Consider the following 72089-nt stretch of genomic DNA (forward strand, 5'->3'; position numbering starts at 1 on the left):
CCCATCTCTTGTTAACATTTTGGCATAAATTATTTTATCAGATGGGCTAGCCCTGGCTCTGAGGGGAATAGGATACTTGCTGATATATGGCCCTTGAAGATCCTTTTTGATGGCAAATGGTTAAGGAGGAGGAAACGTTTATTAAAGTTCTGCAGGCCAGCTTAGAAAGGCAGCTCTGATAGAGTATGCTAGTAAAAGACAGCCAAGGGCTCCAGGAGGGTATTGGTTCCCTGGGCACAGACAGGGGAAATAGAGAAGTATTTGAGATGAACTTTACATTTCCTCATGACTTTGCCTAGGTTCTGCTATTCTCCGTAACAGCAGTATCTACTGCCTAAGAACTATTCATTACTCCTGCTTATCTAATGGATTTGAAAATGTTTGATTTGTCAACAAAAAATTATCCTATCCAGGCATAACCATGCCCTAGTACGTAAGTAAGGAGAATCTCAGTATATTCTGTCCTCAAATGTTTTGGAGGAGCAGTTGGAGAAAGTGGAAGAAAGTGGCCAAGATAAATTCAGGAAGCAATAGTTTCAGGACCTTGCTTTCTGATTCAGCCCTGGTTCCTGGGCTGTGAGGTAAACCTGCATAATTCTTCTTGCTTCATCCAGGGATAGGGCTCATTTGGAAGTTTCTTCTTTCTGGAAGCCATCATGGATCCAAAGTTTCCCATGTCTGTCTGATAAACAGCAAATGGTAGATCTCAAGACATGGATCGTAAAGTAATAAAGGTAGTTTGGGATTGTGACCTGTGGAATCCATCTCTTGACTTCATCCCTTCAAAAACAGGTCTTGCAACAAATGATCTCTACCCCCTCTAGGATTAAAAATTCACAGTCTTAGCACTGAGATTCTGGATCTTGCTTTTACCAGACTACAATAAATGCTCACTCTTCAATGTTTTAGCTTTTCTCTCTGGATCTGACCCATTTTCCAGGCTGCAGCTTGGACATCTGCTCAACCCTATCCGCCAACCTGGACTCCCATACTGGCTTCTCTTGACCACTCATATTCTTTCATTATCTATACCCCATATCACAAGAGGACTTCTGAATAAAATCTTATATACACATTAGAAGTAAGGAATGTGTTGGGAATCTTTTGTGATCTAAGAAGCAGATGAGGGCTTTTTTCAAGTAAAATAAGGAAATATGGTAAATCAAGATTTCAGGCTCTCAAAAAGATTTGAATGGAATTCTCACAGGAAAAGTTAGAAAATAATTTGCTGGGTATGTTGTGAATACAGTTTATCTCTTATGCACAGTTCGGATCATATAAACCCAAAAGTCCTTCCACATCTGAGATGTCATGATTGTGATGGAAGAAGAAAGGAAATGAGATCATCCAAAAGCCCTTCCACATCTGAGATGTCATGATTGTGATGAAAGAAAAAAGGAAATGAGATCATTCAAGGATTCATTTCTATACTTCATATTCAATCACAATTACCCCAAAACCAAGACAAAAGGGTTCTTCTGCAAGAAGCAGAAATAAGAACTCTTAAGATTGATGCAATGTATTTAGATATAAGCTCTTTGAGGCAGAAACTATTTTTAATTTTTCTTTTCTTTGTAGTCCCAGTATTTAGCATAGCATTTAATAAATATTTGTTGGTTGGTTGATTATACGATACAATGAAGACAAATCTCAGCTTGTAATAAAACTACCTGGCAAAGAACTGGAAACAAAGTAGATGAGCATCTGTTGAGGAAAGGCTAAACAAATTATGGTACAGAAATATAATGGAATGCTACTCTATTAAAAGAAATAATAAATAGAAATAATATAGAGAAGCATGGGGAGACATATGAACTGATACAAAATGATGTGAGCAAAACCAAGGAAATTATATCCAATGGCTGAAAACGATATAAGTGGAAAGAAAAATAACCAATGATGAAATTAAATACTTCATTATGACTAAACTTGGCCCAAAAGAAGAGATAAGAAAATGAACCTCCTTTACTTCATTATATAGTCAAGGTCAGTTGATAATGATTGCTATTTTTGCCTTTTTTTCTCTTCCCGTTATTAAAAAAAAATTGTTGCAAAGGAAGAGATATATTTAGAGATTTTTAAAAAGAGATACCAATTAAATTCAAGTCAAAAAATAACAAGGCCTCCATACCCAGAGGCACAACAAAAACTTCTGCCATGAAGTCGGTCAAGTCAATTAACTTTTCTCCATCTCCTCCGATGTATAAAAATTAGAGGATAGGGTGGGCTTGTCCTGATGCTTCTCCCTATTCTAATACTTTTTTATATTATGAATCAGAAATCCAAGTGTATGTCTTAGTTGAGCCTCAAATTTCCCCAGCCATTTATAAGAGACCCAAGACTAGATTCCAGACATTCTGACTCCCCACACACTGTCCATAAGTCCACATTACCCCTCACTCTACAAATCAATTGAGTTAATTTCCCTCAGTGAAGTAGAAGGAAGGAGAGAAGCAGATTGAATGGCTTTCACTTTACCTCTTCCCATATTTGCAATAAAATCCGGAACTGAATCAATTGGGGAAAAAATGATGGAGAGGATCCATGGCAGGAAGTATTAGAGAAGATGATGTCATTTGTATAGGACATTGCATCTCCAGTTACCTTTCAAATCCTTTTCTTCAAGGTTTTCTCATTTTTAAATGTTGTTTAAAATGTTGAGGTGGAAACTTGGGTTTGAATTGTCTCTTACTACTACTGCAATCTTGAGCAAAACATTTTTAGACCTGTTTTCTCATTAGTAAAATGAGTTTGAATTATATAATCTCCAAGGTCCCTTCCAACACTAAAATCAGTGATCCTAAGGAGTCCTGGCAGGTTCCCACAGAAAGCAGTATTTCTCTACCTCTCTAACCTAGCTCTGGTTTCCCTGAACTTGGACAATCCACAAGTCTCATCCCACTCTGACGCTGATTTATTTGGAAGCATCTGTTGGAGCGTGACTGAAGGGTGTCTCGCCAGTCAAGAGCCCAGCTGTGGCAGATGTTGCTTTGGAATGCCCTCTGTGGTTCACATGCACCTTTCCCCTGCCCCAGTCCCCTGACCTCCTCCCTTCCCTGTCTTGGGAAAGAGATCATGATAGCCTGGCCACATCTGTGCAATCCATCAGGATGAGAAAGAACAAGGTGCCTGTTCTGGAGTTGGAGGAGGAGAGTGGGGAGAGTGTCTAGGAAGCAGGAGAAAGTGACTGTCATGTTACTTGAAAGAACGACAGTCAAGGAGACCTGGCTTCTGGCACTGATTAGGCCATTAGTCTTATGATCCTGGACAAATTACATACCTTTCCTGGATTTATTTGAGGATGAGAATTGATTGTCCACTTGAAAGTCCTTATCTACTCTGTCAAGAGCCTCATTTTTCTCATCTGTAAAATGGAGAGCAATACCATTAACTCACATTTCATAAGATTCTTATGAGGATCTAGTGGGTTAACAAATGCTATAAAAATCTTGGGGAAAAACTTTATAAACATAATAATGATAACCACCACCAATAGCTAATCTTTATATAACACCTATTATGAGCCAGGCACTGTACTAAAAGCTTTACAAATATTATCCCAAATGATCCTCATAATAACCTAGGAGAATGATGTTTTTGCAAGACAATCAGAGATACGTGACTTGCCAGAATCACACAGCTAGTAAGTGTCAAGTGTCTGAGGCAGATTTGAACTCAGGTCCTCTTGACTCAAGGATTGATGCTCAATCCACTATGCCCCTCACTGACTTCCCCCCAATAGGCATATGAGGCTGGATTTGAATTCCTGACTTCATAATTACAGCAATTTATCATTTTTTTGCCCAAAGTGTTATCAAACTGCGTATCTTTTAATCTAGTATCTCTACTGGGTCTGTAACCCAAAGAAATCATAAAAGAAGGGAAAGAGTCCCCATGTGCAAAAATGTTTGTAGTGGCAAGGAAATGGAAATTGAATGGATGCCCATCATTTGGGGAATGGCTGAACAAGTTCTGGTATATGAATGTTATGGAATATTATTTTTCTATAAGAAATAATGAGCAGGCTGATTTCAGAAAAGACTGGAAAGACCTACATGAACTGCTGCTGAGTGAAGGGAGTAGAACAAGAGAACATTAGGATTTGGCTCTTTTCAACAATGAGGTGGTTCAAGACAATTCCAATAGACTTGTGATAGAAAGAGTCATCTACATTCAGAGAGAGAACTTTGGAGACTGAATAAGGATCAAAACATAATATTTTCACCTTCTCTTGATGATGTCATTGTTTTTTTCCTGATGTTTTTCCCTTTTTTGAACTGAATTTTCTTGTACAGCATGTCAAATATGGAAATAAGTTTAGAAAAATTGCACATGGTTAACCTATAGTGGATTGCTTTCTGTCTAGGGGACAAGAAAGGGAGAAAACTCTAGAAATAAGGTTTTGCAAGGGTGAAAAATTAAATTTTAAAAACTAAAAGAAAAAAACACTAGCTCTTAATTTTTGTATTCATGCGTATGATGGACTAGGATAGATACCAAAGACAGTATGGCTCCTGGAACTAGGAGATAAGAAGTAGCCTCAGCTAGATGAGAGAAAATAAGCTCCCTAAGTACATGGACTTTTTAAAATTCATTTTTTTGTCTGCCTAGGAGAGTGCCTTGAATCCCTGAGGAACTTAATAAATGATTATTAGACACACCAAAGAATTTTTAAAAACCATACTTAAATAGAAAGGCAGACCCTTCCAAACTCTGAATAGAGACTGCTCCCAGCCCTAAATGTGTTGCTGGGATTACAGAATTGTAGAATTCAAAAAAGAAAATGATTTTAGAATTGAAAAATTCCACAACCATTTATTAAGTACCTTATATTGTATGTACAATGATCTATGCTAGATGTGTGAACACACAGACAATGAAATAGCTCCTGCTCTCGAGGCTTGCATTCTACAGGATACACCCACATGAGTAAATTACATTGTGATGGGGTGTTGGTCATGATGATGATGATGATGATGATGGAGACAAAGGGAATGAGAGAAAAGAGAAGTAGAATGAGATAATAGAGGGGGAGAAAGAGAGAAAGAAAGAACAAGAAAAAGAGAAAGGGAGAGAGAAGAGGGGAGAAGGGAGAAAAAGAGAGAGAGAGAGAGAGAGAGAGAGAGAGAGAGAGATTTGTAACTAAGGAAATCAGTAAAGGCTCATTCACAACAGAGAAGCCTTGTCAGATAACAGGGCTCTTCTGGGAAGCAGAGAGCATGGTACAATGCTTTCCAAGGTATGGGGAATGGCTTGCCCCTAAGTAAAGACTAAAGATAAAGTATCATCTTCAGGGAACCACTTAAAAGATCATTTGTCTGGAAAGCAAAACACAGGAGGGACTATAGAAGGATGTGAGAAATGTGAGTTGGAATTCAGATGTGGAGAATAGGACCTTCAAGGCTGGGAAGTTTAAGCTTTAACTAGAAGAAATGGAATCAGTACAATATTGGGAAGAGCAGAGTAATGTGGTCACATAGGAAAATTGATTTGGTGGGCGTATGTTAGATAGTTTAGAGAAAAGAAAGAGTGGAATTGGGGGAAATAAATTAGGAGCCAAGTTGGCTTTGAAGCCAGGGAGACATGGGTTCAAATTGTTTCTTTGATACATACTGGCTGTGTAGCTATGGGCAAGTCACTCAGTCTCTTAGTACTCAAGTCAACAGGTCCTAAAGACCCTTTTACACTCCGAAAGATTGTTGAAGATCTCAAGGAACTTTTGTTCATATTTGTTATATCTTTGTCATCTTAAAAATTAAAATGGATAAATTTTTTTAAGTTATTTGTTTTAAAACCAATAATAAAGCCATTATAAATATGAAATAAAAAATATTTTAATGAAAATAACTTTTCCAAAACAACAAAATTAGTGAGAATAGGGTAAAATATTTTACATACTTTTGCAAATCTCTTTAATGTCTGGCTTAATAGGAGATAAACAGATTTTCATATCTGCTTCTGTGTCCAATTTTGTTTTGGTTGAACTATATAAAGAAAATCCATTCTCACAGAGATATGTAGTTGGAAAGGGAGTGTTTTTTTATTGTAGCTTTTTATTTACAAAAGTGAGTACCTTAAAAGGCAAATAATTTCTCAGTTTTATTATGAAAATAGTTTTGACTTTGTGACCTCATGAAAAAGTTTTGGAAGCCCCCAAGAGTCCATGAGAACTGCAGTTCTAGGCAATTCTGCAAGACTATACGTTTCAGGTACTAAGGTACTAGCTGGGTAACCCAGGACAAATCACTTAATCCTATTTGCTTCAGTTTCCTCCTCTGAGCTGGAGAAGGAAGTGATAAACCCACTCCAGTATCTCTGCCAAGAAAACCCCAAATGAAGTCACAAAGAGCCAGACATGGCAAAACTACTGACCATCAACAACATACATTGTAAAGAAGGTGTTTACTTGTATTGATAGAACTTCATCCCCAGAACTTCCCCCACCAATTAAAATCACAGGTACAAGCCCTGTCTTCTATCCACATCCAATAGAGAAGGTGATGAGAATTTTAAATAGTTTAGTAGCTAAGTAAAAAAAGAGATACTATGTGTGTAAAATTATCAATTGATTAAATATAGAAGGAAAATGAGAAAGGAGAAGCATCAAGACTGCCTCTGAACATCCATCTAGTATTATTGGGAACAGGGGAATTATTTTGCTCTGGATAGAAAAGATGAAGTTTGATGGAAGAGAAGGGATGGAAGGCTAGGACCCTGGTAGGTCCATTGTGTGGTTTCAGATGATCCTGGCTGGTATGAGAGAAATTGTGTAAAATACCTCACTTTTTTGTTTCCCACTCTGTCTCTGCATTCTTCCATCAGACTTGTATTCCAAGCAAATTACCCTTTCATTCCTCCAGTGCCTTCTAATTATGTCCCTGCTTATAGAGATATCATAAGGCTGAATTGAATTCCATTCAGCAAGCATTTATTAAATACCTACTAGGTACTAAGTGTTAAGATAAAAACAAAATGGCCCCCATGTCAAGAAGCTGATATTTCTCCTGTAACAAAATGACATGTACACAGATGATAATGGTGATTGATGATGATGATATTAATTCTGGTGGTGGTGGTGATAACAACTAGCACCTTATGTAGTATTTTAAGATTTATAAATTGCTTTTAAAATATCTTATTTTATTTTCACAATAACTTGGGAAGTAGGGGCTATTATTAACATTTTACAGAGGAAAAAACTGATGCAGACAGAAGTTAAGTGAATTGACCAGAATCACAGTCAGGTCTTCTGACTTCAAGTCTGTTAAATGAAAAATATAGATCAGTTAACTGGGGCCAAGGGATGGTGTGTGGGAAAACTCATGGGATCAGGACAAGTTTCTTGTAGGAAGAAGGGATACCTTAGATGAGCCTTAAAGAGAGCTAAGGATTCCAGAACAGTCTGTATAAAGATTCAGACACACACAAAAAAAAATTAGAATATGCATGCAGGGAACAGCTAGTAAGTCAGCATGTTTGGGAACATGAAGTGTATAATATGGAGTAATGTGAAATCAGTTTGGACAGATGGATTGGAGCCAGGCTCTGTAATGAGTTTTAAAGGCCAAAAAGATGGGTGTTTTATTCTGGAGGTAATAGATAGCCACCTGGACTTCTTGAGCAGAGGAATGGTACAATCAGACTTTTAGAAATATGAATTTGGCCCTAATGAGAGATGGATTGAAGGAGAATGAGATGAGAGAGACCAAATGGGAGACCATGCCCATTATTCAGAGGCAACATGATGAATGAAAGGAAAAAAGAGCTGGAAGCAAAGTGATGAAGGGAGAATCTGCAGTCAGCCAATCTACCCAACAATGGATTGATTATGGAGAGTCAGAGAAATTGAAAAGGAAGGTGTGACTCTGGGTGACTGAAATAATAATTGTGCCCTCAACAGAAATAAGAAAGGGAAGAAGAAGATTGGATTTATTAGGGAAAGCAATGGGTTCTCTTTTGGAGTCTGTTACATTTAATGGCACTTAAGGCTTTATTTTTCAGATAGGGAAACTCATTCCCTGTGAAGTGAAGAAGAGGATTATTAGACTGAGAAGTAGAAAGAATCTTAGAGACAATCTAGCCCCAAGCCTTCATTTTATGATGAGAAAACTGAGGTTCAGAGAGGTTCTGATTTTGTATTTAAGTATGTATTAAGTATTTGTGTATTCAATAATAGAATCAGGAGTCAGGTGTCTCTCCATTAGACCATACTGCTTCTTGGACTCCTCAACCTAAAAAAGAGAAATATCACATTGGAAAATATATTTCCTAACTTATTTTGGAAATATGGAAATATCCTAACTGATTTGGAAAGTGTTGGAAAGTGTCTTTGAAAGTGACTGGCCCTTCCTGAACAGGGGATCCCCACAGAGGAAGAGATGGCTGCCATGTTCCACCCCAACTTGAGCTTGGCAACAAAAATGTATTGGAAAGGATGATTAAGTAGCTGAACATTGTGACAATCTGATCTGCTCCCACAACATTGCTCAAGCATTGCCTCCCTCCCTTCCCTCCCTCCTTCTGCTGTTCTACTTCCTCGGGACAGCAATAGGATTGCAGCAAAGTGTCCCGACGCTTTGGCTCCAGAACTGGAATTGGAGCATCAGGCTGGTCATTACAGTAAGTGCCAGAACTTCATTCATGAACCTCAACTTGCCTCACCAGGGAGACAAGTAAGAGGTAGGATGGATGGGTCTACATACATCAATTAAGGCAGCAATTATCTGCAAATTGGATGGAATACATATGCCAATGACATACTGCTACTTGAATTTAACAGCTTGGGCATTTTTTGTAATGCCCAAATGGACACATTGTACACCTGCCAGCCTCAGTTAGGGGCTGTGGCCCACGGGGAGCCCATCTGTTCTAGGATGAAGTCCAGAAAGACACGGAGTCATTATCCCAAAGGACTGCATCCCAGCATCCTTCATCTCAGCATCCTACGACTCGTAAAAAAATCACAAAGGCTTACTATGATATGGTGTTTTCCTTACAATGATCACTTCTCACAAACTGAAAGGTATAGATCAAGGAGCACTGCCTGCTTTTTACAGAGGCACCAAGAGCACAGTTACAGTAAATAGCTGAGCTTAGATTAAAAAATAAAAATAATTCAATATTTAGGGACCTTACATTCACCTGAGGCTTGTAGGTGGGAGTGGAGTTGGGATACTCTATATACACAAAAAAGTCCACATAAAATGGCAAGAGGAGGAAGAGAGCACTGGTGATTAGGAGAGTGAGAAAGGGCTTCCCATAGAAGGAAAGAGCTGAGATGAGGCTTGATAGAAGCTAAGGATTCCAAGAAGTGTTTGGAAAGGAAAGGGACAAACAGCTTAAAAAAAGCATAGAGATGGTGGCAGGAATGGAATTCTGAGTACAGGGAACATCAGGTAGACAAGGTTATCGTAAAGTATAAGATAGGGAGTCTGTGAAATCTCCTAATCCTAACGTTGATTTAGGGCAGCTAGATGGCACAATAGAGTCTGGAAAACTCAATTTCCAGAATTCAAATACGGCCTCAGACACTCCTGGACAAGTCACTTCATCCTATTTGTCTCAGTTTCTTCATCAGTAAAATGATCTGGAGAAGGAAATAGCAAAACACTCCAGTGATCTTCCCAAATGGTGTCACAAAGTCAGACATGTCTGAAAACGACATGTTGTAAAATAAGCCCAGAAAAGTAGACTGGAGCCAGAGGTGCTATTGCCTAGTTTGGTGAAAACTCCACCAAATACCTTTCAGAAATTTGTTCATTTGAAAAACACTTATCAAGTACTACACTGGGTATGAGTATTGTGCTAAGAGAAAGAAGAGATACTGAATTTAGCTGAAATTGCAATTGCAGAACTAATTGTTATGAGATCCAAAAGGGATATTCATAGTAGGTAGCCTGAGGGTTAGGGAAGGCTTTGGGATTGAACATTTGAATTGGGCTTTTTATTTAAATAGGTAAAGAGGAAAAAGTGCAATCTAGATATAGGAAAAGAGATGAGCTGAAATAATATTAGGGAGCAAAAAGTATACTCAAATATGTACATGTTGTCTCTTCTATTATAATATATGCTCCTTGAAAGGAAGGACTTTTTTATTTTCATTAATGTACAGAACCTAGCATGTAATAGTTGCATAACAAATACTTGTTGACTAGTTGATGGAATGACTTAGGGGAAATTCTCCAAATAGCTCAAGCAGATAATTTTCAAAGATCAGAAGTACCTTCTTCTTCACTTCATCCTCACCTCCTTTTCTTATTTCCCACCTCCCTTTGTTCAGATTCCCTTAATTCTGGTCTACAGCATAGAGAGAGTTTACCTACCAATCAGACTTCCAAGAAAATATTTTAATGATTTAGAAAAAATAACAACAAAATTCATATGGAACAATAAAAAGTCGAGAATCTCAAGGGAATTAATGAAAAAAAAATCAAATGAAGGTGGTCTAGCTGTACCTGATCTAAAATTATATTATAAAGCAGCAGTCACCAAAACCATCTGGTATTGGCTTAGAAATAGATTAGTTGATCAGTGGAAAAGGTTAGGTTCACAAGACAGAATAGTCAACTATAGCAATCTAGTGTTTGACAAACCCAAAGATTCTAAATTTTGGGATAAGATTTCATTATTTGATAAAAACTGCTGGGATAACTGGAAATTAGTATGGCAGAAATTAGGCAAGGACCCACACTTAACACCACATACCAAGATAAGATCAAAATGGGTCCATGACCTAGGCATAAAGAACGAGATTATAAATAAATTAGAGGAACATAGGATAGTTTATCTCTCAGACTTGTGGAGGAGAAAGAAATTTGTGACCAAAGATGAACTAGAGACCATTACCAATCACAAAATAGAAAATTTTGATTATATCAAATTAAAAAGCCTTTGTACAAACAGAACAAATGCAAACAAGATTAGTAGGGAAGTAACTAACTGGGAAAACATCTTTACAATTAAAGGTTCTGATAAAGGCCTCATTTCCAAAATATATAGAGAACTGACTCAAATTTATAAAAAATCAAGCCATTCTCCAATTGATAAATGGTCAAAGGATATAAACAGACAATTTTCAGATGAAGAAATTGAAACTATTACCACTCACATGAAAGAGTGTTCCAAATCACTATTGATCAGAGAAATGCAAATTAAGACAACTCTGAGATACCACTACACACCTGTCAGATTGGCTAAGATGACAGGAAAAAACAATGATGAATGTTGGAGGGGATGCGGGAAAACGGGGACATTGATGCATTGTTGGTGGAGTTGTGAACGAATCCAGCCATTCTGGAGAGCGATCTGGAATTATGCCCAAAAAGTTATCAAACTGTGCATACCCTTTGATCCAACAGTGTTTCTATTGGGCTTATACCCCAAAGAGATACTAAAAAAGGGAAGGGGACCTGTATGTGCCAAAATGTTTGTAGCAGCCCTGTTTGTAGTGGCTAGAAACTGGAAAATGAATGGATGCCCATCAATTGGAGAATGGCTGGGTAAATTGTGGTATATGAATGTTATGGAATATTATTGCTCTGTAAGGAATGACCAGCAGGATGAATACAGAGAGGCTTGGAGAGACCTACATGGACTGATGCTAAGTGAGATGAGCAGAACCAGGAGATCATTATACACTTCGACAACGATATTGTATGAGGATGTATTCTGATGGAAGTGGATTTCTCTGACAAAGAGACTTAACTGAGTTTCATTGGAGAAATGATGGACAGAAACAGCTACACCCAAAGAAGGAATACTGGAAAATGAATGTGAACTATTTGCATTTTTGATTTTCTTCCCGAGTTATTTTTACCTTCTGAATCCAATTCTCCCTGTGCAACAAGAGAACTGTTTGGTTCTGCAAATATGTATTGTATCTAGGATATACTGCAACATGTTTAGCATATATAGGACTGCTTGCCATCCTGGGGGGGGGGGGAGGAGGGAGGGAGGGGAAAAAACGAAACATAAGTGATTGCAAGGGATAATGTCGTGTAGAAATTATCCTGGCATGGATTCTGTCAATGCGAAGTTATTATTAAATAAAATAAAATTTATTATTAAAAAATAAAAAAATAAAAAAATAAAAAAAAAATAGAATAAAAAAAAAAAAAAAAAAAAAAAAAAAAAGAGAGAGTTTACCACATGGACACATAGTCCCATGCAAATCCCTTGCAAAGCAAACATAAAAGGCAGGGGAAAGAAAATCCATTTGTTTTAGAGACTGATTCTTGATCTCTCTCATGACCGCAAAAGCCAGTTGTCATGTCTGGGCTAAGTAATGATCAGTTCCCAAGGAAGGGGAAAAAAATCTTAGCTGATCTAGTCTCACTAAATCCAGAAAGAACACCTGGCAGGCACATCTGGCCCAATAGTCCAATAGTCCTCTGATAGTCATTGAACAATATGGTTTCTCATATATTGTACCCAGTTTTAGAGATTAAAACTCTACTCAATCTAACAATTCACTGAGTGCCCTCAGGAAAATCAGTGAATTTTATTCTTCTTTAACTCAGTTATCCCTTCAATATAATGGGAAGACTCCTCTCTGCCAGTCCCACACACACACATTGAACCACAAAGGGTCCCTGTGAAAACACAAAACAATAGCCTTTAAAAGTGATTTCAAAAAAATCCAAAGAAAAGGTATCTATAATAACACACAAAGTATCTTCATTCTCATGATTGCTGTTGATAAATACAAAGACATATTGTTATAGAGTGCCTCTGATAATTCAGGTCCAATTTTGTCCTTGTGACCTTGATACAGACCCACTTAACCATTCTGGTTTTCCCAGAAGGCTTAGAAATTCTCTTCTTATCTCTTTGCTAGGATAAAGGAACTGGAGGTTGAAAAGGAAGGAGAAAGTGATTTTTAGGTTCTTTTTTTCTTTTTTGCAGGAGAGGAATTGAGCTTTTCAAGAGAAGGAGAGGAGAGGAGCTACTAAAAAGATATGGATGGAGATGGGAGCCAAGAGAAAAGGGACAGCCATGTGAGTTGGCACCATGGGCAGACCTCCTTGGAGCCAGCTAGTCCTGTCTAGCTGATTAGACCAATTAATTTGCTATCTGTTCAGGGACAGATAACACTGGGAGGCTGAGAAGGCTGATTGCAGAATGCATAGTGGTAGGGAGGAGGGTTGGGGGAGGAGATGGTGTAACTGGGAACAGAAAGAATGGCCTAGACCAATGACTAAAGACACAAATTTTTTAAAAATTAAATCTCTTGGTTAATAAGATTTCAGATAGTGTCCAGGCGGGGAAGGAAAACTGAGTCTTTCTCACCCCACCTTCCCTCCATCTCCTCCCTAGCACAACCTGCATATACCAAGTTCAGAACCTAGATCTCCTTATCCCTAGTTTTCTTACCCATAATTTCATAGATATTAGAAAGTTAAAGGTTGAAGGATACAGAACATAGACTGTTATAGCTGGAAAGGGTCTTAAAAGTTAAAATATTAGGCCTTGCAAATTCCCATTTCCTCCTCCTCTAATCCCTATGATTAAGAGTTAAGCCTGTCAAGGGAAAAAGCCACTTTCCTCTTTATTTCCTCTCTCATCATTAGCCAGTTGAGCCGCCTCCCTCTCCAGGTTCTAGCCTTCTTTGCCTTGTTTGCATTTTATACTTTTCCTCTCCAACCCCACCATAATCTTCCCCTTTTCTTATATACATTCTTTCCACCATGTTGAGTTCACAGAAACCTGGCCCACCTTCTTGAGCCAGCCCATCCCTGGCCACCTTCTTGAGTGAGATTTCTCCTTTACTCATATCCACCAGTTCCCTAGGCCAATTGGAGCAACTGATCTGCTTTTTTCTTTAGAATGACCCTTCCAAAACCTTGCCCTGCCACTCTCACCTTCAAACTTCTCCCCACAGGTTCACTCCATCTTTCTGTTTCACCTAGTCTACAGACATCCAGTTTTCTCACCCTCTTATTTCAAGAAATCGAGTATACCTGATTCTCAGACTTCCTAAATATCCCAGAACCTAACCTCATAAAGAACTTCAAGACAGACATTGATACCCCCTCAAACATCCTGGATAATCAACTACCGTGATCTCTATATTCAGGGCATCTTGGTCACCCAGAGGGATGACCATGTCTTAGATTTCTCTGTCATCCATAACTATATCTTCATGAACCAAATATCCCCTTTCTGATCACAATCTGTTGCTTACCTACCACTTCATCCTAATCTTCCTACCCAGTACATCTCTCCTGATCTGACCTCAATTTTCATCCTTCACAATTTCAAACCTATATTTCAACAATATATTATCCCACTGGGGACATTATTTATGCCTTTCTAAACTCCAATCCCACTATTCAGTCTTTGTGGGACTCCATCCCTACCCAAGATTCTACATGTGCCAAGTAGGTTTGCTACAAATTTATATTAGATTAGCTCTATTAGACATTCATTGCAGTATGGCAAACAATTTTATATTTTAATGTTTAGCTCTCCTGTTCCTCTCAGTTTATATTTATTTTAGAAGATTCTAATTTCTTTTTTATTTTTCAAATATATTCAAAGATAGTTTTCAACATTCACCTTTGCAGAATCCTGTGTTCCAAATTTTTCTCCCTCCCTCCTCCATCCCTCCTATAGACAGCAAGAAATCCATTATAGGCTTAACATGTGCAATACTTCTAAACATATTTCCAAATTCATCATGCTGCACAAGAAAAATCAGACCAAATAGTGAAAGAAAACAAGAAGAGGAAAAAACAAGTAAATGAACAACAAGTGAAAATACTATGTTTTGATCCACATTCAATCTCTATAGTTCTCTTGCTTAAAAAAAAAAATCCTAATTGATTCTTGGTCACACTTCTCACTACAACAATTCTTTGTCCTTTCCTCTGAGTCCCCTAAACCACCATGAAACATATTCAGCAGAAGATAGTGCCTTTGATTTTTATGAAAAAAAAAATCCCTAGTGAGTTCTTCTTTTCCTCCCTACTCCAAATCTTAAAACTCCTCTACAATGTTACCCCATTCTCTCATTCTTTTCCTCCAGTCTCTGAGAAAGAAATAGTAGTTCTTGCAAGGCCACCTGTGCCCTGGAGATCTCATCCCCTCCTCTGGGATCTTTCCTCTTTGTCCCCTCTTTATCTCTTTCCCATTTTCAATTGTCCATCTATGTTGGCTGCCTCCACCTACTTTATCATCACCCGCTCAAATCTCAACCCCTTGCAATCTGCTTGACAACCCCTTTATTGAGAATTGCCTATAGTCAGACAACAATCTCCTAATTGTTAAATCCAGTGTTATATTCCACTTGTTCTCTGAAGTTTTTTATACAATCACTTACCATCTACTCTGGAAAACTGCCCCCTTAACTTCCGTGAAAAGACACTTTTCTTATCTTCCTACCAATCTGATCACTCATTCCTGGTCCTTCTTGTTGGATTTTCATTCATCTCTCACACTTCAGTGGGTGCATTCCCCTCCATTTCACTGTACCCCAAGACACTGGACTTTATTTTATTCTTTCTCTATATTTTCTTCCTTGGTGACTCCATTCCTATGGAACCAATTATCATGTCTGAGCAGATGGCTCCCAAATCTATATGAACTGACCCAGATGTCTTTTCTATGGCAATTCCATATAAGCAAGCAACTCTTGAACATTTATATCTAAATAACCTTCAATATCTCAACTTATCATCAACTAAAATAGAATGTTCCCCTTTAGCTCTTCCTCCCAATTCCTTTTTTTTCTTTTGAGAGTACCACTATCATTCTGGTTATTATTTTCAAATCATTGCATCATCTTCTTCCTTCCACTCTCCCCTTGCTTCTGCCATATCTCATCAGTAGCCAGGTTTTGTCTGCTCTACTTCCACAATTCTCATTCCCATCCATCTTCCTCTCTCTGTAACCCCAATTCAAGCCTGCTAACATCTCTATTGCAAAAGCCTCCAAGTTGACTATTTCCAGTTTGTTACCTCTTCAATCTATCTTCCACATAACTGTGATTCCTCCTTCCTGAAATTATCTTCCAGATATTTAATTGGGGTAGAAGAAGAGGAGGAAGAAAGAAAGAAAGAGGGAGACAGAGAAAAGAATGTAAACTTCTTGGGGGTGGAAATTATTATTATTTTTTGCTTCTGTATCCCAGGATTTATTAAAATTCCTTGAACATATCAGGTGCTTAGTAGATTGTTATTGTTATTATTATTAGGATTGGGAAAATAAACTATTATTAAATTAGACTCAGAGCATCAAATTTGAAACAAGAAGACCTGAGTTTGAAATCAAGTTTTGTCACTTACTAACTCTGATCCCTTGGAGTAAATATCTCCTGGAAGGCTTCAGTTTTCTCATTTGTAAATGCATAAATAATAATAATGCTTGCACTACTTACCTATTAGAATTGAACTGGATTGTGAAGAGAGGTAGACTCTTAATTAGGCTATTTCAATATTCCAAGCATAGAGTGATTTTAAAGCATATTCAAGAGACATTTCAAAGGTAAAAGTGACAGCAACAGATTAGATATGGTGTGTGTGTGTGTGTGAGAGTGAGGGTATATGTACATGCATATAAAAAATTAATAAGAGTTAAAAATGATACTTAAGTTGTAAGCCTAGAAGACTAAGAACATGGTAGTTCCCTTAACAATGTAAGGAAGTTAGAAGAGGAAAGTTTAGGGGGAAAGATAATGAGTATAGTTTTTGATACCTTAATTTTAAGATGTCTGGATAGCAGGTTTGAGATAACTGAAAGCTATTCAGAGATGAGAAATTGGAGGTCAGCAGAGTAGTTAGGTCTCAAAAAATAGATTTGAAAATTATCCACATATAACTTCACATGTGGTTTCTTAATTGTGGAGGGATAAGGGAAAGAACCAAGAACTCAAAAATCTTAAAAAACAAATGTAAAAATTGTGTTTTGAATGTAAGTGGGGAAAATATTAAATAATTTTAAAAAGAAAATTATCTGCATAGAGATAATAATCACATCCAAGATCAGATGTCAGGTAGAGGGAGAAGAGGACCAGGAAAGCATCCTATGGGACATCTATAGTTGGAGGGTGTGACTTAATGAGGAACCAGTAAAAGGAGATTAAGAATGAACAGTCAGATAGTAAGAGGAAAATCAGAAAACAATAATATCTAGAGGAGAAAGTATTAAGAAATAGGTGAATGATGGGTTCAAAACTTACAGAGGTCAAAAAGAATAAGGATAAAAAAAAAACACGCCATTGAATTTGGTGATCACTGGTAACTTTGGAAAGAATAGTTTTAGGTGAATAATGAAGTCAAAAGCCAAATGATAAGGAGATGAGAGTGAGAGGGAAAAAATGGAAGCATCTACTGAAGGCAACCTTCTCAAAAGCGTATGTATCTACTACCACAAAGGGTAGTAGAGATTTTGGATGGAAATGGGAAGGGAAGGAATAAGAGATTTTGAGGGTGTATATAGGTTAAAGGGAAGCAGCCAAAAAAAGTGAAGTAGAGATTTGCCTTGGAAGAAGGTAAGGTGAAAGCTCATATACCAAAATCTGGAGTGGTTCCTAAGAGGAAATCCAAGTTATCGTGATTTAGCACCAATGGTCAGGAAGTAGTAGGTACTGATTAAGGTTTGTTGAACTGCATTGCTGAAACCCTTCATTTTACAGAAAAGGAAGCTGAGGTCTAGTTAGGGAAAGTAACTTGCCAAAAATCACAAAACTCACAAATGACAGAGTTTGGATTCAAAACCAGGGTCTCTGAGGTCAAATCCACTGCTCTCTATACCATAACATATCACTTACTAAATGTTGTGTTTTGTTTTGGGTTTTTTTCCTTAAAGAAATCTTTGCTATCAGCTTCTTTTCTTATAATTTACTTCTTTAATATAGAAACAAAAGGTAATTTGTTTAAATCCAGTTACTGAAGATTCCAGGCATTTGGGTTCTGATAAATTGAAGTCTTCCTACATTTCCCCACAGTATGTACAGGGCTATGGCATTAAGTAAATCACAATCTTTATGGCCACATTTCTCATCTTTGAAACCCTAAAACTCTAGACAGAAAGTCAGGTATTCAGGTATTATCAGTACTTGTCCCAACAACTGGGATGTTTCTTGATCTTTTTTGTGTCACGACCCCTTTGTCAGCCTGGAGAAGTCAATGCAATCCTCACAAAAATGGCATTAAATGCATTAATGCATGGGATTATGCAGAAAGTTACAAAAATATTTAGAATTTTTAAAACTGTCTTCAGAAGTCCTAAATTAAGGACCCTTGGACTAGATGATTTTTAAAAGTCCTCTGTTTCTGTTTCTGTTTAAAAGTAATTCTGTTTCTCTGTATCTATAAACAATAGTTCCTCGAGCAGGTAAACACACAGATTCTGTGAACCTGCCTTCATTGGGCAGATGTTGTCCAGGAGGGTGGTGGTGACATTCTGGAGGGATCCCTGCTCTTCTGTCTCTTTGCAGTGTGCCCAGCTGTTGACTGAGTGGCCAGGAATGGGGATGCTGAAGGGTTATTCATTGATGTCACCCTAGGTAACTCCTGGGAAGACAGGACAAGTAGAGTTTTTTCTAGCATTTTACAGAGCTATCCCAATAGGCACCTAAAACCTATTCCTCTGCCAGGGGTCCTCAAACTACAGCCTGCGGGCCAGATGCAGCAGCTGAGGACGATTATCTCCCTCACCTGGGGCTATGAAGTTTCTTTATTTAAAGGCCCACAAAACAAAGTTTTTGTTTTTACTAGAGTCTGGCCCTCCAACAGTCTGAGGGACAGTGAACTGGCCCCCTGTTTTAAAAGTTTGAGGACTCCTACTAGAGACTCTTCATTAGTGTAAGAAAGCAGAGAGCATGAGCAGGACATCCTGGAGAAAACATATTCTAGAGCCTTAAGTAGACTATAGAGACTGAGGTTCTCCCCCCTACCCCCAGACATTAAATTTTAAGGACTCTGAGAGTGTTTGCAACTATTTGGGAGATGGCAACCCAGCTAGTTTAGTAAAAATGATTAGTTAAATTAGGAAGCTACTGAACAAGAGCGAGATGGATAAATTCGCCTTCTTTCCTCTCCTTTCAGTCTCCTTCTTTCTTCTTCCCACTATTAGAGTCTTCCTACTAGTATCCTTCTCCTCCTCCCTTCCCCCCACTCATCTCAAGGTCCTCCTATTCATGTTTGCCTCAGTACTATGGTTTGGAACATTTTCCTTAAGTACAAAAACTCTTTGTTAAAGATCCATGCCTGGAGAGCACCTTAGGGGTCCTAGGGGTTACTGAGTTTTACTTATTTGATACATCAGGCCCAGAAATTACTTGACCCAGATCATAGTTTATAGCTACAGAACTGACAGGGATTTTGAGCCTAAACCTCCTCATTTGACAGATGAGAAAACTGAAGCTAAATAAGGAAAGTAACTTACTCAGGATCACACAGGTAGTAAATATCTGAGGTAAGTACATCAGTCTTTCTGATTCCTTGTCTAGTGCTTTGTCCACTATACCATACTTCTAATATGATTCGGCCCAATATAAGTGGCCCAAACTCCAGGAGGGACTTGGACTTTAGCACGTATAAGCTAGAGGAAAGAAAACTGATCTTAAAACCATGAAGCCTTGGATTCAAGTTCCGCTCCTGACATCTTCTGGCTATGAAACTCTGGACAACATTTTTTAACGCCTGGTTTCTCCAGCAACTCTTAAGTTTCTAAGTTGCATAGCACATATCATTCTTTCTTGAACAAAAGATGTTCCTCACCAAGACTCTCCTACACATCAATACAATTATAAATCCAAAAATAACACAAGCTTAGGACCAGAAGGAGACCTAAACTTAATGATTAGGCTGGTATACATGTTATTTGTTTTCCAGAAAACTCCCTGGCAGAAATGCACTCCCTTTAAAAATGTTCAAGAAGAACCAAGTTTAGAATTCAATGTTTAGATGAGAATTGACTATGTCAGGCAGGACAGGAACATTAAATTATGAATCAAGAAACCTGAAGGCAAATCCCAACTCCTCTGTTGACTAGCCATGTGGTCCTGGACAAATTAGCTCATGTCTAAGGTCCTAGGATTTCTTTATATTCAAAAGTTCTTAGCATGATGTTTCACTATCATCATTTATCTATCCATCCATCTATTCATCCACCCATCTATCTATTACTCAGCTATTTATTATATATATATATATAATCTGTCTATCTTTCATCTATCAATCATATGAATTTATCATCTATCTCTCTTTCATATTTATATATAGAGAGAATTATTATCTACCTCTATCACCTATCTCTCTATTTATCTATTATTATCATATCTATCATCTATATCATTTCTATCCATCATCCATCTATAACATATCTATCATCCATCTCTTTATCATCTATCTTATCACATATCTATCATCTATATCTTTTATCTATCATCCATCTATTTATCTATCATCTATCACATATCTATTATTATCTATCTATATTTATCTTTCTGTCTGTCATTTTATCTCTATCCTATCTAGTTATCATTTATCTCTGTCTCAATCTCTCATTTGCCTCATATCTATTTATCATCTATCTATATCTTATGTATCTATCATATATCTACCTCTATCTCTATTACCTACCAAGTATCATCTATCTCTATCCTCTATCACATATGTATTTATCATCTATATTTATCTCTGCCATCTATCTCTAGCCTTTCTATCATTTATCTCTTTCTCAATCTATCATCTATCACATATCTATTAATCCTCTATCTATATCTATGTATCTATCATGTATCTATCTCTATCACCTATCATGTATCATCTATCTCTATCATCTATCACATATCTATGATCTATCTCTATCATCTATTTATCTCTGCCTAAATCTATCTATCTATCTATCGTCTATTTGTCAGTCTCAGTAAGAAGCTATATGGTACCGACAGAATATCTGGTTCTTCTTTTCTCCAGGAAAAAGTGCACCTAAAGTGCACTATATAACCAGTAGGGAGGTTTCTGACCATTGAAGAACAAACAGCATAAGCTTAATTAGTTCCTCTGAGTTAGAAAGCAAAAAGAAATTCCCTGGAAGGCTGGGAATGCAAATAAATGAGATTCTGTGTGTAAAGGACTTAGCACAGTGCTTGGCACATTGCTGCTGTTTTTCAGTCATTTTTGTCATATTTGACTCTTCATGACCCCATTTGGGGTTTTCTTGGCAAAAATCCTGAAGTAGTTTTGTCACTATTCTCTCCAGTTCATTTTACTGATGAGAAAACTGAAGCAGACAGAGTTCAGTGATTTATTTGCCTAGGGCCACATAGCTGAGGCTGGATTTGAACTCAGGAAGAAAACTCTTTCTCACAATCTGACACTCTAACCACTGTGCCATCTGACTGTCGCCTCCCTGGCACATAGTAGGCACTTGATAAATATCTGCTTATTACCTCCTCTCCCTCCCCTGGAGTATGCTGTCAGAAATATTACTCCATTCCCTTCCCTGGAGATCCTTCAGTGATAGGTAGGGTGTAGGATGATACCTGGAAAAGAGAATGGATGTAACTGCCTCAGTCTCCTTAGTGATAATAAAGGAAATTCTAATTTGGTCTGAAAAGCAGTTCGGCAACCCTGCCCGGCCCAGCCTTGCCCAGAAACAAGAGAGTTTATGAGACCAGGGTCACTTGGGGGTGTGAGCCGGGATGGAGAGGAGAGCCTGAAGGAGCCAGAATTCCCCTTTTGAGATTGAGGACAGGGAGGGGAGGGCAGGCAAATTGCTTGCCAAAGTACAGAGGTCCACATCCGTGTGGCCCATGGCAGGCCAGGCCAGGTCACGTTCCACAGAAACTAGACCCAGCCTGTCAAGGACACCATGAGGAGGGGAGGGGAAGAAATAAACTATATACAACCAGGATTCCAAGGGGATTTAGTTTCAAAGTTGCACCAGCCATTTCCTGGAATCCAATGGGAGCAAGTTCTGAGAATTGGGGGGGAGGGGAGAAAAGGGGAGGAATGGAGAGGGGGAAAAAAGGGAAAGCAAAAAAAAAAAAAAAAAAAAGACAGAGTGACATGTGGGTGTGGGTGTGCTGGGAAGGAGAGAGGAACCCAACTCACATGGAACAGAAGTCATGTTGGCAGGACAAGGCTCCCAGAGGTAAGAAGGAAGTCCAGCTGGGGACAGCTCCTGCACTACTCATCAATTCCCCACCACCAGCACTACCCCTCAAGGGGGAGAGAGGGGAGGAAGAGAAAGGAATAATAAAAAGCTGCTGCGCTAGCAGAATCTGGCCAATAAGCACACTGACTGCCCCCTTTCCAACATGCACACATCACACACCCATCAAGTCTACCAGAGAAGAGTGAAGGGGAAAGAGAATTCTCCCTCTGCCCTTCTCTCCCCATCCTTCAGAGTTTTCCCATCTGAAAAAAATGGGATCTAAAAACAGATTATTTAGTGTCTCCCAGCTCTTGATCCTATGAGTTCATCTGTTCTTCCTCCTCTCTAACTTCTTTCTTTTTTAACTTGGTCCCCACTTATTCCAGCACTGGTCACTGGAGAGAACTGAAGTCCATAAAAATGAAGTAACCTCTCCAAGTGGTTAGCTATAGCCAGCTATAGGGGCCAAAGCCAAGTTTAGAACCCAGGTTTCTTACAAGACTTCCAGCCCAGTGTTACTTCCAGTGTATTCATCAATCAATCAACAAGTATTTGTTGAGTGCCAGGCATAGGCTCTAACCCCACTCTATCTTCTTCTCATTTTTTTCACCTTTTCTCATCATAGTTGCTTCACTCTGAATTTTATGGTTCTAAAACTGAACAATTTGGGGATCAACCAAAGCCCGCTTCCACCAGCACCCTAGCTATTGTCCACTCACGGATTCAAACCTTGAAAATAATTAAAATGCTTTTTAAATTTTTCAGTTCTTTGTTTTTCAAGTAGGACAAAATGCACTTTGTGTCTTTCTTCATTGTCTCTCCAAGTTGCTGGGTAGATGAGAATAGTGTAATGGATAGAAAAAGTCAGGGAGAAAGAAGAGTCGGAGAGTCATTGATCAAAAGAACATTAGTCTCTCATAGGTTGTTCCACATGTACTTTGCATTGAATCTATTTCTTGTCCTATCCTTTCCAACACTACTGAGTTCATAAAGGAATGATTTGTGACCATTTAGAAAGAGAAGCATTTATCACACAAAGTCATCAATGGTCACATCAATAACAGATAATGCTAGACTAACTTTGTTTCCTTCTCCAATGGGGTTGATGGACTAGTTGGCCAATAGATGCTAGAGATATATCTGAATTTCAACAAAGAATTGACAATCTATCGTAATCCTTAGTCAAGATAGGGAGACATGGACCACATGATCATAAAGCCCATAACTAGATAACTTTAGATAGATTCAGACCTACATCAATGACTTGATCATAATGAATGAAATCATCAATAAATTGATGTCAACTGGGAAACAAGTCTCTGATAGCATCTCAAGGATCTTTTCCTTAGGTCCAGGATGATCAACATTTTTGTCAATGACTTTGTTGAAAGACTAGATCTGTGTACTTATCAAATTTGCAGATTATGTGAAACTGGAAGAGAAAGATAAAATGTTGGATGATAGAATTAGAATCCGAAAGGATTGCGAAAGGCTGAACAGATGGGCTGAATCTAATAAAATGAAACTGTGTATAAATGTAAAGTTTCTACACTTGAGTTGGTTTTTTTTAATATTACACAAGTACAGAATGAAAAAGAAATGGCCAGACAGCCAGTTTGTGTGAAAAAAAGATCTGTGGGTTTCAGTGGAATGCAAGCTTACTATGAGTCACCAACCTGACACAGCAGCCAAAGAACTAATTCAATCTCAGGCTGTGTTAATAGAAATAGAGTATCCAGAACTTTTCCTCAAAAGCACTGGAGTGTCCAGCACCAGGCAGGTGATAGATAGTCTTGCAATTATTTTGCCCTGGTCAGACCTCATCTAGGGTGTTTTATGCATTTTCAGGCATCTCTAGGTACATTATCAGACATCAACAAACATAGTCAGTGTTTAATGACTGTATATTTGCTAATAGAGTAGATGTTTGATAATGGGAAGACTGGAGCCTATGATGTTGTACTAGAACATGTTAAAGAACTAAGGACAGATCACCTGTGGGAGGAAAAAAATTTAAGGGCAATATGACAGCCATCCTGAGGTGTTCAGAAGGCTGTCACGAGGAACAGGGATTAGATTTTTTCTGTTTGATCCCAGAGGCTGGGAGCATAAAGGCAGATTCTGATTAAATATAAGGGAAAACTTTCTAACAATCAGGGATTCTAAAAGTAGAAAGGACTCTCTTAGGACAAAATTATGTATCATAAAAATCCTTTAAGAAGAGACTAGATGATCACTTGTTGGGTTTATTACTGGAGAAATTTTTGCTTGGGTACAGATGGCCTCGATGAGGCTCTGGGATTCTTCGAGCTAAGGCTGGTGAAGTGGCAGTCTGGTAATTTTTAGCAGTCTCCTTTTCATTTTCTCAAGTCCTGGCACTTATGTTTGCCCATCTAGCACATATCAAGTACTGAGGAAGAGCAACTTGAATAGAGACCCAGGAAATTAGAAAATAAGAAAGTGAAAAAGTAAAAAATCAAGAAAGTAAAAAAGTCAAAATGTTGTCCTTACACACACACACACACACACACACACACACACACACACACACAAACACGCCTCCTCCTGTGGATTGGTCTCTTCTCATCAGCATGGAGATAATCTGGTATTAGTCTACATTGATAAAATGTTTGTCCCTCATTCTTGAAGAGGACCATAACGTCAAGGGAGGTGAAGCTGTGATGTGCAAGTGAATTGGATTTAAGTGAGGTAAGAATGGGTAAGGTCACCTGCTCATTTTTCCCTCCAGAACCATTTGCGTCCAGTGACTAGATACAGATCAAGATAAATGGAGATGGCCCTAGATGCAGTGAGGGACCTTGGCCTTTTTAAGTTAAAATATTTAACAAGATTCAGTTTGACTGAGGTCTCACCCATTCAATGATTAAGGCTAGGTAGCAGTTGAGGCTTTTACCTAGTCCAAAAAAAAAAAAAACTCTAAATAAATAAATCTGAGAGGGGAAGACCTTCAGGGTTTCTGGTTCATGTTTCTCTTTCCTGAGCATCCTAATGTCTCGCGAGCCCTTCTCGGCCCTTTTAGTGCTTCCTAAATATCAATAATTAGGAGGAAATTGATCCTCCAACTGATGAAAGCCTTTATTACTTTATTATTAAGCTCCTACTGTGGATAGCTTTACACAAAGTGAGACAAGTGCACAGTGTTTTTCATAAGGACTTTCACTCTAAGACGGTATTGACATGGTTTGTTACATTTTGTAATAGCTCTAATTATTAGAAAGTTTTTCCCAACATAAGCCAAAATTGGACTCTTGGCACCTTGCACTAAATGTTCCTTGTACCTCCTTCTACTTGAAGTCAGTTATCATGTTTCACCTTAGTTTTCTCTTCTCCCAAGTCTTTAGTTTTCTTTTTATACCCAAGTCTTTGCTAGTATTTTTTCCCAACTGATCCTCATATAACATTAATTCCAGCCCCTTTTTCCATTCTTCATAAATTGTAGGGTCTAGAACTGAGCTTATTGCAGAATATATCTGATGAGAACAAAGCACAATGGCATACTTCCCTATTTCTGGATTTTAAGCCTCCCATAATGCAGCCCAAAATCACACTAGATTTTTTTCTTTTTCGATTGACTCACATTGAGCTTACAGTACAATAAAAACCCCTAATCTTTTAAAAAAGAATTTCTGTCTATTCTTCCACCATCTTTTATTTGTAAAGTTGATTTTTTGGTATCTACATGCAAGATTTTCCATTTATCTCAATAGACTGTCCATCAAATTACATGTCACAACATTGATAATGACTTTCTCCTTCTTCAATTAGCCCATGAAAATTAACAAAGTTTTCTGTGCTTGAGGGAAAAAAATCAGACATCATACGTAAATGAGATAAACTTTGTTTATCCTCCTTATTCTCTCTATGTTGGTCTTCCTCAGGATTCTGGATTACTTGCAGGGTGAGGCAAAGGAATTCATTTTTGCTAGTGACAGATAAGGTTTTTCCTAAGTTTACAAAACAGAGAGTACGAGAAGAAGGAGGAAGGGATGGCTGGGAAAGAAAGAATTGGGAAATGTCAGTAGGAAAAAGTTTTGTGGTGTGGTAAAAATGTTGTCAGTTGCAGAGATGTTTGGAACCTAACTGAAAAGGGGCGGTGGAGCCAAACAAGGCATTTTGGATAATCCTCAATTATCTCAGGGCAAAACTAGTGTATGGATCATCCAGACCCTTCTCCTTCTCCCTTTCCCTCCCTCCTCATTGGCTGTTGTCCTGATTGCTAGTTCCTCTCTGGAGAAATAAGAGGGGGTGGGGGGAGTAGAGATGAAGATGAGTTTAGGAAGGGAAATCCACTTCTTTCTCAATTCTGCCCCACCAACTATTCTGGTGAACGTCAGGCTGATGTCAGAAGAGGATTAAGCTATTGGCTAAAGTGAAGTTTTTTGATTCTCTGTGAATTTCAATTCCCTCAGCTATCCCTTTGCCCCTTAGCCATGGAAAATCAAAAGATGAACACATGGCAACAAATGCATGAGGCTGTTCCCCTGAATGAGAGCCAAGTTGGAATCAGAGCCTGGTAAAAGAACCTTCTACATTTAGAGTCTCAAGTTGCTAAGATCTGAGTCTTCTCCCTAGGAAGCCAGAAAGTTGGGGACAGGCTTGGGTGGCAGAGAAGTCTCAGTGGGGTGTGCATGTGTGTGTCCACACAAGGGGATGTTTCTATAAAAGCCATTTCATACATTCCTCTGATTTGAAGCCAATTACCTCTCTAATCTCTGCCAAATTGTAAAGTAGATTTCAATCAGGGTTGTGCTGGAGGCAGCTCCTATTAGCTCTAGAAAGAGACTGTTAAATTTTTAGTGTGACATTTATATCTCAGAAATGGGCAAATGCTACAAATCGGGACCTGATTTATTGTGTTGTTCATTATATAGGCTTAATAAAGTGATAGAGAAAATGTGAATAACTCAGATTAAACTTAAAGGCACATGCTATTTACACTTCACACCCCCCAGTTGTTAAATATTTACCATCATATCACATTTCAGCTCAATAGATTGAAAACTTTCCTTATGATTAGAACCATTCCAGGATGAAGTAGCAGGGTCTCCTCAATAGAAGTAAACACTCAATGTGATTCTACATTGTTTTTACCTTATGCTCTATATTCCAATTTTATGTAGCCCATACCCAACATTCCATGTCCAGTCTCCCCACATATGCCTGGAAAGCTCCCCCTCCTTACTTCTGCTTCTCTCTATCTCCTTCCTAATCTCAGTTCAAAGACTATTTCCTTCCTATAAAAGACTTTTATTGATTCCTCAAGTTGTTATTGATTTGTCCTTCCCCTTATCGCCAAATTATTTTGCATTTACATCTCTGAGTCTCCCCTCCTTGAATCACTATCATCATCTGCAGAAAAATTCCCTTTTTTAGATTTCAAAATTCTTTGATATAAACCCACCCCACCCCCATTCTCCTATGCTTTATGCCAATCTATGTTTATGTTAAAGAGGTCCATCTCTTCATCAAAGCTCATCCCTTCACACAACCTTGGAACTCTTTAACTTTTAATAGACAATGTTCCAAATATTCTTCCATGGAATGTCACACATGGATTTCCATAGCACATATATCCAAGAAGATCCTGACAAGATCCTCCTAAATCCCTTTGAAAGGAGAATTCTTCACGACTTTTTGTATGGTGCCCACTTTGCAGTTGGTAAAACCACCTATAGGTCCTTTCCCAGAATAATGCATTTAAGTGCATAACATAAAATACATGTTACATAAAAAAAAACCAATTTTACTGATACATATTTAATGAAGTATTTTTCTCATTCAATTTCATGGACCATAGAAGTCTCTCTCTCTATTTGGTTCAATGCAATTCAAGCCAGTTAATTTCTACAAACTTTTATTGAGTATCTTCCCAATATGGAGCATAAATATTATGTTAAGATCCCATATTTCCTAAGCCTCTTCTGAACCACTGAGGACTCCACCATTCTCATCACTGAACTCCTTCAGTGGTTAAGACATCTAAATTGTCCCTGATTAAACTCTATTCCATTATAAAAGAACCTATACTTTTCCCTTTCTTCCTTTAAAGGTAAATTGTGATTACATTCTCTGAGAGTGCCCAGACCTATTTTAGGCACTGTTTGGGGCAGAGAAGCAGGGGAGGAAGCCATGGTCACTTTTCTTGAGGGGTCCCCATTCCAGCCAAGGTTGTTTTCCTCCAATTGATTTCACTTGCAATGGAAGAAATTGTGACTCCCAAGGGGCAAATATTTCCTAAATTTTATAGGCAAGAGCACTAGGGTGCAGTTAACCTGAAGAAAGGTCTTAAGAGTGCTTGCATGTACAAACACCCAAACGTACCCCAAAACTAGAGATTTTTGCACTTGCCGCAAACAGCACAACCAAGGAAGGAGAGACAAAGGAGAAATCTCTGGATATTCTCACTAACTAGATCATAAACTCTATTGTTTCTATGCTGCCAAAAGGCCACAAAGTTCTATCTGTCTACTTTCAATTCAGTACTACAGGATGAGACTTTGGCCACTTTTCCCAAGCTTTGTCTCTGCACATGCATGTAGACACATGTTTTAGAACAGGCAGGTATATCATTAATCAAACTAAAAGTCATGTTGCCAATTCTATTCCAGGAGCAAAAAGGTGTGCCTCGGGTATCAAACCTGAGCATCCACTAACAAAATTGGCATCAATTGGCACCGGTCTAGACATGTACAGATCAAAAGGGCCACAGAGCCCAAGACGCTGATCATGGGGGACCAGGATCATGAAGAGCAGAGGAGTCCCAATTACTCCTGAGGACCCTGGTAAGCAGATTATTCCATGGAATGGAAATCAGTAATATTCTCCTCCAGGGTCAGAGCCGGAGGGGACCTTAATGGCTATCTAGAATAAGGTTCTCATTTTACACATGAGTACAGGGAAGGAAGTGACTTTTTAGGTCCTGTCTGCCAAGCCATACAGCTTATTAGCAGCACAAGTCTGAGTCTGGAAACCAAAAATGTGCCCAGCGATTGGAAAATGAACAAATTATATAGCATATAAGCATGATGGACTAAAACTGGGCTGGGTAAAATGACAAATGGGAAGAATTAAGAGAAATACGGGAAGGGATGCAATATGAGGAAAGTAGAGCCAAGGAAATAATATACACAATGACTGTATCAAAGTAAAATAAAGTCAACATGGAGAGGCAAAGTCTCTCCAGTCACATTTCAGGGTTCTCTGCACTGTTTCTAAGATGTTTTGGATTCCTAAAAGACAGTCAGCTCCCATAAAAAAGCATGAGCAGGACAGAAAATGAGTAGCTGAACACATCTCTGAAAAGAGTTTTGTTCCATCCCCTAAATCAGTCTTCACATAGAAAGAAAACTGTTACCTTAGAGATGTAATTCTAGTGGCCCCTGGATTTTCCCCATGTCCAACAACCAGAAAAATTCTTAGAGCTTGAATCCTTCAGCCTAAAATGTTCATCTCTTTTGAGCTGCAAATATCCTTGAGAAGGTTAATGTTTAAAGTCATGGAATGAATAAAGAGCTTAAGTAGTAGGTGGTCTATGAATTACACACGCATACACACATATATATGTGCAGTTGTATATTATTTGTATAAATATTCATGTATGTACATATGAATACATATATGTATCTGTAAATTTCTATATAAATATGATAAAAACATATATACTATTATTTATACATATAAAAGTGGATTTTATATACATAAAACATGATTTGTATACATAAAAGTATACATGTATACATAAACATGACATTAATATATACTATAATATATAACTACATTTCAATATATTAGTTTCCTTTATAATTCTTTTATCTTTTTATTGTATAATCTTTTATAATATACTTTATTATATGCATTAAAAATATCATGGGGATAAGGGAGGACAGTCATTTATTAAAAACACTATGTGTCAGGCACTTTACAAATACTATCTCATTCAATTCTCACAAAAACTTTGGACTTTAGATGGATTCGTTACTTCCATTTTATAGTTGAAGAGGACAGCAAACTACTAGAAAAGTTATGTCTTTTAGGAGCCCAAAACATCTTACAAACAGTGCAGAGAAACCTGAAATGTGACTGAGAGAGACTTTGTGTCTCCATGTTGACTTTATTTACTTTGATACAGTCATTGTGTATATTATTTCCTTGGCTCTACTTTCCTCAGATTGCATTGCAGAAACATTGGATTCTGACTCCAGATCCAATCCTTTATCCACTGTGGCACTAGTTAGTCCATAAGTTTCACTAGACTAAGGCGTATACAATGTATAATACAATACACAAAATGGGTTGAGAATCCCTTATCCAAGAGTAATATGCAGGAATAGCCATATTACCAAATTAGGGGTATTGGAGATCAACAGAAGGACCCCACCAGCTGGAAGAAAGACATGTATTCCCCTTGTGAGCAGGAATTGCTTCATCATTACTTCTGGTATTGCCAATACTTAAAGGAAAGTTTGCCATTTTATAGGAGTCACTTTATAAATACTTGACTGAGAATAAAGAGGCAATGAACTGAAAACAAATTTCTATCATCAGAAATAACCACCTTGAGCAAGGTAAGGGGATACAATGAAGTCTGATGCATTTCTGGTCCCAAGATTTTGGCTCTTAGATTGGCAAGATCCTCAATTAGCCGGAAACCATTTATACATTTTGAATATTCAACTTGAATCTCTCCTGTATATAGATCAGGGAGGTAGAGAGGCACCAATGGTATAATGACAAGAAGAAGTCCTTCTATAGTTTCCTCACAAGAGCACAATAAACATTTTTTAAGCACCTACTATGTGTCAGGCAAGGTTTTGAGTACTGGGAATACTGGAGTATATTCTCCAAGGAAGTGAGTGAAAACAAGAAAAAAAAAAGTACAAAGATGCTCTTGGAAGCATTATTCATGAAAACAGGGATCATGAACATCTCTGAAAACCAAAAATGTGCCCAGTGATTGGAAAATGAACACATTATATAACATATAAGCATAATGGACTAAAACTGGACAGTAAAATGACAAATGTGAAGAAGTAAGAGAAATATGGGAAGTAGAGCCAAGGAAATAATATACACAATGACTACATCAAAGTAAATAAAGTCAACATGGAGAGACAATATGACTCAGGTAATTATAAAAGCCAATCAATTTTTATTAACATATGCCAAAATTAAAGGTCACAATGCTCTATTACAATAGTCAAGCTATTTTCTCTTTGAAAAACAGCTTATCTAAATGTTAAGGAGGATTTATTGTATCAAAAAGAAAGTCAAAAATTCTTTATCCACTGTGGCACCTAGCTAGTAAATTTATCAAAATGTTAATAAATTTAAAGTAAGAAAAAAGATTGTCAAAAAAAACTTTGTATAAAGAACCATTTGCCAGGAGTTGAGAGAAAAAGGCAGAGACAGAAATAGAGACAAAAACAGACAATAACACAAGAAATACATGGAAGAGTATAGATGTCTTAGATGATAGAAAAACCAGAAGAGATCTTTGAAACTACAGAGTATTTCATTTTTACAGACTTTATAATCATCTAGATTGACATCTTGGTCCTATCACTAATATTTGTGTGATGATAATCACATTATTTGTTTAAATCTCAACTTCTACACAACCTACTTCATAAATATATTGTGTATCAAGTAAAATAATGACTGTGAAAGCCTTATGTAAGTCTCAAAGTTATATAAAATTGAAGTGATTATTATCGTTATTATTAATATCACTGTTACTCATGATATTACAGGGTTTTCAAGACAATTTAAAACTTCATCTCACACCATATATTGACCTAGAGGGTTAAGTGGCAAAACAGCAGGAAAAATGAGAAATTCAGGACAATGGGGGATGTACTATGACAACATAACCATCACTGGGCAGGGCAATAACTTTGCCCTATAAATAGCTAGAGAGAGACCTCCCTGATTCACTGACTCAGTAACATCAGGTTTAGTACCCCTGTAGGTTTGGCTCCCCCTTTCCCCTAAGATAATGAGCCTACTGCTGGTATAATAAGTCAAACAACAAATAAATCATGAGAAAACATGGCACAATGCCCAAGAGGATACATTAAAAAGCAAAGAAAGTGACCTTAAACAAGGAACATCAGGAAGAAGAATTGAAACCAACTTATGAAGTGGAGGGGTAAGTTTGCAAAATGAAGTGAACTGTCTAAGGAATAACTGTCTCCCCTGTTTTCTCTAAATCAAAGCATACTTTGACTAGAGGTATCAGTTTGAAGAATAAAATGAGGTTGGATTAGATGGGGGTTAGATGAACACATTTTTAATATGGAAATTAGAGGGGAAGCCATATTCTGCTTGCCCCCCTCCTCTATATTACAATTATTCTGGTTCAATATGTTGAATAAAGGGGTAAATATGAAAGGATCCGGTTCTTGTAAAGGATACTGTCTTGTAAGAGGTTGCTGTGCTAACTTATATAAATTACAGAGAATTCAGATGTACATCGGTAAAGCATTTTACATGAGGTTCTCCACATTGATTGTATTATGGAAGATATAGATAAATAACTAGATATATAGATAAGTAGATAGTAGGATAAATAAGTAGATAGATAGATAGATAGATAGATAGATAGATAGATAGATAGATCTGATTGAAAGGTATGACCTCACCCATTCTCCTTCCGGGAAGGTCTTTTCCATTTAAGAATTGAGTTTCATGATGGACAAACTCTGCTCCTTATTTCCCTTTTCAGGCTATGTCTGTGTCTGCACCACCTACAATACCGCAGTAGTATAAACGCTTTCATTTATCCACCTATTCTTGGGCCCAGGAATTTTTTGAATGTCACCTTCATTTACCACCATGAACATCACGAAAAAAGAGCTCAACTCCCCAGTCCCCATCATGTTGAAAGATCATCCAATTCAAAGACCAAAGACGACCATCAAGAAATTCAAGTTCCACCAGAAACAAGATAAAAGAAGCCAACCAATAGAAAGGTGACAAAAAAAAAAAGACCCTGGAGCCTGCCTACATTAGAGTTCAGTCAGCTTACTAATAAAGACATAAAAATAATACTCTCTCTGCCTCTTGTTTTACTGATTTCTTCCAATTTAGTAACCTTCCGATAAAAGGAGAATTCCAGATTAAACCTTTTCTCTATAAGATTACTCACAGCCAGAGTAAATGCTTCCACATAAAGGAATTGTCTCATAACTAGAAACCAACATATGTAAAGAATCTCCCAACCCCCTTAAGTCTCTAAAACCTCATGGAGATAGAAAAATTGGCTTCTGAGTTTAGCTTTACTGAGATTAAGAGGCCCATACTTCCCTTTAGTCTGCTTCTGTATCATGGACAGGTCCATGTAAGCATCCACGTCCATTTTGTACAATGGGACCCAAAGTCTGACATGCATTAATTTTATTCAATTCAGTAAACATTTATTAAATGCCTACTATATATACAAGGTACACTTGCCCAGCACTGAGGTAGCAGAGAGAAAAGACAAGTCTTGCCTTTAAGGAGTTACAAATTTAATGGGGAAGACAACAAGCAAACAAATACATACAAAGCAAGCTGTTTAAGGATGGAAATAGAAAATAATTTTTAAAACATCAAATAACTAGTAAAATGACAAAGGATTCTCCTTCTCCTTCCCCCCAATCCCATGACAAAATGGGGAATAAATACCACACTTGCCAATGAGGCAAAAAGAGGAACATAGAATATATATATTGAGTGGCCAGCAGGACTTTTGAACATGTAGTAACTCACACCCTCAAAATCAGTGCTGAAAGACCCACCATTTCAAGTGATATTGATATAATTTGCACATTGCAACTGTGGGGACACACCAGGATTATAAATTATTTCAAAAAATAGCTCAAAATAGTCTTATTTCCCACCCCCTGTTTTACAGATGAGGAAAACTGGGATCCCACTACCTTTTCATTGTATCTCTAATGTTTCCTATCTCACAAACATTGACTATTATGACAACCTTAGGCACTCCAGGTTTTAGAAACAAGCTGAAGGATGACAACTACCTCCCTTAACAAGGGCACGCTGTGACAGCTCTTCCTTTAGTCCAATAGCAAAAGGCATGAGTCAACACACCTAACTACTATTAAGAAGGAGCCAATTTAAAACCAGCCAGAATGCCTCCAAGCTAGATTAATTAAAAGTGTTTTATTCTTTTGACTTGCTTGTGTTTGGTGCTAATTCGAAGTCTGTGGTCCCAGATATTATCTTGAGTTAAGATTTTAAAATTTCTTGTAACTCCTATTAACCCTGATGGTATCCTATGTTCCAAAAAACTCACAGGAGCATTTATGTGGAGGCTAGTGTTGTTTCTTTCCCTATTTCCAAAGATCCCTCTAAGATTAAGGGTAAATTCAGGGAAGGTCAAATCACCAGAAAGAATTCTTCTCTTGATAGACAGTCCTGAGTGTAATTTACGCAAACACACATACACACTCCTATACATATATATGTATATATGCCTATATATTTATACATGTGAGTATATGTATTATAATATCATGTGTGTGAGCAAAACAATATTTGTGTCTTATGTTGGATTTGGCTAGCACAAAATCTCCCTAAAAAAGCAATTCTACCATGGGTCAAATAAGTGATGGGAGGAGATAATGATAGAGGAGAAGCTTTTTACTTTCAAAGGTTATGAGAAATGGTACCCTATAACCCAGCAACTACACTACTACTGAACATATATACCTCAAAATAAAATTCAGAAGGAAAAAAATGCAAACATATAAAAAGTACTTAAAATACTTAAAATAACTATAAAGAACTAGAAAAAATAGTGTCATCAACAGGGGAACATGGCTGACCAAATTATGACATGATATGCAATTATTATACCATAAGAAATGAAGAAAGGGACAGTTTCAGAGAAACTCAAGAATATAAACAGGCAGACTGCAGTGAGCAGAATCACAGGATAATTTCTTTTTTATATAATAATAATGTAAATAAAAATCAACTTTGTAAAAAGGTTTTTTATTTTTCTAAATACATGCAAAGATAGTTTTCAACATTCACCTTTGCAGAATCTTGTGTCCAAATTTTTCTCCCTCCATTCCCTCCCTCCTTACTCCCTCCCCTAGATAACAGCAATCTAATAGGTCAAACATGTGCAATTCTTGAAAATAACTTTTAAAAATTTGAGAATTTGATCGATGTAATTAATTTCATTGTTATTCTGTCGTGTCCCACTCTTTGTGACACTTTTGAGGGTTTTCTTGGCAAAGATAATGAAGTGATTTTTCCATTTCCTTCTCCAACTCATTTTACAGATAAAACAAACAGGATTAAGTGACTTGCCCCATGTCACACAATTAGTAGAGTCTGAGGCTAGATTTGAAGTCAGAAAGATGAGCCTACCCAACGCTAGACCCTGTGCTCTAACTATTGTTCCACATAACACCCCTGCAGTTGACTTCATAAACAAAGTAGACATCACCTTCCTTTCTTAGGAAAGACTATGAAAAGATCTTTAATGAGACATGCATTTTCAGACACAGCAAAGGCTTATGAGATGGAGAAGGAGGAGGAGGAAGATTTTGCTAAGCTACATATTTCCTAAAAGGGGACTACTTTTATTTGAAAGGGGGAGGCGTTCTTGTGAGGAGGAGGGAGGAATAAATAGTGTGTGGTGATAAAAAAGAAAAATGGACCAATAAAACATTTTACTAATATATAGAATAGAGCACATCAACAAAGCATTTATTTAGGTAGTCAAGCTTCTACTAAGCCACTGGGAATATAAAACAAGCCAAAAAAAAAAAAAAAACCTACTTGACTTTAAGGAACTCTTATTCTAATTGGGGAAAAATAGCATGCAAATATACGTACAAATAGATATAGATATATACCTACATATCTATATATTTGTCTATGTATATGTGCATTTTATGTGTATATGTATATATACATGTGTGTGCATATATATAGTGTGTGTATATGTGCATATACATTATGTATATGTGTGTGATCGTGTATCTACAAAATAAATTGGAAGTTATCTCAAAGGGAAGGAAGAAGCTTCAAGAAATAGAAGGTCAGATATTAGCTGAGACTTAAAGAAAGCCAGGGAAGTCAAGTGGGCAGAGGCAAGGAGAGAAAGACATAAAGGGAGAGAGATTCAGATATGAAGAGGAAAAGAGACAGCAGGACACTGAAGATACAGAATCTTGGGATATTGAGTGTCTTGTATCAAGAATAACAAAAAATTTAAAATCAAAATAAAGCCCAGAGTCACTAGGTGGGGAGAGTATGTGGAAGGAAGGAAAAGAGGAAGGGAAGGAAGAATAAAGTAAGGAAAGAAGGAAAGAAAGGAAAGAAGAGGTATAGGTAGATATAAAAAAGACTGGGAAGATAGGAATGAGTCAGCTTTAAAAGCCATAAAGTAGATTTATGTATTTGATCTTAGAAGAAACAAAAAGAGTCCCTGGAATTTATTGAATGGGAGATAGGAGATTGAGAGAAACTGGGTGTGATATGGTCAAGCTTAGATCAACTTGGCAGTTTAATGGAAGAGGAACTTCGAAGGGGTGGAGGGACTTGAAGAAGGGAGATGGAGGGAAAGGAATAAACATCTATGTGGTCCCTATGTACCAAGTGCTGTACACTAAGCGCTTTATGGATGTTATCTCACTTGAGCCTTACAAAAATAAGAGGTGCTGCTATTATTCCCATTTACAGTGGAGATAATTGAGATAAACAGAAGGTAAGCAGCGTAAAGCATGAAGCTCATGGTCTGAAGTTGGATTTGAATTCAAGTCCTCCTAACTTAGGTCTAATAAGTGCTGCCTGACCAACAAGGCCAGATGTGATCCAATAAGGATCAACAACAAGGGGATCTCAGGTAGAGAGAAGGTGATATGTAAAATACCTGGGATGTTTTAACCCTGACAGAGTAGAAAGCAGTGAATCAAATATAACATCTAGCAAAAAAAATAAATAAATAAAAATAAAAAAGGCAATGAATAGATGAGGAGGACAGTATGCTATGTTAAATTTACTACAGTTTTTTTTAATAAGTTGGGCATAATAGAAATCCATTGCTTATGTTATAATTTTATATTAGAATATATTCATATATTTATTCCTATATATGAATATATTCTAATTATCATATTACTTTGCATATATAAGCATATGTTCTTGAAATTCGTGATAAAATTATTTTTTAATTATACTTATGGCAGGTTTTGATGGTTTTAATTTATCACAGAATCATAGAATTTGAGAATCAAAAGTAAACTTCAGGGGTAATCATCTATAACAACCATTATTACATAAAAAAGAATTCTATACCTCACAAATAGCTACCTAATTTCTGTTTAAAGATCTCCAAGTTTGGGGCAACTAGGTGGCTGCTCCATTTAATTTGATTTTGTGATTTTATTTTTAAACATTGAATTTGAGATCCAAGCTATTTTCATTAATTTATGAGGTGATTTTGAAAGAAATCCACTAAAACAGGTGAATTTTCTTGGAAATTTACCAGATAGAATTGATTTCCCATTCATCATAAATAGTATATATTTCTTATTCATCCACTTCTGACAGACTTCTCAGAAAGGCATTGTAGAGTCTAAATTATATCACTTTCACTAGTTTTCTTATAGAGAAATCTATAGCAAGGTCTTAGAAGACATGATATTTTTCATTATTGTTGTCTTTCAGTTTTTCTAACTAGCAGAGAGTTTATGGGTTAAATTTTGATAGAAGGGAGGAGATGATTAATAAACCATGTATTTACTCATGGTTGTCACTGAACTTCTCCAGATGAAGAAATAAGAGTTCTGGAGAATAAACAAAGAAATAACATGTATTTCTGAACATGTGAAAGTGACAGTTGAACTGAGAACTCATGGTAGATAGCAACAGCTGTAAAAGAAAATTTCAGTTGAGTTCAGAGTTTAGTAGTTAATAGAGAAGTTCTAAGAGCTTGAAGGCTTGTCTCTCAGGAAATGATCCCATATTGGTACAGCAGTTAGACTAAGAAAAGGGTGTCTACCACAATTATTGACTAAAAAGAAGGATTGAGAAGAGCTGAAGAGACTTTCTAGTCGAGGATGGAAAGCTAAAAAAGATGAAGGCAGGTAGGTAGTATAATAAATGAGCATCAAGGCTTGGAAGTCAGAAAAACTCTACAATTTAAATCTGGCTTTAGACACATTAGTTAGCTGTATGATCCTGAGAAAGTCATTTAATCCTGTTTGTCTCAGTTCCCTCATTGGTAAAATGAGCTGGAAAAGGAAATGGCAAATCAAACCATCTCTGTTAAGAAAACCTTTGTTGAGTGAAAAGACTCAACAAGTTCTTAATAGCTAAGAATATTTAAGTCAAAACCATTTCTTTATTAAGTGCTTACTTACTAATGTGCCAGATATATTGATACCAAGTGTGGGACAAGGACAGACTGAAATGGTGAATGTCCTCCAGGAACTCACAGTTTAATGGAGGAGGCAATAGGTAATTAAGTAGGTACATCCAAGATAACACTTCATTTTTTAAGAAGTCCTCCAGTAATAAGCTGGTAGAATCTGCTCTTCTCCACATTTCTCTATTACCTTTGACCCAGAAATTCTATTAGTAGGCTTATATCCCAAAGAGTTCAATGATAAGAAGAAAGTCTCATAAACACACCAAAAGAGTTACAGCAGAACTTTTGTTGTAACAAAGAATTGGAAACAAAATGGACGTCCATCAAATGGAGAATAGTCAAACTGTGGTCATAAAACTTTTGATCACAAACTTCAAGAAAACTCACTTTCCTATAAAAACAATAAATTTAATGAGTAAATTTGATGAAAGATATTATAATGATCTGATATATAATGAAGCAAGCAGAGCTGAGAAAACAATTTTCAAAATAACTTATAGCAAAGTAAATGTAAAAAAATACTGTTTAAAAACTCAAAAGTGTTGGAAAACTGCAAAGAACAAGTGTGTTCCTAGGGAAAAGAAATGAGAAATGTGCCTTTACAATCCTTTACAGATGTGGGAGGGGAGGTTCATGAGTTTTACAGTATATTAAATGTATTTTTTTCAAATTCAATGATTAGTTTTGCTGGGGGGGGTATAAATATATATATATATATATACATACACTTTTAAAAATAATATTTGTTATATGAGATAACTCCCTGAGGAAGGAGAAGGAATACTGGGAGAAATTATGGTGATGTAAAAAAATAAAAGGTATCAATAAAAGTTATTTTAAAAAGAAAATAAAATAATGTATTTCCATGGGAAGATTGGGGGATACCTATGGTATATAGCTGAGAAATATTTCATATGCTATTAAATGCACACTGTGCCTATTGATTTTGTTTAAACTGTTTTTTTTTTGTTGTTGTTATAAAGGAGATTGTTCTATGAATATCTGTTCAGGAAAAGTTGAGGTAGTAACATTAGGAAATAACTGTGATGTAAAAATGTAAGATAAGGATAAACCTTTCAAAAAGAAAATAGATTTAATCTCATTTACCAAAAATGTTCAATAATGGGTCTATAATCAAAATGACATGCCTTAGTGAGGCAAGTTTATTAGTAATAGAGCAATCCATATAAATTATTTAATTGTTCTGATATTCAATATTGCCACGGCAGACTTTACTTTAAATGGTACATCTAGCCAAGTCAAATAACATATGTAGCATAGATTATGAGAATAGGAAGGAGCAGACAGACCCTGCTTTGATTCACTGAGAATCAAATCACATTAAAATCAGCAGCATCCTGCAGCAGTCCTATAAACATGTACAAACTACATATGTTTATAATGTGTTTATACATATATTGTGTACATATATGTATAATGTATAAACACACATATATATATACATACACCTTTAAGGAGTTTCCCTTCATGCATATGCCTTTCCATCCACATTCTCCAAATTTGTCCACTATTCTACTATTAATATATGACTATTTATAAGAGTATATCTCAGGTATCAGCTTATCTCAGGTTATCTAGGGCTTATCTTATAATGTTCCATTTTGTTAAAATTTGCTTAGAATTCTTTCCTCTGTTTAAAGACAAATTTTGGTAGGGGGCTTATGACTTTTTAGCCACTGTACTAATAAATATCAATAACTCTGAAGTCCTGTCATTTCCTATCCACACCCTTCCTTACAAAAATCTTGCCACCAAATTGTTTAAGTCCAAATTTCTTACGTAGTACATTCAAGTAAAGCTTCTATCATCTTGCCCCAACCTAACCCTTTCTTTTATCTTCCCATTTTCCACTAGGCTGTAAAGTTTCATTCCAGGCAGGTAAGATCTTGTTCATTATTCATCGTTAGATTAATTTCCCCATAAAACCACTAGCACATAGGAGACTAAGTAATTGTTTTAGTAAAAATTATCTTTATTCTTGACTTAAAAGTAGTGTTTAACGACTATAAGGCAGTTGGGATGTGATATAGTGAGAGTGGCCACCACCTGGACTGATGTTGACTTAGATTCAAAATCCTTTTGCTGATCCGTTCATGGTGTACATGTAGCAGTAGTGGAAATAAGGAGGGGTTGAAGCAGCCAGTTTTTTCAACTCCTTTGACACCACTTTGCTGGATATGTGAGCTTGTATGTCACTTTCATATTCAGTTAAATGGGAATAAGAATAAACTTGTAGCACACCATTTTACTCAAGAGATTCTCTAAGATCAAATGAAATTAAAGACTATGGTTTTGAAAACTCATCATATTATGATGTATGCGTATCATGATTTTTTTTCATATGACATAAAATGTGTGTGAAATATCCTACTATTACTTCTCAGTCAAACTGAGGATGAAAAAGTCATTCTGACTCTGAAAAACCATTTGTCCCACTCCAACCCCTCCAAATAATCCACAACTTGACACACAAAGACAGGGAGGGGAAGGCAAGTTTATTTACAGAAAATGGTGAGGTGGAAAGCAGATGATCATGGTGGTTTCCGGTTGTTTGTAGACACCTGAAGAAAACAACATATGGAGAAGAGCGGATTCTAACAGGTTGCTATTGAAGGACTTCTTAGAGACTCTTAAGTTCATACTGAGGATTCAAAAAGAAAAAAAGAAAATTTAAGAAAATTTGTGATGGACCTGATAATGAATCTGTCCAACTTATGAGCTTCCAAGTCAGCCCAATCAATCATCAGGACATCTCAGAACACTCATTCTTCTCAGAAATGAGACCTACACTTACACCATCACCTACATAATTCTATTCTACATAAGGATTCAAAAATAAGCTTCCCTCTTAAATCAGCTATCACAGTCTGCAATCTAAAACTAGGTGGAGGAAGGATACAAACCTCTCTCCTGTAATCTGATCAAAGCTCACATATTTCAAACGGCCATTTACAAAATTCTTTATATACATCATATCATTTGATCCTATAAATACCTATAAAGGTAAAAGAATATTCTTAATTCTTATTTTATATTGCAATGGAATGACTTTGGAAAAAGTTTTCCTATAATTAGGAAAATTATTCATTTCTAATAAAACATTGAGCAAAGTTTATATTATGAGCCAATAGTTTGGTAGTGGAGAGTTTGTGGAATGGAAAAAGAGGGTTAAATGAAAGGAAAGTAAGCTATCCAATTCCCTTTCCAGGAAGGGGTGAAAGGATATAGAGGTGGAGAGGGTATCATCTTCCAATAAACACTGGATGCTGCCAGATGGGGCCAAATATTGGCAACCAACTAATTTTACCAAACAAAGGTTCAGAACCCTCTCTTTCCTGAGATCCTCTCTTTAGTCAAAAACTGTAGTCAATACCTTGCCTTCCTATTTTTCTTTTCCGATGTCTTTTAACTTTCCCCCCCCAGAGAGATAAATGTTTTTTCTGAGTAGAGTTCTCATTATTAGAGGGATAGCCGAACATGTAGTCTCTGAAACTTGGCATCTTTACTTCATTGTTCTGTGATGAAGTCCTTGTCGAAGGGGAGGCTTCCTCTGCTGCCCCAGTTTTCCTTACCACCCCCTCACAAATTTGTTGGTGTAAAGCAGCCCAATCTGACAGGGCTCTCCCTTTATATATGGCTGGCTGCTATGATTTGGGAGCTCCTTTAGCTTTGTCATAATGACTCCAGGGATATGACAGCTGAGGTAGTAAGAGGGAGCTGTCCTTTGAGAGGGAGGTTATGGAGAGGCAGAAACATGTAGAAATGCTATACAAATTGGAAAAATCACTTCTGAGGACTCTCTGTGGCTAAGGAACTACCTTTCTCAAAAATGAAAACTGATAAGCCATGAGCTCCAGCAGAGTTGAACAGCAAAGTTGTGTTTTCACAGTTCAGTGGGCAAAGCCTTCAGGATGCGTGATTCTTGGGTCCATTATCTTTCCACTGGCTTAAAAGCCAGAGGAGCCACATTCAACTCCAACTTCCATCATTTCCTTTTTATGTGACTTTTTTTTAATCTCTCTGCAGTTTGGGTTGAGGTCCTTTCTAAATCTAGAGGATTTTAGAGACTAGTGATTCCAAAACCTCATTTGACAGAAGAAGCAGCTAAAGTCAGCAGAGAGGAGGGGAAATTATGTAGCCCAGGATGCCTTACAGGAGTAGAAGTGCATTTCATTTTTTTTAACTTCTGGGAAGCAGTTCATAATGAGCATGTAAAGATATTTCACCTGTCTAGAGTTAAGAACTACCTTAATCTAAAGCAACAAAAGTAACTCCCAAGTTCCTTTCAGCCTCATGATTCTGATTCCCTAGATCCATAACTCTGGTTCTAACTTCATGCTAGATCTTTCTTGATCCTCCCTCTTTACCAAGGCTTTGTACTCTCTCCCTCCCAAGTTACTATATATTATATGCTACTTTTTTTACATTCCTAGGACCTTGAGTGCCCAGTATGGTGGGTGTGTGTGTGTGTGTGTGTGTGTGTGTGTAAGAGAAACAGAGAGAGAGAGAAACAGAAAAACAGAAGCAGAGACAAAAAGAGACACAGATTCAGAGAAAAGGAAAGATAAAGAAACACAAAGACAAAGAGAACCTGCTTATCACTGTCATACATAAGAACCACTACAGATCATGACCTACTTTTACAACTCAAGCTCAGAGATATAGTGTTAGAAGAGTTAAATTCCTTAATTTGGAAGAAATTTTTGAGGAAATTGACCCTCCCCAGAGGGGGTTAAACTGACTTGACCAGGATCACATCAATAGAAAACAAAGTCTTAGAGAGTTATCTGGGGCAATGATCAAATTAGTTAACTTGCCCAGTGCAGTGTCAGAGGCATGTTGTGTTATAAATAATAGAAAATTAATAATGAATTGGTCTATAAGATTCTGAGTATAGATCACAGGTTATGAGAAAATGAGAAAAGTTGGATAATGGAGGAAAACTCAGAAGCTTAGGAGGAAGGAAAAGCTTAGAAGACAGAAATAAAGGGGAAAAAGGCATTTGCAAAAAGTAATGATCTCCCCAAGTTAGTCAACTAGTATCTGTAAAGCATCTACTGTTAGCCAAAAACTATGCTAAGATCTGGCTATACAAAAAAAAGACTCCAAAAAAAGTCCCCGATCTCAAGGAACTTATACTTTAATGGCAATAGGGAAAGAGACAATGTACAAACAAACATATACTATGTACAAATAAAATACTGTTAGTTAAATTAGTAACAATCTCAGAGAGAAAGGCATTAAAATTAAGGAGTTCTGAGAAAGGCTTAAGAATCCTTTCAATGAGACTTGAAGGGAACCAGGAAAAGTAGGAAGTCTAGATGAGGAGAACATTCCAGGTACGGGAGAGAGTCAGAAAAATGACCAGGGACAAAAGGACCAGCAAGGAACAGCAAGAGATCATTCCTGAAGGTCTCCAAAATAGAAGATGGATCTTGTTAGATTGTTAGAGATCCAGGGTTTCTACTCAAATATAATGAAATGGTTGACTTCTGAGGTCCCTTCCAGCTCTTAGATCCCATGATTCTGATTTCTTCCCATGTGGCTCTCCTCCCTCCAGTTTTAACACCTGATTCCTAACTGATCTCTAACATGATAATTAATAAGATAGCAATATATATAGCATTCATTTGCCCTGGACTCTGGGGCAGGGCAGCCTGCTGTTTTCAAGAGTGTAATTTCAGGCCAGAGAAATATCCTCTTTGCCTGGATCCCTCTGCGTGGAGGAACCTAAAACTCCCCAATGATAGTCCAATTCCTTTAGTCTCAGGAATTAATTATCCCTTCATCACCCTTCCATACATAGCACACCCAGGAACAACTGTGTGAATGACTTCATGCAGATTTTTTTCTGAGTATCAGCTTCCATAGGAAGAAAGATCCTGGTATGGAAAGCTTGGGGCAATGGTTGGGGCAAGGGAAAGGAATGAGGAGACTGGACTGACCACCATTTTGTCTTAAATATCTCTAAATCTTGCTGTTCCTCTCTTTTACCTCAACTTCTGTCGATTTGGTTCATCATTTCAGTTGACTCACGTCCAACTCCCCATGACCCCATTTGGGCTTTTCTTGGCAAAGGTACTGGAGTGATTTGTCATATTTTTCTTCACTTCATTTTACAGCTGACAAAACTAAGGCAGGCAAACAGACCCAGAGACTCTTGTCCACGGTCACACAACTAGTAGGTGTCAGAGGACAGATTTGAATTCAGTTCCTACTGACTCAAGGCCTGGCATGCTATCCACTACACTACTTAACTACCCATTGGTTTGGTTTAGACCAGCACATAATGATTCCTGTAAGCATGTATTGACTTAGAAAACAATATATTAACATTATTTATGTTTAATTTTTATTTATTTGGTTAAATATTTTAAAATAAATATAAACAAACAAATTAACTTAAAAATAAAATATTTTTAAATATAAATTATAAATATTTTATTTTGGTTAAATATTTTAATCTGGTTCTATACACTTGGGAGCAGCCAGTTTATTTGATGTCTCTTAGACAATAAATATTTAAATCACCAGAGCCCTGAAAGATAGACTAACAAATGTTCTTTTTTTGTATCTGCCTATAAGAGATCAGAGGGTCTTCATGGATTCTATCATTCTTATGGCCTAGTCTGTGTTCATGATGGGGGTAGACATATAACAAAGACTACTTGTTTCCAAATCCTGGTCCTTCAGCCTCATGGACCCTGGAATTTGGAGAAAGAATGATAATCTTCACACTTCCATAGTGCTTTTAATGTTTCAAATGCTTTCATAGCTACCAACTCATTTAATGGGATTCAGATAACTTAGATTTTAAACATAAATTTACAATTTGGGCTATTTACTTAATCTTTCTAGTCATCAGTTTTCTCCTCTATCATAATGAAAAGGTTGAACTTCAATTACCTTTAATAATGATTACAGCTCTAAGTCTGATTCTGTGAGATTCATAACAATCTTGTGATGTAGATAGTATAAATATCCTCCATTTTCTTGGTGAGAAAACTAAGGTTCAGAGGAGTTTGGTAATTTGTCTTAAGTAATACAAAACTCAGAACTAAGTTTTTAACCCTTGGTCTATCTGAATCTCAGTCCCATTCTCTTTTTTGCTCCCTCTTGTTACCTGTTTTCTTGCTCTTAGTTCCCCATCCTACCCTTCTTTTTGATTCTTTCCAGGGAGTTTCCAGCCAAGATGAGTTCCACATTAGACATGTCAAAATAAGTTTCTGCAGATATCAAAGTCTACCAATGCAATTTTCTCTTGTGGCATCCCCTCCCTGCAATCCCAGACTTATTTTTCAGCCATGTCTATGAATATTGACTCACCCAAAACTTGCTCTTTCCTCTGTGCCTTTGGAGAAGTCATCTTCTCTCCAATTTGGTACACTTTTTCCTCATTCCTCTCCACAAATAAGGGATCCTTTATCCCTGGAAATTTCAATTCAAAACTCAGATCCTTCAAGAAATAACAGATGGCTCCCTCCAAACTCACATCCTTGGGACATATAAATTCAGTTTAAATAATTTTCATTTGTACTTCCAAGTTGATTTAGATTTTCAAAATTTTGTTTCATTCATATTTGTTATATTCCTAATCAGATTGCTAACTTCTAGCTCATAGAGGCTGCTCCCTTATTTGACATTCTCCACAACACCTTAATCTACACCAGTGCTTAGGGCCCTTAATTCATATTGACTGATTTAGTTCCCTTTGTCAGCTGATTCAGAATATAAATGGCAGAAGCCATGGATTTGAATGTCAGTCTCTGTTTTCTCATGTGTAAAATCAGGGATTGTTGATAATTTCTCAAATCTTTTCTTGCTCTTAATTTTATGATTCAAATAAATTCTTCCATCAGTGATTGAGTGAATTTCTTACTATATTTGCCATATAATTCAGCCTATGTCCCTTGCTTTATGCTTACTTCTGAGATTACTGACCTTATAAGGTCATTGTGAGATTAGGACAAAGGATGTCCTGGGTCACAATGTACTGAAACTCTTTATAGGGAAAGCTCTCTGGCTTGGAGTTCAGGTTGTCATCGTCAAGAAAGCTGCTCTAAGATTCGGGTGTTGGGCTCTTGGACAACATCCATCATGGTTCAGTGCAGATGGTACCAGTGCAAAAATCGACTTTCTGAGAAAAGGAGGAAGCAATGTCCACAGAGGAGAGAAAACCAGAAAAGGAGTGGTAAATCCCATGGGTTTGGGGAGTCTTAGGGACCAAGATGAAGAGAAATCATTAAAATAGAAACAGGATGGTAGAAAGGAAGGTTGTATTATTATTCTTTGATTGCGTCCAACTCTATGACTATAAACTATAGTACTCTTAATACTATCCATGTGGTTTTCTTGGCAAAGATCCTGGAGATTTGGATTGTCATTTTCTTCATGATTCAAGATTTAATAAGAGCAAGGGAAGGGTGGTTTCAGCTTTGTCAAAGGTAAAGCTCTTAACTCTTAACATGGATCTTCTTTTTCCAACTTCTTCTAATCATTGTTTTCTGTACTCCCACCCAAATCCACTGCCCTCCTGTCTGGAGGCAATTAGGTGGCACAGTGGATAGAGAACTGAGCTTGAAGTCAGGAAGACCTGAGAATTCAAATCTGGCCTCAGAATCTTACTAGCTATATGACCCTGGGCAAGTCACTTCACCCTGTTTGCCTTAATCTGCTGGAGAAGAATCCCAATCACTATTTCTAGAGACAGAGGTATTTTCTTTTTTTCCTTTTTTATTATTCTATATTTTTCTGAATACAAAGCTTTCAAGTCATCTCTTCAACTGACCTCATTTTCCCTATGTGAAATAAAGCTTTTTGCCTTTGCCAAAGTAGAATTTTCATGCCCCTTTCTTCTCCCTTATAATCTTGAATCTTGATGGGGATCCCAGCTGCTGCCTTTAAAAACAATCCATTCCTCTTCCACTTCTCTTCTTCTATGCATTCACTTTGCATTCACTAGCTATTCTCTTTCCTTCTTTGTGAAATGATGTCCAGAAACATGTTATGATCTGAAATTCTATAGCAAATAGCAAAGAACTTATATAATGTTATAATAATAGTTTAATCTTCTCAAAGGGCCTCCAAATTCTCAAGGATCCCTTCCCCCTTAACTTTGACTTTGCCTCTGTTTCCTCACAGTGAATTCCTATTATTACTACCGCAAGAATGTGGTTTGCTGAGGAGGCCCATGTTTCTCTAAGGTGCCACTGCCCCCCTGCTTTCTACCTACAACTCTGAAGGGACAGGATCATCCAGAACATCTCTGCAACATTAAGTCCCATGAGCCCCCCCAAGCCCACCCAGTATTGGGAACTTTTGGTCAATAAAATCTGATCACTTGCAGCACACAAGCAAAGCTGTGGGAGTTGTCTTTTTCTCTTTATATCTTGAATAAGAGAACATGAAAACAAATGTTTCTTTGTACACAAAATCTTTATCAAATACTAGGGATATGCTCAAAGTGACAAGTTTTACTTCAAGCTTTAAGATGAGGAATTCTATTAAAACTAGTTTCTCTATATTGTGTTAGCCTAGAATCCATGGAGATAATCCAGAGGTGCAAAGAAATCAGTCTGATACATGAACTTGGGGTGGATCACATTATTTCAAAGTAACTGCTTGTTTCTATAATCCAATGTATTTTATTTTATGCATTATTTATAAAGCATTATTTGGACAAATTCCTCAGACTACCAAATTGATTTTTAAAAAAAAGGTTGAAGAATCCCTGTTCTATATTTATAAAGTCAGGGTTTCCTTTTAGCTCTGACAGTCCTTGAGTTTGTAATGAGTTTCAAAGCCATTTCATAGAAACCCAAAACTAGAAGGGGACCTCTAGAAGCTCCAGTCATAGGTGCTTCTAAAATTAAGCAAGCCAACATGTCCCCAATTTTAAGACTTTCAGAGGTAGAAATATTTCCCAACAAAAGAAAGTAGATTACATGGGAGCTTTGGAGCTTTTGAAGATCATTTAACCATTCTACATAGTGCAAATTGCATCCTTTCTACCTTTCTCCTATTCAGGAGGAAGAGACTTGTGGCAAGTCATATATATTTGTTGACAACTTAGTTCTGAGAACTCTTTAAGAGTGATATTTTAGATAGTAAAAATGCACATATATTTCATCTCGTAATCTTTTAACTCACCTCATGGGAATCATACCTTCTAGAAGATCTCAAGCACTTAGAAGTTTTGATCACTAATTTAGAGCAGAAAGGGAGCCTAGTAAAAGTACCCATGAATACAATTCTTCATTCAATTATGATACCTGGGGCTTCAAAAACTATGCAATATAAGAAGATAGGAGTGAAATTTATTTCAAAATCAATTATAAATATCATTTGGGGTATACAGATGTGATTTCCTTGGTATAGAGAGCAGACTGTCTCATTTGGGAAAATTCTTTCTCCACCAAATGCAGGCCAGACCCCAAATGCAGGCCAGAAACTATATTGTAATAAACAAATTATCTAGAAGCATTGAAGTGATTTGTTGCCCCATATTGGTCCCTCTCCAGTAGGACCCATCAGAAGTGAAATCTCACCTTCAGAGAGTCAGCTTTCCATTAGCATTGAATCTTCCTCAATTTACAGAAAAGGAAACTGAGGTCCATATTGGTCAAGTGAATTTGTCCAATTAGGTCATTCAGCTCCAGTGAGAAGAGAGAGGGGAAAATTCAATTGTTTTCTAGGTCCTCTGTCCTAAAGGAATTCAAATCAATTCAATAAACATCCAAATTTACTTACAGAGAGGCTTGCTTCTATGTAGCAATCACCTACTTAAAGGCAAGCAGATTTTGAATTCAATTCCCATATGAATGGAGGAGCCTTGTGTCTATTTGCCAACAGAGTAGGACTATATTAATATAAGCATTTGGGAGAAGAAAGATCGGGGGTTTTTTGTTTAATATAAAATTTTTTTGAAAATAGGAAAGATAAAATGCTCTTTTCTACACCTCTCTTGTGCCATAAATTTAATCTGATGCTAATATATCCCCATAGAAAAGGAAGCAAAGAACTAAAAAAAAAAAAAAAAAAGCAAAACAATTTTGCTTCCATTTCCTGGAAGTCTCAGGTAAAAAGCTTTTAGGATTGTGTTAGGTTTATTTCTTTATAATTTCCTCTAAGACCCCTGAACTATATTAGCAATTTGAAGGCAGAGTCACATCTATGGGAAGCTCAGAAAAGTGCTTCTGATGAGATGGTAGCATCTTTGGAGATGACCCAAGCTCTGCATTTTTGGAGATGACCCAAGCTCCCCATCTTCAAGGATCACCCCTAAACTGTCCTACCTCTCAGAAATGTCCTCAAAGATCTATGAGAACAGAATGAAGATGCCAGAATTCCCTTTCTCCCTTCAATGCTATCAACTTAATAGGTTTTTTGGAATGCAATGAGAGGCAATGGAGCTAATTAGAGCTCTGACCCTGGGTGAGGGACAAGCAGAAACAATCGAGTTAACCTGGCTCTCTCACAGCTTTGGTTGGATGGTCTATGTCACCTCACATTTCTTGATTTTAGTCTCTCCTCATGTGAATAGGTTGATTATTATGAAAGTCAACTTTTAACTCAAAAATTCTATTCTAATAATTTCTTAATTTATTTTCTTGCTGTACAGTCACTCCTCTCCATCACAGCTACCAAAATAAGCTTCCTAAGGCATAATGTCTGACTATCTTCCCTGCTCAAAAGCCTTAACTCAGTTGCCTGTAGGTTAACATACAAATTTCCTAAGCCTAGAGTTTTTTTTTTAAATTAAATTATTAAAATAATTATTTAATTGTGTGATGAAGGTTTTTTAAAAGCATTTTTTTTCTTTTGTTTTTTCAATACTTTATTTTTGTTTTGATATTCTTTTTTTTTAATTTTTATTTAATAATTACTTTATATTGACACTCGTTTCTGTTCCGATTTTTTTTTCCCTCCCTCCCTCCACCCCCTCCCCTAGATGGCAAGCAGTCCTTTATATGTTGGATATGTTGCAGTATATCCTAGATACAATATGTGTTTGCAGAACCGAACAGTTCTCTTGTTGCACAGGGAGAATTGGATTCAGAAGGTATAAATTACCCGGGAAGAAAAACAAAAATGCAGATAGTTCACATTCGTTTCCCAGTGTTCTTTCTTTGGGTGTAGCTGCTTTTGTCCGTCATTTATCAATTGAAACTCAGGTCTCTTTGTCAAAGAAATCCACTTCCATCAAAATATGTCCTCATACAATATCGTTGTCGAAGTGTATAATGATCTCCTGGTTCTGCTCATTTCACTTAGCATCAGTTCATGTAAGTCTCGCCAGTCCTCTCTGTATTCATCCTGCTGGTCATTTCTTACAGAACAATAATATTCCATAACATTCATATACCACAATTTACCCAGCCATTCTCCAATTGATGGGCATCCATTCATTTTCCAGTTTCTAGCCACTACAAATACGGCTGCTACAAACATTTTGGCACATACAGGTCCCTTTCCCTTCTTTAGTATTTCTTTGGGATTTAAGCCCAATAGAAAACTGCTGGATCAAAGGGTATGCACAATTTGATAATTTTTTGGGCATAATTCCAAATTGCTCTCCAGAATGGTTGGATTCGTTCACAACTCCACCAACAATGCATCAGTGTCCCAGTTTTCCCGCATCCCCTCCAACATTCATCATTATTTTTTCCTGTCATCTTAGCCAATCTGACAGGTGTGTAGTGGTATCTCAGAGTTGTCTTAATTTGCATTTCTCTGATCAATAATGATTTGGAATACTCTTTCATATGAGTGGTAATAGTTTCAATTTCATCCTCTGAAAATTGTCTGTTCATATCCTTTGACCATTTATCAATTGGAGAATAAGCCTAGAGTTTTTAAAGTCCTCATAATCTGACTCCAACTTAACATTTCAGTTTTACCATTTTCAATTCTGGAGATCTTAATGTTATTATTTGGTTTTATCTTTTGAGACTTGGTATTCTATCCCTTGCCTAGTCTGGAAGGGCAGCAATTGCTCACAGTTCAATCCCACCCATGACCATTTTGGTGATTTTGACCTGTTCCATTACTGAACTGTTTTGGGATTAATCCTAGACTTCCCCTCCTCCCTGTAAATTCTTTGTTCCTGCCTCCATCTTCCCCCAACACCAAACCCTATTTTCTAAGAAAGTGGTTCTCAAAGTCTGGTCCAGAGCATCCTGGGAATCTCTGAAATCCTTTCAGAGAGTCTACAAATTCATAATTAGTTTTTATTTTTAATGTGATCAATATCTGTAACTATAAACCACATAAACAAAAACTCTTTGGACAGATCCTCAATCATTTTTAATAGGATAAAGATATTGAGAACAAAAATTTGAGGACTACTGCTCTAAGACTTAGTACTATATTAGTGACAGAGTTATTAAGCCCAATATATTGATGCCCATTGCAGCTCAAAATTCCCAGACTCAAGGAGCTGTTGTTAAGATTCTGTTTTCTTGGGTATCAGGAATTGTGAGTGTTTTAACATACCTGGATTAACAAATTGCTAGGTTTTTTTTTTCACCTTACCTCATGTATTCTAATAGCAGGTTATGTATGCTATTCCTTGACCTTGAAATTTCAACTCTCATCTCCCTACAATCATAAATTATCCCCTGTGGAAGGAATTACCTTTAGAATTTTTCTTTCAAAACTTTTCATCTCCTCCATGAGTCCTTTCATGGTCCTTTGTAGGATTTAATGCCTTTTCCATACTCAATATATCAATGTTTTTCCTCTGTATGTATTTCTAATATTACTATAAAGCCAACACTATTTTGGTTTTTATCTTTGTAACTCCAGCAACCTAGGATACTGCCTTCCATGCACCTTAGTGGGTAAAACAAGTGTCCTGACAAATTGAATTTTATTACCCTAAAAGATATTTTCAAATGTATGAAAATATCCCTAGGCTCTTCAATTCTACAGCCTCTATCATCAGATTCTTGTGAGTTGCTACTGAAAAGGATTAACCATGGAGGAAAAAAACTCTGGGGATGGATTCAGGATTGGTGGGAGCTGACAAACAAGCAGGAAAAAAAAAAGAAGTTTCTAAAATGAATTTGTTAGCTTCCAAGGAGATCCACCTTGGGAGCCGGTATTACTTTAGCAGCCCTCTCTAGTCTTCCCAGATGGGTTGAACTGAGCACAACCTTTTCTCCTTATCTCTCCAAATCTAGTCTCTGTTGCTTCCACTTTAGAATGTAGAGCAGGTTTGACCTAAGAAACCATCCCTCCCTCCTGTCACAGAGCTCTCCAACATCACCCCCACCCCATTCTGGTCCTTTCAAGTCCCTCTGCCCCTCTCTCTCCCAGCCAGTAGCAGGGAGATGCAGCAGCACAGTAGGCAGGACATGGGAGCAGAACACAATGGAAGGAGCCCCTTCTTCTTTGCTAAGGTCAACATCTGGAGAAACTTAAGTTTCAGAGAGGGATTTATACTGAGTCATCAACATATGTAAGGACTGTCAGCAGCTTCACGATGCTCCATCTTAATAAGCCCCAATCCCCATCCTGCTGGGAGGAACCAGCCCAGTGAAGACAAGGGCTGGGCTCCCTGGGAAAATTAATAGAGTAAGCTTGAAATAGTGAAGGGAGAAGGATCCCAAGATATAGGAAATCTCCAAATCAATATACTATATACACCCCATCCCTGCCTCCTTTCTCACCTGAAGTTGTCCGTGGGACAGTCAAAAGATTCAAGACAATATTTTCAGATTCTCAAATTTCTGAAGTAGAAAGGAACTGACAAAAGCCATCCTTCTGTCTCTAAGATGAAACCAAACCCAATCCAGAGTGATGGGAGAAAATAACCAATTTGATTTCTGGTCTTCAAGTTCTTCAGAAATCCAGTCATTTCTGTCTATGTCCCAACAGCAAATAAGAAATAGCCAACTCAGGGCTGTGTTAGGGTCCTGTGGCCTTCATGGGGACAGTTAAGATAGGAGAGAAAATAGGGGCAGGTTTCATTTCATCCCTGATACTTGTGACCTTTGAGCAGCATCAGTACCCAGTACCATGTACATCACAATTTTTTTTCCATCTAAAAAAGAGAAGGGAAAGGTTTTGATTGGTGGAGTAATGATCTGACCCCAAGAAAGGATAATGAATTCAGAGTTGGCTGTGCTCCATGGAAAGAGATACCCTCAGGTCTTCTCAAGATTACATGTAGCCTCCCCAAACCAGGCTAACTTATCACTGACTTTATCTATACCATGGTAGAGTTAGTCAAAGAAAGGAACAGGTCTGATCATTGGGCATCTGATCCTTCCCAACCCCATGAGTCCAGTCACTTTGTCCAACCTAAACACCCCTCTTGACCGCACCCTTTGATTCTGACTCACACACACCCCCATTGGGCTTTCTGTCTACTCAAATTTCTTGTTTTAGGGTTGAGGAGGGGTTATGCTCCCAGACTATGCAAAGGGGACTTTTCTTTTTTCTTTGTGTTTTTTTTTTCCCAACCAGTTTCCTGGGCCTGGCTTTTTTCCCCCAGATGATCTCAGCTTCTCCTTGGCAAGATCAATCCATTGGGGGTGGGAGGGGTCATGGTGGGGGAAAGAAATATCATCCTGCCTCTGTGGCCATCAGAGAAAATGAATGCCTTTTAATCCTTCAAAATGAATTCCTCTGAGGGTTTGTAGGAAGGAGAGCCACCAGGAAGAGAAAAGTATATTACTCCAAGTTAGGCTGGCCTCCATTAGAAAGAATGTCACCTAACCCCCAACTTAATCTGAAACTACTTCTTCCATCCCAACTCTTCATTCTCAATTCTGACTTCAAGAAGAGGGTGTGACCCAGAATCTTGCTCCAATATCTATGACCAGGAATGTTCAGTCGAAAGGCTAATCAATTCTAATGACAGCCAGGGATTTTTCATTTCACAATGCTGTTTCCAGTTATGACTGCATAAAGCCAGAACGGGGGTTGAAAAGGGGAAATGACAGTTCTTTTCATGTTTTTACATAGTATATGTATGTGACTGATTTAGGGAAGCAAACTGATTAATTCTCTGACAAAATATGAATGGCTCTATCCTTGTCATAAAGAACCTAGTCCTGAGATCAGCCATCTTTTAGTGAGCAAAACAATCGAGGAAAATGTGACATGCTTCTAAATGGCTTGTGAGAGATCTAATATTGAATACAAAAATCTTTCTGCCTTAACACATCTGTAGACAGAACAATCGATGGAGTTTTTTTTTTTCCCTGAGAATCAGCTAATATGTTTAGCACAGGCCTTTAAGCACAATGAAGGTACTGATGGAAAAATAGAAATCATATTCTTCCCTTTAATTAAATTGCAATCCTAAAACAGTAAGAACAGGACACTGGTGGCAAATACCTGTCCAAAATGCTTTTTTATATCATCACCAAAACAAAAAGGTTTCGGTTAAAATCAGTATCCTGAGAAAAGCTGGAAATCCCAGGATTTAGTTCAGGTGACAGAGAGGGATTTAGGAGTGCATAGAGATGCAAAGGAAGGCTCCTTTGTCTCTAGAGGGGCTGGAGGGAGGGAGTCTGATTCCAGTCCAGCCAGGTTGCCCTGGAGGAACCTTGAGATCCTTTTAAAGAGATGCCCTAGAGATGTTTTAAAGTATAAATGGTCTCAAAACAGGTTCTGAGTTTCCCTGTAATCCCCACTCTATGGGGAGAAGGGTAGGAGAGATCAGAGGGCCAGAGGGGGAGTGTGGGAGAAAGAAATTCATTGTTCTTACCGGCCACTTGTGGGAATAACGAGGGTTCCGTTATTGATGTCCTGTTGGATCTGAAGGGAGGGGGAGCTTGGCCAAGCCCCAAACTCCTGCCAGAGGGCAGGACATTGGGGAGATGGCTCGACCCTTGTGGGCAATCTCTCCTCCAGTGCTCCTCCTGCTCGAACTCAGGGCAAGGACTGGGGAGTTTAAAGCACGGACCTCCATAGTTCCCAAGAGTAGAGACATGTTTCAAATCTCGTTTTAATTTTGTGACCTCTCTCCTCATCTAAAACCTGATTCCTGTCATTAAAGACTCCCAACAGCTGTTTGTAACAGCAGAGTGGGAGAAACTTGAGGGTTCAAAATTGGTTCTTCTGTTTATCTCCCAAGGACAGATCAAGGAGAGTGTTGGTCTTGGTCGCCTCAAAATGCTGGGCGGGGTCCCCAGAATAGCCAGGTTTCTCCTCAGTCTGGGAGAGATTCGGCTTTAAAAGAGGCACCTCTGCTCTCTCCTGGAGAATTAACCGTTTTTGCCAGGATTTCCTTTGTCTCTAGAGGGGCTGGATGGAAGGAATCTGATTTCCATCCAGCAAATTTAAGCAGCATTTTACAATGTTGTTTCAGTTTAAGCTTTCCAGTTTTGAGATCTTTCAAACTGAATTTGTCTCTGCTCAAGGAAGAATTTTTAGAAGCAAAGGTGTTTTGTCCCATTTTGCCACAAGTCTTAGTTTCCCCAATTCTATAGTTCCTCATCTGTTTCTAGTGATGGAGAGATGACAAAATGCTCCCTGACTAAGGGGGCCTTTTTGTCAGGGAATGCAGGTATTCTCATACCAAGTGTCCCTGAGAGAATTCTGCTGGAGCCTGGGGCTCCACAACTCAAACCTTCCCAGGTGTTTGAGTGTATAACTACAGAATAAACAACAAGAAAGGCTTTACCTCATCCAGATTTTCTGGGTTTTCCCATTCTGTCAGGGAACCAAAGGATGAAGTTAGTGGCAGTGCAGAGAATTGTGGAAATCCCTTTTTGGTCGACGCAGGTTCTTCATGAAAGAATTCAGGAACTCTAAGAGTTTTAGATGACAAAAATGGAAGTTTCTAATTGGATAGAAAGCCAACTTTGCTAAGAGACTGACTTCTTTAGTGGCAAAGTCCTATTAGGGAAATGAAGACTGGCACTGAGAAGAGAATGTCTTCTCAGTGGGCAGGGTCCTGGCAGCTATACCAAGGGACAAGGCATAGTCCTGCTTTGGACCTTCTGCAAAGAAATGAGTAAAAGGAAACCTATTTTATGAGTAGCTCTTGTTTGGGGGCTAGAGCAGCCTGAGCTGATCAGACCAGGATTTCTCAATTGAATGAGAATTTAGAATTTCCTGAACAAAGATGTGACTTTCCAAAAGAGCAATGGGAGTTGATTTGCCCTTGAATAATGTTGCTTGTCTCATCCTGGGAGGATGGGCCCTCTCTAGACTCCTTGGACACCCTGATCTCTCAGATCCAAAGAGGAGACACTTTGCTTTCAGAGTGATCATTTTAAAGGGAACAGTTTCATACCCCCTTCATTCTGAGATTGTTTCTCAGGAGAAATCTTTCTAATTCTCAAAGGCTATTTAGGGATTTGGAAGAATTTTCTTTTCTTTCCTGTTTTTTTTTTTTTTTTTAATGAATGAATCTGCTAAAAAAATTTTTGGTATAGGGAATTCCTACTGGGGAAATTAGCATTAACTCCTCCAAAACAACTGATACATTCTTTCCCAACACATGATCTTGGAAAGCTATCTGGGAGCCATGAAAGGTAAGTGACTTTCCTAGGATAATACTACCTGGATCTATTTGAATCTCAGACCAGTCCTTGAGCCACATCTTACTATCTTCTGCCTTCTTGGTTATAAAATAACAAAGAAGAAAAAAAGAGACTGGGAATAGAAGATCAACACTGTGAAATCTAGATTTCTCTATCTAGCCTTCAAGGATTTTTATCTGCTTGGTCAGTTTATCATCATCATCATCATCATTATCATCTCCAACAGTTCCCTTTTTGTGCCTGTCATCCTCACTAATGTTATTATTCTTTCACCCAAAAGCTTTCACTTGATTCTAACTACCTATTAAATAAAGACCTGACATTGAAAGTTCTCTATTATCTGGTTCCAATCTACTTTCCTGGTTTTACATCACATAACCCACCGGTAATACAGCCCAACTGGGCTACTCAAGTTCAAGAGTTGTCTTGACAATGTTAATTCTATGATTAATCCACTCTATATTGATCTCTTTCATCTTTGAACTTTTAATACTAATTAAAATGCATTTATATACATCTTTAAGATATGAATTCCCTCATCTAGCAGTTGGTTTATTCATTCTTTTATTAGCTATTACTATGTACAAGGCATCAAGCTCTAGCCCTGGAATACTGGAAATATTTTTGTATTTTTAAAATCATGTTTTCTGCTCTCAAAAAAAATATATTCTACAATGGAATAGGATAGGATGAGGGTTAGTACATGAAAATATCTATATAATATATATGAGATTATATATATACATATATGTGTACATGAGACATATATATGTAGATATGTATGTATATATGACAGAAAGAGAGAGAGAAATAGAGGAGAGAGAGAGCAAAGAGAAGAGAGAATAGGACAGGAGAAGACAAGAGGGAGGGAGAGAAGGAAGAAGGGGGAGAGCAGAGGAGAGAAGGGGGAGGGGGGGGAGAGAGATGGGGGAAGGGAGTGATACAGGGAGAGGGAGGGAAAGGGGGAAAAAGGGGGAAGAGAAGAGAGAGAGAAGGAAGAGAGGAAGGAAGGGAGAGAGACAGAGAAGCAGAAAAAGAGAGGGAGGGAGGAAGGGGGAAAGAGAAGGAAGGAATTGGAGATAGGGAAGGGAGGGAGGGAGGGAAAAGGAGGAGGGAAGTAGAGGATAGGAGAGAGAAAATAGGGGATGATAAAAGCAAAGAAAATATTCAAAGATCTCTTTAGGAAAATTTGAAGAAGGAAAAAATTTTAATTTCAGATTGAAAGCAACAGATAAATTTATTAATCATCAACAAGTTATACCTTAGGGATGCCCTATGGGTTTAATACTATAGATACTATACTGAGGGGAAAAAAGGCAGCATGATGTAATGGGCAGGAATAACACATATTTAAGAGATCCAAATATTATTCTTATCTCTGCTGTTATTAGTATTTTTGTGACTTTGAGTGAATTCTTTCATTTCTACAGATTTCAGCTACCTCCTTTGTGAAATGAGAACATGGATTTCATAGTCTCTGCAATCCCTTCAAATTCTGACACTTTGTGGTTCCATGAGATAAAATAATGTACATGAAATATATAGTGAATGAAGGACCTTCTAAAGACCAAAGTAGGTTTGATCTTTCATTGTAGGATTGATCTTGATCAATCAAGTAGGATTGAGTATCATCCTTAAGAGAATGGAGAGGGTCATTGAATGTTTATACAAAGTCTGTGAAAATGATATTTGAGAAGATTGATTTCTTTCATATCTAAAGGAAGGCAATAATCAATTCAGCACCTGGTTTTCCACTAGGAATGAGGGGGGAAAGAATGAAAAGTTTTCTAAATCAAAGGAGTTTGAGAGTAATATTATAGATTGAGTTGGTTGGTTGGTTGACTGCTGTCCTTCAGTCTTAAAGAGGACCAAAATGACATCATTATCTTTGTTAGAGTCAAGTTAAAAGTGTTTTTGTATGTGGCTAATCAGACCATCATGAGCTCAGAGTGCTTTGTCACAGATGGGGCACAAATAGTCCATATGAACATTTGGGGTGAATTCTCTAACTTTGTTCATTTTGAGTTTCTGCTGAGCTACTTCAATTCTACTTTGAATATTATTCTTGAGGCAGTAGAGAGCTATTAATCTTTATGGTTAGTCAGTAACTAGATGAAAGCAACATTTTAGATTAATCTGATAAAAAATATATGGGTCAGATTAGCAAGCAGACACACTTTGGATAAACAAGTTAATTTCCAGGAAGCCAGGAAGAAATAATCTTGATTTAGAGGTGAGACCTTTAGTCTGGACTAGGGTGATGATAGTAGGAATTAGCTAAAGAAAGAAATGGCAAATCATTCCAGTATTTTTGCCAAGAAAACCCCAAATGGGATCAAAAGAGTCAATATGACTGAAAAAATTCCACAACAACAACAACAACAAAATAAGGATTAGGAAAAATAAGGACTTCTACTAAAGGAAACATTTGAAGGTAATAATCAATAGAATTAGGAATAAAGAGAAAGATTTCAAATCCAGAGAAGAATGGAAAGAAATGAGAATAGATAAGGAAAACTTATTCATTTTAAGCCCTATTCAGTTTGAAAAAAGAAAAGAAAAAAACCATTAAAGTAGAAACGCTTTGTAAAGAGTTTGAGATCTTTTTTTATGTGTGTGTAACCTGACCTTTTAAGATGAACATTTTAAAATTTATTTTCATAACGGCATTACAAAATAATTGGTTTCCTTTGTATTTCATTTTACATTTTTGAAAACTTATTTGTTGTTTAACAGGGAGTTCATAGGCTCCACTAGACTGACAAAGATGTCCACAACAAGCAAAAATGAAGAATCCCTGTTTTTAGAGATATAGGAAGTCCTTTCTAGTTTCCTTCTGACCCATATTCTACTTTGTCCATCTCTCCAATCAAAATATAATTTCTTTTGTATCTCCTGAGAAATTAGGGATCTGCTAAATAATGAATAATTGATTTAACTTCATCATTTATACAAAAACAACTTCATTATTTAGAGAGGTCCTGGGTTGTGATAATGGGAAAAAAAAAAAAAAAAAGCTCCACTCTTTTCCATATATGGTCCAAAGGCCATAAAGGTAGGGTCTCACAATGGAGCCACACCCACTTGCTAAGTCCTGCCCCCTCCACCTCACAATGGCTAAAGGGTTAAATAGATGAGCCCCTGGCCCTCGGGCTTTTCAAAGCCCCCGGACTCTGGCAGCTAGCAACATGTCTACCAACAGGAGAATGAAGAGCCAAAGCGGGAGGAGAAACAAGAGCAGATCTCCCCATAAGGGGGTCAAAAGAGCTGGAGCTAAAAGGAAATATCGGAAGGCTGGGCTGAAGAGCAGAAAAAGAAGTGAGGAAGGTGAGTATGGGGGGTTGAAGAGTTCCCAGAGCTACCCCAAAATCTTGATTTAAAAAAAAGGGACTTCAGAGGCCACATCTAGATTCAGTCCATCCCTTAACCAGTGCAGGAAAATCCCTTCTACACAAGGCATACCTGATCCAGGTGTGGGCATTGGAGAAGCAGGGTAGTATATAGTAGGAAGAGCTCTGGATCCATGGGGGGGTCAGGAGGAGAACAATCCCCAAGTCTTGAGTGCAGACTGCCACTTATCAAGATGTGTGTGATCTAGAAAAGGTAAACCTTTTATTTGCCTCAGTTTCCTCATCTGTAAATTAAATAATAGCCTGGCTTGCAAGGGGTTCTTATTGAGGGGAAAGTGCTTTGCTAACTTTATAAAGCTTTCCAGACGAGATTTTGGAGTTGTTAATTGATTTGAATTTAGGCTTCCCCCTTTAATTTTTCTTATCTCCCTGAATCTGACTCTGAGAGCTTTATAATTTGATTGTCTCATACCCATTCCCCAAAAAAATACTCCCCACAGTTGACATAATCATAGTAGAAAGGTATGGTTAGGGCACAGGATTTTTAAGTAGGAACCCAAACCCACCCCTGTCCTATCTCTGTCCTTCCTCACAGCTCACAGGACTTACCGTTCCAACTTGTGATACCACCAAGAGCTCAGAGCTGCTGGACTTCTTAGCAACATCAGTCCGCAGTGAAAAAGAAGGACAGGGGGTCTGCCAGGGCAACCAGAGGTTCGATCAGAGAAGGAAAAAAGGAAACATATTCAATGTGGGGAAAATCCAAGCTTGAGGAAGTGAGGAATGTATATGATGGCATTTTTTCCCCCCCAACATCTCAATAAAATTTAGAAACCTGGTAAAAAAAGAAAAAGGCCATGATGATTTTTCTTTGCTCTGATATGAACCTCCTGTGGGTTGGGGGAGGACTAATCTTAATCTTTATAGTAACCTTCCAGTTATCTTGGACACCCCCCTTCCCAATCCAGTGCATCTCCCCCCCACACACACTATTGAAAAGTCACAGTCAAAATATAGTGATCATGAGTATAGGAATATAAAAGTTTCACTAGTTTCAGGAACTGAAACCATTCCTAAAAAGTCCCTTGCCCAATTCAGGTCAATATCTCCCATGTGTTCCCACCAATTGAGGTCAATATCTCCCATGTGTTCCCACGGGGCGTTTTTCTCAAGAAAACTTGAGAAAGTGATTTTGATAGCTTTTTGCTGCCATTGGACATGTGGATAAAACAAATTTTACACTTGATTCAGCAGTTTTCAAATCCACAATCTCATTCCTTTATAATGTTATGAAAATTTCCAAGAAGAAATTTTTGCATCCTGAGACACCCACAATCAGCAAATTTTAATTATCTCCCATATTCTCAATACTCCCTTTATTAAAGGAAAGTTATTCTAAATGTCTAACCTTCATTGAACCCTTCTTTACACACAAGAATCCAGTGAAGGGGGTGGTGGGGTTGTGTCAACTTCATCCAGTTGAGGATAACCCACCAGAAGACTGGTTTCTCCCTCTAGAAACAAAGCACTTGTGTCCAAGTTCTTTGGAAAATATCCCCTATAAATTACATCTGGAGAAACTGAGGCACCACTTTTCTTCATAATGGCACACATATTGTCAGAAAGCTAAAAGGGATTTCCATCTTAAATTAGAACCAGTTTTATTCTTTGTGTACAAAAAGCACAAAGCTTAAACTTAAAAAGAATTGATTCAGACAGTGGGAAAAGGTTAGAAACAGATGAAATTGTTCTCAGATATACTTTTTTTAATTCTCTAAAATTCTTTTTCTATTCTTTCTCCCCACCCCCACCCCCCAGGAGGAGGTGTACAGACAGCCAGCCAAGGGAAAAAACAACTATTGGCTGATTTAAATAGTCCAGCGACACTTGGACAAAAAGCTTAATCAAAAAAATTCTCTTGAATTCTGAAGTGCTTGTTGTAATTTTTTTTTTACTATTTTATATATAGTGTTTTTATCACTGTATTTGGAAATAGCAGTTCCTCATGGAACTTGATACCAAGGTAGTTTGAATATCAAACACACCCTTTTTGTTATACACACAGATGATTGTTCCATTTCTTGTGTGATTAATAATAGGTTTTCTAAATGGAGAGAGGTCCACTCCCAAACTCATTTATTATAATACTTGACTGGAAATGATGACCAAAATTTGGAGACAATTCTGAATGATTTATTGGAATCAATATTCTCACACATTTAGGTACCTATTTCAAACATAATATTTTAAACTTAACTTTGCTTTGATTTCAATCTTGCAATTGAAAAAAAATTTTTTTTCTTTAGAAAGAACTTTGAACTCTTGAATATATAGGAAGTAAAATTAGATGCATATATTTCCACTGACACTGGCTAAATCTGTGGCCTTTTTATATCATATTTGCCCACTATATTTTACAAATTTAAAAAATCCTTTTCTAAGAAAACACATGATCATTTTTTAAGATTGTTAGCAGAATTGTAGGTAGATGTGTGGTGCATCTTTTCTTTGCTCTTTGTTGCTACAAGAGTATAATTAAAACCCAATCAGATTTTCATTAGTTCTGTCATGAGAATGATGTAATCAACCTAATCGCCCATCAGGATCAGAACTATTCTCTTGTCATGAAATTCTAGGACTATGGAAGCAGCTTTAGCAAAAACTATGAAGTTCCACAGAGCCTTCTAAGATCAACTTATAAAAGAGACACCCATTTTGACAGTATACTAAGAATCCCTATATAGCACACAGCTTATTCTATTTTAAAGGCTAATTAAAGTAACACCTTGAAGAATTCCTCTTTTCTTTTCTCAGTCACTGTGGACCACCCCCAGCTACTGAGCAGGCTATTTTGTACAGTTGTTTTAAGGATATGTGGCTTATGTTTAGGGAATAAGGCATTTTTCTACTCACCTGATTGAATTGGAGGATTCACTTTAGCTAAAATATATCATTGTAGTTCTTCCTTTTTCAAGAGGACCATGACATCAGGGAAGTAACACCATGACATTCGAGCGAATTGGAATTAAATGAGGAAGGGGCTGGGCAAGGTTCACCCTGACTCACTTTCCCCTCCAGGAACATCTGGGTCCAATTTTTTGATTCATCTAAAAGAGAGATTTCATCTTATAGAGACATTCACATTCTATAAACACATCCAGTATGTGGGCATTCTAAATGCAAGTGCATTGAATTGAAAAAAGTTAAAGAGGTGACTGAAATCCGATGAATTAAGCTCAAATACAATTCACTAGCAACCGACTCCAGTCTTGAAGTCCCAACTCACTCTCCTAGCCTCTCTATCTTTATCTCTGATAGACTGAGAAAAGTTCTGCTTTCTTCATAAAATACTAGAACATTTTCTAGTTATTAAATTCTAATATTAATGATTATATATGCCATACATATATTTGTGTGTATTTATATGTATTGTGTGATTTTCTATTACATATGTTTATAACTCTGTTATGTTGTGTAAATCCCTGTGTTGTTGAGCTAGTGGTGGACTGTTCTTAAACCAGTTTTATGGACTTCCTTCATATATATATAGATATAGATATAGATATAGCATGTGTTTATACTTATATATACATACATATATATGTATATATACTGTACATGCATGTGTGTAAGAAAGAAAAGGGGATAAAGGAGAAATATAGGGGGAAGATGGGGGGGAGGAAAGGAGAGAGGGAAGCGGGGAGAGAAGGAAGGAATTGGGGAAGGGTCCTTTCAGGCCTACTAGTCTTTGCTTTTTAACATAGATGGCACAAATGGGATTGGGTTCCTTTTGACCCTCTTTTCAGAATAAATAGGAATGAGTAATCACTATTACTATGTTCATTCTTGGGATAAGTCATAGACCAACCTCTCTCCCCATCATTCATTTTACAAATGAAATTAAAGGCCCAGAGAGAAGGATATTCATGTATAAGCAAGAATTTGCATTAGAGCCCTCTGAATGAATGGGATCAGAGGGAAACTCTAAAGGACTTAAGCTTTGAGTCCCTTTTTGTTAGATTTCCTTCCCTAGCTAGCTAAACTAAGGATTTTATTTCCAACCTGCATTTTCTCTGAATGCAATGGTGTATCCTGAAGCCTCATTTGGCCTCTTTCAAAGTGATTTTTTTTAAGTTAAAAGTAATGATGATCTTGGCCCACAAACTGTATATTCTAGGTCACCTTGACCTCCTTGCTAGGATTTGGGATTTTATCATTCCACTTCCAGGGCTAAACAAAGAATGCTGATAAAGGTTTAGCGAATCCAGCTGGAAAATGAACCCATGGGTGAAAGTGTTTGGTTCATAGAGTGAAGATCACGTTTAGGCACATCTTCTTGATTCCGATCCCTACTCCCCATTTTCTGCTAGGCAAAGGTAACCAGAAGGGAAAAAGTATTTTTTAATTCAGTTAGTCTAGAAAACCCAACAAATAGGAGAAGAGAAAACATGCACAAACCACATACTCTCTGCTCTCTCTGTCTTTGTCTCTCTGTATCACTCTCTCTGTCTCTATCTCTATCTCTCTTTCTCTGTCTCTTTTGTGTGTCTCTCTCTCCCTCTCCCTTCTCTCTCCCACTCTTCTCCCTTCTCCTTCTCTCTCTCCATGTCTCTGTCTTTATGTCTCTGTCTTTCTCTGTGTGTGTGTATCTCCCTCTCCCTCTCTCTGTCTGAGAGAGAGAGAGAGAGAGAGAGAGAGAAAGGAGGAGGAGGAGAAGAGGGGAGAGAGAGGAGAGAGAAACAGCAACCAGAAAAAGGGAGCAGCTCTGGACTTGTTTAGGGTTGGCGGGGGTGGGGGGGGGGGTTAGCATCTTGCATTTTCCTACCTCTGGACAATGATCTATGTGGCAACAGCCTATTTAGTTGCTCCTTTCTTTTCCAAACATGTGAGTCCCAGGCATCAGGGGATCTCTAAACTTTTACAACATTTAATCAATAAACATTTGGACAGCTGATTTGTATGGACTGCTTCAATGATAGTGTTATCTATCAAATAAGACAGAGACCATAAAAATGGGAAAAACCCTGGTAAAGGCAGCTCTGAAGTTAGAGAGCTGAATTTTTCTATAAATAAAACATACAATTCAAGTAAAATGAAGGGGGATAGCTTCCATGACTTCCTTTTGGTTTAGTTTATTACAATGTTTCTACTAAAAAGAACTGCAAAACATTTCCTGGAGAGGGCCACATATTGCCACATAAAATTTTTTTTTAAAAAGGTATATTAATGAATTAACTTTGAGGCTTTATCAATTAAAAAGATTACTGGGGAGCCAAGGAGATCTCACAGCCATCTGAATGGCCAACATACTTTACCTGTCACTTAAGAAGATAAATTTTATCTCTAGGGTTGAGGTGCTGCTACTACAAAATCATTTGACCCTTATAGGAATTGGTTCCTTTCAACAAAATAGAAACTTGAGCATAAATCTAGTCCAACATCTGAAGACTAGAAAAGTCCAGCCTTTTAACAGTGGTCACTGAACAGATGAAGCAACTAAGATCTCTTCCAAGTGGGTCAGTATCACCCCAGTCAGTCAACCCTGTTCTCTTCTACAATGGCAAAACAAAACTAGGACAATTTAGAGTGTGGCTGAATATATGTATTATATAAATATAGTATTGGGCTGTAAAAATTGAGTTCCATTGAAATCTGAAAAAAGTTAAGAATTATTCTGATGAGTAAAAGTCAGCACCGGAGAAAAATATATATAAAATGACATTGTAAAGATAAATTTGAAAGAATTAAGAACTCTGATCAATGCAATGGTACCAGCCATGATTCTAGAGGACTAATGATTTATTCTATTCGCCTCCTGACAAAAGAGGTGGTGATGGACTCAAGAAGAATAATAAAATGACTCATTCTTTGGGATATGAGACAATGTGGAAATTTGCTTCGCTTGACTAAAAATTGTCACAATGGTTTTAACTTTTTTTTTTCAAATGCAAGGAGGAGCTGGAAAAGAGATAAAGTAAAAGTTAATTTTAAGAAAGGCAATAAAAGTTACATAAAAATACAAAACTGGCAGAGAAAACACCATCACTGACCACTTTTCCATCCACCTATTTATGAAAGGAATTTCTTCCCCCTTTAAATTAAAATCTCTTCTACTGTGCCTTTCTCAGGAGTAACATTCTATGATTCATATCACTCATAGCCTGCTATTTAGAGAAAAAAGTTTTAAAATATGTAATGTGCTGACCCTTGGGATAAACCACACGTAAAAGGCAATATTATATTAGAGAAATAGCTCATAGTTTAAAGCAGGCCAAGTCCCTGCTAAACTGGGGTAATTTCTCCTCCCTGGCTCCCTGAGATGTCTGGCTTCCTTTCCTTGCTCTATTACTCCAAGGCCTGTTAGGACTTTCTATCTCAACTGCTTGGTAACCTAAGGGATTAAGGGCCTAGCTGACTATCAGGAATCCTTCAAAGCCTGAAATGGTATGTTAAACTCAGAGCGTGACACCTACAATCCCAACCACAGATTTTTCTCTGTCTCTGTGTTTCTGTGTATCTTGGTCTGTGTGTCTGTTTCTGTCTCTCTCTCTCTCCCCGTATCTGTCTCTGTTTCTGTCTGTCTGTCTCTATCTCTATGTCTCTCTGTCTTTATCGCTATCTCTGTCTCTCTGTATCTGTTTCTCTTTTTGTCTTTGTCTCTGTGTCTCTATCTCTGTCTCTGTATCTGTCTGTCTCTGTCTCTCTCTCCATGTATCTTTCCTATCTTTGTCTCTTTGTTTGTTTCTCTTTTTGTCTTTGTCTCTGTGTGTCTATCTCTGTCTCTGTATCACTTTGTCTCTGTCTCTGTCTCTGTCTCTGTCTCTCTCTGTCTCTCTGTCTCTCTCTGTCTCTCTCTGTCTCTGCCTCTCTCTGTCTCTCTCTGTCTCTGCCTCTCTCTGTCTCTGTCTCTCTTGACTCTTTGTCTCTGTCTCTGTCTTTCTATCTCTGTCTCTCTGTTTCTCTGTCTCTGTCCCTCTCTATCTCTGTGTCTCTTTATATCTCTGTTTCTTTCTCTGTCTCTGTCCCTCTCTATCTCTGTCTCTCTTTGTCTCTGTCTCTCTGACTCTGTCTCTCTGTGTTTCTGTCTCTCTCTGTCTCTCTCTCTGTCTCTGTCATCTTGACTCTCTCTGTCTCTGTCTCTGTCTTTCTATCTCTGTCTCTGTTTCTCTGTCTCTGTCCCTCTCTGTCTTTGTGTCTCTATATCTCTGTTTCTCTCTCTGTCTCTGTCCCTCTCTATCTCTGTCTCTCTTTGTCTCTGTCTCTCTGACTCTGTCTCTCTGTGTGTTTCTGTATCTCTCTCTCTGTCTCTCTCTCTGTGTCTGTCTCTCTTGACTCTCTCTTTGACTTTGTCTCTGACTCTGTCTCTCTGCTTTCCTCTGTGTCTCTCTCTGTCTCTATCTCTCACACACCCCTTCCCAGATCCTCTCAGCAATCTCTTCTCAGGGCTCTTCCCCCTTCCCAAACAGCACTCTCATTTTTTTCCTTGACTGATTTAATCCTTTATTGTTCCTTGTTACTCAGACTTCTCCTCCCTGGATGTCTGGGCCCAAAGGTTTTCGTGTATTGTATAAGAATCCTCTGCTTCCGCTCAGACAACTTAACACTGACAAAGCCCCTTTGTTAAGCTACGTTAGAGATGGTTCTTGTCTGTAGCAAAAGAGGGGGAATGGGGAGCGGGGAATGGGGAGGGGAGGGAAGACATTCTACTAGACATACAGTTAGGGAGGGTTATTATTCATCACATATCACCACCGGGCTAGAGGCCATCCTCCACCCTCCAACATCCTACCTAGCAGCACCTTTATTAAAAATTGAAAAGGAGAGAGAAAGAAGCCCAGGATGCTGAGCCAACATCCCAAAAGGGGGAACGGTGCCAAAGATTTCTTGGACAACCCCACTGGTTGGGAGACAAAGGGGGTCATCGATTGCTATTTTGAATCAGAAATAAAATCCCTAATTATACCCTCATACAAACTCTTTCTCAAAAGAGGTTCAATAATGTGTGACCTAAGGGGGGATCAAAAATGGCAAAATCTCGACTATAGAACCCACGTTTCCTGACTCTTAGAACGTCCCCAAAGCCCACCTCCTTTCTTCCCTAGTGAATAATCCTCCAGCCTCCATTTTGTGGAAGCATCCAAGCCAATCTTGCCTGCCTTCAGCTCTTGGTTTTGTTCCTAACTTTCTGCCTTTAAAACCATGTGCCTTCATCCTTCACTCCATCACCCTCATCCAGAACTTTGAGGGTCAGGTCTGTCTTTTTGCTTATACAAATGTGTCCCACTCATGTCTTAAAGCTTTAGTCACTGAATGGGTACAGCCTCATCAAATTGAGACCTGTTAAAGACCTCGGTCTCCCACACCAGCCAAGGATCTCCAGTCATCCTGATCTGTATCTGGCTACGGGAACTCAGATGGCTCTGGAGGGGAAACTGAGGCAGGTGACCTTGCACAGCCCCCTCTCACTTAAATCCAATTTATTTGCATGTCATGGCATCAGTTCCCTATTTATCATGGTCATCTTAAAAAACAAAGGCCAAACAATAATTATATACCCAGCACAGTACTGGGAACATATAGATAAATGTTTTGTTTCCTAAATGCATCAAGATGCCTCCCTGAAAAAAAAAAAAAAAAAAAAACTTTGAATTTGGACCTAAGGACAGGAGGACATATGATTATAAATAGATCACAGAGGAAATGAAGTCCTGAAAAGGGTTCTTCATGGTTTGGCAGAAATGCCTAGAAAATGGAAGGGACTTTATTGATCTTTTATAAGACCAAAGTAAAAAAAAAACCTTCACAGGGGCATTTTTGTACAACTCCCTCATTTTTTACAGATGAAGAAATGGAGGCCTAAAGAGACCAAATTTACACATTATATGCAAATAGTTATTTATCAGAACCAGATCTTCTTGACTTGCCCTGTGCCATATTTCTCTACAAAAATGAATCAAATCCAAATCCATTTTATAATTATCAAACTAAAGTCTTTGCTATCTTCCAAACCCAAGAAGATGGAATATATATGAGATTTCTTTCAAGGTGAAAAATATTGGGAACCCCATATAAGATAAAGTAACCTTATTCAACTGTCTCCTTGACTCTAAATACAGTATTCCTGGCCCATACAACTACAAATAAAGCAAGTTTCTCTGCTGTATTCCAAACCCAAAAAGATGAAATACATTGAGGTTACTTTTAAGATGAAAAAAATTGGGGAGCCCATGAAAGGTGAAGTGATCTTACTCAACTATCTCCTTAACTAAATACTACTAGTATCTCTGGGTCATACAACTACAAATAAATTGAAGTTTCTCTTTGCTATATTCCAAACCCAAAAAGATGAAATACATTGAAGTTATTTTTAAGATGAAAAAAATTGGGGAGCTCATGAAAGGCGAAGTGACCTTACTCAACTATCTCCTTACCTCTAAATACAGTATCTCTAGGTCATACAACTACAAATAAATCGAAGTTTCTCATTGCTATATTTCAAAAAGATGAAATACATGAAATTTCAAGATGAAAAAAATTGGGGACCCCATGTGAGGTAAAATAATCTTACTCAGCTGTCTCCTTGACTCTAAATACAGGATCCTTTATACTCTGTAAGGACAAGAAAGGGTTAGTTACTGTGTGGTTAAGCTTTTCCAGTCCTCCAGCCCCTCTTTGTGTCTAATGTAAAAGAAAAGAGAAGAGGAGGATTGTGGTATTGTGGGTCACAACAGACCCATTGTTTTTCCCTGGAGAGAGGAAGGTGGGGGCCATGGGGGATAGGATGGAGGGAATAGTCTGGGTGGAGCATCCTGGCAGCCTCAATTTCATCTAGGAATTGCTGGACAAATGCCCAGATGTGGGTGCTGGGTGGGGCAAGAAGCTAGAAGGTAGAGTGGGAATATCCTAAAAAATCTGGGGGGAGGGGGAGGAGCACCAGAGGAAGGAGGACATAGATACCGTTCAGAGAGAAACCTTTAAACCCCAGAGGGAAAACCATATTTTGTTTGAGAGGACAATCGAGCTGGAAAAAAAAAGTATATGAAATTATGTTAAATTAGATTCTCTTAACTGTCATTTACCACCTCTAGGTCTTGCCCAATACTTTTCCCCATCTCAACCCCAGGCTCCTGACAAAAGTAATCTTATCACTGCTTGACTTTTTTATTAGAGCATTTTGTCTGGATCTGTCTTTTGTCCTTATCACCTAGTTATCAGCAGGATTATGGATTTAAACCTGGAAGGGGACAGAGTAGAAATTTAGGTTGGAAGGTAAGGTAGGGCTAGTTGGTAGAAGTCTATGAAAGTCTTGTTTATGTTTACTCTGCAAAGGACTGGAACACTGGAGCTAGCAATGTAAACAGGAGCTCCAGAGATGCTTAGGGTTATCTCTAAGGTGGTCTAGAGGGAATCACTTCAACAATTTTGACAAACTTTGAGGCACTGTGCTGGGCACTGAATATACAAAAACAAAACTTAAACAGGCCCTGTCTTTGAGGGGCTTATATTTCACTGAACATAAGGGCAGTGACTGCCTGGGGGACATTGTCCCTCCATCCAAATGGCACAGGGTGCTTTGCCTGAGAAGCTGCTGGCAGAATCTGACAGATCGTGCCCCTCCCCATTCTTATTCAACCTGCAAGACAATGTGCATGGTCCAGGATTGGAAGGAAGAAGTTGGGTATTTGGGAGATGAAAAAGGGGAGCAACAGCTCAGGATGAAGAGTCATGAAACCCAGTCCAGCTAAGAGTGAAGTATCCAGGGACTGTCCTATAAATAAAAGAATAAATTGTGCATCAGGTTCTGTATTCAACCTTAAGGAACTAAAGGGAAAGATACAAACATAAAGGAGTGAAGCAGAGGTATATTGCTAAATGTATAAACATTTATAATATATATATACATTTTATATATATATATATATATATAAATATATAAATCAGTTGTCTAAAAGAAAAAAAATGAACATATATACATAGCACATTTTAAAGTAATTGCATAATTAACACTTGTTCCATCATTTTAAGCATAGACAATCAGAAAGATAAATAATATAAACAAAATAATAAAATGAGATTTATGGGATATAAATTCACATTGAAAATTAAGAATTGGCTCGATCTCTCTCCAGAGCTGGTTTGCACTGCCCTGGAGAGAAATGTTTTACATAGAGAAATCAGAATGGTATTTGGATTCATAGAGCAATTAATGAACATGTCTCCTTCCAGGAATATAGCATGATTTTATTGCTGCTTTCAGAGACAGAGTTGAAAATTTGGGGAGAGGAAAAGAGGGAGGGGGAGAGAAGTGGTGAAAGGCATGGAGGTGGTTGGAAATGGTAAACAAGTCTGGGTTCGGGCATCGAGTTCTGTTGTGAAGCTTCAGAGTGGAGGCTGGAGTGTGGGTGACATGGATGTGAGATGGTCAGGAAGACTTTTCTTTGAGAATGAGTAAAATTTTAGATGCTACCTGATTCTCTGGGCAAGTTGGTGAAGATGTGCCAGTGGGCCTTCGCATGTGGTTGAGGATTCTGGGTAACAGCAATTATATGATGAAGGGCCCAGGACCTCAATATGAAGGGTAGCAGCAGCAAAGGAGGCCCCCAGCTAAGCCCTCCATGCAGATGAGCAGAAGGAGGTAAAGTGGGATCCAATCCACAAGATTGCAGCCAAGAGTCATCTATTACTGCCCAGGACCCAATC

At 37.7% G+C, this 72089-nt stretch overlaps 1 protein-coding gene and 4 long non-coding RNA genes across 5 annotated transcripts; 4 read left to right on the plus strand and 1 right to left on the minus strand.

Annotated features, from left to right (window-relative positions):
* Window positions 1-6263: 6263 nt before the first annotated feature.
* Window positions 6264-28902, plus strand: LOC127557758 (uncharacterized). Its single transcript, XR_007952619.1, has 3 exons — window positions 6264-6497; window positions 12904-12995; window positions 28734-28902. It is a non-coding gene; the product is annotated as an uncharacterized LOC127557758 (long non-coding RNA).
* A 3057-nt stretch (window positions 28903-31959) lies between these two features.
* Window positions 31960-33171, plus strand: LOC127557759 (uncharacterized). The gene is made up of 2 exons (XR_007952620.1): window positions 31960-32272; window positions 32849-33171. It is a non-coding gene; the product is annotated as an uncharacterized LOC127557759 (long non-coding RNA).
* Window positions 33172-41010: 7839 nt separating this feature from the next.
* On the minus strand, window positions 41011-42917 carry LOC127553122 (uncharacterized). The gene is made up of 2 exons (XR_007951667.1): window positions 41910-42917; window positions 41011-41177 (listed from the first exon to the last, which is right to left on the minus strand). It is a non-coding gene; the product is annotated as an uncharacterized LOC127553122 (long non-coding RNA).
* Window positions 42918-45864: 2947 nt separating this feature from the next.
* LOC127553121 (uncharacterized) lies at window positions 45865-47894 on the plus strand. The gene is made up of 2 exons (XR_007951666.1): window positions 45865-46727; window positions 47678-47894. It is a non-coding gene; the product is annotated as an uncharacterized LOC127553121 (long non-coding RNA).
* A 12288-nt stretch (window positions 47895-60182) lies between these two features.
* On the plus strand, window positions 60183-61242 carry TNP1 (transition protein 1). Its single transcript, XM_051983573.1, has 2 exons — window positions 60183-60366; window positions 60985-61242. Exons 1-2 carry the CDS (start codon window positions 60228-60230, stop codon window positions 61011-61013), a joined length of 168 nt encoding a protein of 55 aa, XP_051839533.1. The 5' UTR covers window positions 60183-60227; the 3' UTR covers window positions 61014-61242.
* Window positions 61243-72089: the final 10847 nt, after the last annotated feature.

Source organism: Antechinus flavipes, chromosome 3 (assembly GCF_016432865.1).
Source record: "Antechinus flavipes isolate AdamAnt ecotype Samford, QLD, Australia chromosome 3, AdamAnt_v2, whole genome shotgun sequence".
NCBI classification, from domain to species: Eukaryota; Metazoa; Chordata; class Mammalia; order Dasyuromorphia; family Dasyuridae; genus Antechinus; species Antechinus flavipes.

Coding starts and splice junctions, on each gene's coding strand:
- TNP1 (XM_051983573.1), top strand. CDS start 60,228: ATGTCTACCAACAGGAGAATGAAGAGCCAAAGCGGGAGGAGAAACAAG. Junction 60,367..60,984: donor CAGAAAAAGAAGTGAGGAAG/GTGAGTATGGGG, acceptor CCTTCCTCACAG/CTCACAGGACTTACCGTTCC.